Source organism: Cupressus sempervirens, chromosome 5, assembly GCF_028749045.1.
Source record: "Cupressus sempervirens isolate cs-2001-9-10 chromosome 5, ASM2874904v1, whole genome shotgun sequence".
Lineage (NCBI taxonomy): Eukaryota > Viridiplantae > Streptophyta > Pinopsida > Cupressales > Cupressaceae > Cupressus > Cupressus sempervirens.
In genome coordinates this window covers 1,048,975,020-1,049,047,108 of record NC_143122.1, presented here as the reverse complement: position 1 = coordinate 1,049,047,108, position 72,089 = coordinate 1,048,975,020, and the positions used below count along the sequence as shown (strand labels likewise).

Here is a 72,089-nt window from a genome sequence, read left to right as displayed (position 1 = left end):
TTTTGTTTGTATGTTAGGTTTAGTGTGGCCATGTGTGTTTCCCATGTTTTGATTTGAAGCATACTATAGACTGTATGTATGTTGTGTTTTTGTATAAATAAATATAATAAGATCATAACGGTAGTTAAATTTCTTCTAATTGCAACATTTTGTTGAGCGACTCTCTATTTTTTTTTCTCATTTATTACAAAGTTGGAGAGGCATTTCATCACTTAAATGAAGTCAATTATTATAAATTGACAAGAAAAAGAAAATAGTAGTAATAATCAATAGAGTTTTGAAATTTTGAAATAAAAAGATTTGTAAGATCAGAATTCTGCATGGAAGACATGGGAATGCATTTTCTTTGGTTTTTGAAAAGTAATATATGTAATGTTTTTACAAAGGTGTATAAGTATAAAGGAGGGGTTCATTTGACATCTTACCTGAAAAAAGAAATTTCTAAATGCTAAAGGCTCCACATCATTAAAAAAAAACAATTCTGGAATTGGAATGGGAACTCCATTATTCCAATGATTCAACTGCTCCATTTTGTTTGGTTTAAGTTCATAATTTTTTAATTGTAATTTATTTGTGCATAAAAGATATACTTTAATTTTATTTATCATTTGTATACAATATTTTAAATTTTCATTTTTTATTAAAATATATCATACCATATTAAAAATATATATTCATATTACAAAATCTTTTGAAGGAATTTTTTATAACAAGTTTAAATTAGTTTGGAATAGTATCTCTAATTTCTTTCTCTAAAATAAAATTAAAGCTTCTCATTTTTGTAGTATTGTGAGGGTGCTAGGGCATAAATGTGAACTTCTTTGTTCAAGGAAACCTTTAGTCATTTGTTTGTTTTAAAATTACTATACTCACATATACATTTGCTCAAGGTTGAGGCTTTTATGCTTGAATTTATAAGTGTTAATATGAACTATTTTCCTCCCCTCTTTTGCTACTTAGGGTTTGGAGGATGGACTCTGAAAATGAACAGTTCAAGAGTAAATTATATGTTATGCTCCACTTATAAAGCTTTTATTAAATAAGAAAGTTGAAGCTATGCATCACACAAAACTATATAATTTTTTTCATGCTTAGAATTACTTGCATGTAAATTACAAAGCTTTTACTAGTTAATAAAGTTGAAGTTATGTATCACACAAAACTATATAATCTTTTTTAAGGCTTAGAATTACTTTCAAGTAAATTTGAAATACATTAGACAAAGAAAATGTTAATTTCTACATTACAACCCATCTACATATTGAACCAAGCTTCTATTGAAATTACAAGTGGCAAGAGAGTAAATTTCTGGGGGGGGTGCGTGAATCAAAAGTTTAAATTTGGATCCATAAAACTTTTAACATTCATACATCACATGCATGAATTTACTAAACTAACAAGTAAAGCATATGCGTCAATCATGTAAACATGTAATCAAACACACACACATAACACCAGATATGATTACCCATAAACCCTCCAAGTGAGAAGGTAAAACTAGGGTGGGGATGACACCTACAAATCTTCATTGCTGCAGCAATAAAGTGTACCCAATTAAGGTTACAATGGTTTGACCATGAATCATGATTTGCCATGTTAAAGGCTTACAAAGACTGTTAAGTCCTACCTTGTTAGAGGATTTCAACACCCTATTAAAAGTGTGTCTGGTTACAGAACTTCAACTTACAATTAAGTAAGCACCCTATTAAAGGATTTCATACAACCTGTTAGAACTACTATGTTAAGAGATTTAACTAAAATCACCTATTAAAATGTCTCAACATAGATCCTACGATTAGCACTTGCTTGCCTGATAACAGATCACCTCTGCACAATCTCTAATTGATCCTTCACGATTTGATGTATTAATGATGTATCCTTCTCTATTCTCTATTCTTAACTTAACTAATTATGCAATTCACTCTTACTACTAAGTCACCTTGAATGCTCTGCAAACTATCTTGTTCACTAATTCAATCATTCACCCTTTGTACACTATTCTCATCATCATCCAAATTTTAGGGCTTTTTCCTCCTTAAGAAGACTCTGGTGGCTTAGGGTTAGGTATGAATCTATTGCTAAGATTCATCCATTTTTCCGCTTAAACCTTCTCATTTTCTAATTGGTTGCATGCAATTGCATAGGGAATCTACATATAGATTTTTCCTTATCTCTTAAAGATTGAAATCTATCCTTAAGTCAGCTTGCAAATAGTTTACATAGTTGTTTGTGCCATTACAAACAAATATGTCCAAAACATGTCACTCGGCATATGAAGTCTTTGATGCTTAGCATACATTGTATTTCTGCTTCTAACTCGACACTTGAATTGCTTGGCATCCATTGTTTACTTGGCACTTAAATTCAGTCGGCATGGTCTATCTACTCGGCACATGAGAGACTCATTGGAACTCAGCATGGTCTAGCATTTACATGTATTACTAGTTCGACATGAACTAAGTAAATGGCTTAAGTGTGTTGACACTCACTTGTCAAAACTAGTCTAAGATCAACAGCTTCATTATGCTAAGTTTCATTATACTGATGAATTCTTTATTTTTATAATTTTGATGTAACTTGTTTAAAATGAAGTTGATGATTTGTCCTCAAGCTATAGTTTTGTATGTTATAAATTATAATATTTGTATGTTTATATTCATAGTAATACACATTTCCTTATATTCTAAAATTGAGTCATTTGATGAGAAAATATTTCTTTGAGGCATGTTATTGTCCAGGATGCATGTTATAGATATTTATAACTATCATGAACATGGCATTAGTAGTCCTAACTTTGAGGGATAGTGTTTAATAATTATTTTATCTAGTTTCTACATGTAATAGGGACCTAATGGGTAATGAGAGGATGTTTCTTGAATGATTAAATTATATTGATTGGATCTCTACTAATAATGTTGTTCTTAACATTGTGAATATGAACTATAGTTTTCCTTGATTGTGTGATCATTATTCAAGGCCTTTTGAGCAATGTAAGGTAATGTTCAATGATGGACTAATGTAATGTAAAATGTGTTGATAATTTAATGTTTAAGTTTGATGAAGGCACGGTGGTATATTACCAAGGCCTATAGTGTTTTAGTATTGCTTAAGATTAAAAGGATGTTATAACTCTTGGAAGTATCATTGTTTTACAAAGACATGTAGAAATTAACATTTTTTGATTTAGCATTGGAAGGTGCCTTGATAAGAATGTTTGATGGACTTGGTGTTCACATTGGTAGTTGATCTGGATGAGAGTGATTATGTTATGTTGATGGTAAAAGTATATTCTTATCTATTCATGCCTCTAATCCCTCTAATACGTTGAAATTTTTTGAGTTGATGAACTAATCCTCATGATTGATTTAGGGATTGAATTTTTGTTGCATGGTCCACTGCATTGCTATAAAATAGTTAAAAGATATCTTTGATGAATTTGGGAGGCCTCCTCGTAGAATGAGAATAAATTACCTAGGTTGTAAAGTCAACCCTTTCTCTTTATCTTCTTCAATGAGCACAATTTTAGGTTTCTATATAGAGCCTAACAAATCCTCAAATTACATAACACATGACTAAAAATATTATGGTAAATGAGCATATTATAACTACTGTACCAAAAATTGTATATCTAATTCCACATAAATTATTTTTTCTCTTAAATTAATGAAAAGTTTAAGAAATTTCCTTTTGAAATATAACTTAACTTATTATAAAATAGGTTCATTGAAATATAGGAACTTGAGGAAGACCTAAAAGTATAGGATGTCAAATCCAAAATATTGGTCAAGTTTTTTTTTTATTTTTATCATAATAGGAGACACAAAAGATCAAAGATAACTATAACTTCAAAATAGGAATTTTGGCATAAGGTAATTCAAGATGTTGCAATTGAAGAGATCAAATCTAGTTCTCAATCTACATTAAAATTTGATAAACAAATATCGAAGTAGGGAATAACATTCCAACCATTACAATGACAATCATAACTTTGAATTTATAGTCCTCATTGTGTCTAACATAAGTAATGTAAGAGAATCCCTAGACAATGTGGTAATATTTAATTATTATGAAAAGTAGATATTTTTTAGTTTATTTCAAAATTTTATTTTTTAGTTGTGGTTATTAATCCATGACAAAACTTGAAATTGGTTTCTATTTTAGCATTGTATTAAAATTTGAGAAGAATTTAATGATAAAACTTGATGGTAAACTACTTTTAGAGCATTTATAGGTTGATAGTACTGTATACTTGGATTATTTCCATGTACATGGAAACTGATGTAGACCTTCTTGACCAAATAAATCAATAGTTTTAAGGATTTTTAAGCCCTTGACAATAAGTCTTGAGTACCACATGGAGTTTCTCCATTACATAGTCCTTTGAATTGGTAAGTATATTATTTTTGGTTAACAAAATATTACATTTGATATTGGAATGTATCCTATATTATGGAAAAGAAAAAATTAATTGAAAAGTGTATTGATACTGTACACAATATATTTTAGATTGAAAATGAGTGTAAACAAAGAAGTAAAGCAAGGACTAAATTGTTAGAATTCAAGACTTGTGTGAGACTATGTGGTTTATAATATAGATTGTGAGTATATAACAAGGAGCATTGAGCATGGATAATTTGGTGTCTATAGAAATAATAGAAAATTTTGGACTAAGTTAGATGAGGTAGCTATGCCCATATAAAATTAATTGTTTACAATAGTGAGATTAGATAGTATATAAAGAATAATATTTGGTGAGGTTGAACATAGGGCCATATTAAGATGAGACTATTTTTGACATTACACTAATGGATGTGTGGCATGCATCGTGTATGCATATGATTAGGGGGATAATACCTAAACTATATACAATATGCCTAGAAGATGAAATTTAATGCCAGATTTAAGGATAATGAATAATTCTAAAATAAAAATCATGATGAGAATAAATAAAAGGCACAAGTAAAAGACATGTCTTTAAGATTAATCCTTCATAGATCAAGTATGAAATATTAGAGAATTGGTCTTATAAAAATAGCAAGCACCAAGATTCGTGCTCCATAAAAAAATCATAGTTGTAAAACATCTAGAAAGATTATAATAATAATGCATTTTTTAAGAGCATTATGTTTAAAAGGAGAAGAATTAAATGGACTTCAACAATCTTAGTGGATTAATTCTAGTTATAAGAATGAATTAGGATAATTTCATAAGGGAAATACATGTTATATCAAAATGAAGAGATGTCCAAGAAAAGAAAATACGATTTTTCATAAAGGCAAAGAAATCTTGAGAAATTTAGCTATCCTAAGGTGAAAAGAATATAAAACATTTCGCAACTTAACTAAGGAAATGAACTAAAAAAGGTCACTTGTAGCAAATATAATAGAGGATAATCTCTCACTAAATGTAACTTGTCATTATTGAATAAATCCTAACTTATAGTGACTTACTTCAAAGTGAGGAGGATTCAAACATTTATGAGGAAATAGACTCCTCATTGTTATACCAATACCACAAGTGAAGTTTGTCAAATATTAATAGCACATTTCATTCATAAGATCAATTTGGATTCAAGTCTAAGGCCTGATTTATTTCCCTGTATATGATATTAATATTAAGTCTAAGGCCTAATTTATTTCATGTTTCCTTCTTCTAGAGATATTGCTATGCCTTTAAAAATAAGTTGTGGAAGCTTGTGGTGAAAAACAAAGAGATAAGATTTATAGAAATAACTCAATTATACTTTTATTACACAAATCCCCAAGAATATTTCCCTTATGTCTTTAGTATATTTTCCTGTCTAACCCTCTAGATACAATCCACTTGAAGTCAAAGTTGGCTTCTCTAATGATTGAGGAAATTGATCTTAGAGCTTGAAGGCCTTTTATATGACTTATTATTGTTTAAAGCATGCAAGAGTAGCACAATGATAATTAAGATTTGATGATGATAATTCTATGTATATATAAAAGATTATATCCTTTAATTAGAGAATAAACATCACTTTCACTAAAGTATATGTTATAGTTTAACATCTTAATATCCACATATTGCTATCAATGGTTGGCCTAGTCTTAGCAAGAAATGAGACTAATATTAAATTTAATCTTGATGTTTCTAGAATCATTCCACCTTCTCTAAGCATTCCTTAGCATAAAATACAAATCAATTTTTTATGTTGGAGTGATACCTCCTACACATTTGATTTAACTTGAGGGTGTTGGCTTCATTATTTTTTGTTAGATGGTTCTCATTCCTTAATAGTATGATAGTCGTTTATTTCAATATTTGTCCCTTTATAGACTCTTTATTGCACCTAAAATTGATAATGAGTTCCTAATCCACTTTGCTAATGAATTATGGTAGATGGATATCTTTTTAGAGATCAACAAAGGTAGATTGAGAAAAATAAATCTTCTCTCAAGGTAGAAATCTTGACTAGCATTTTCAAAGTATTTAATATGGATCCCATCAAAAGATTTATTTAATGTAATGTCAACATCTCTTTTGTAGTTATTTTTAATATCTATGGGAAAGGTAATAATACACTATTATATTTGAAATAGAGAACAAAGCATGAAAACAATCATGGACAACACTGCTCTTAATAGTAATATTCCGTTCAAAGAATTTGAATGTAATAAATTTGTTGTAATTTGTATTATTTTTAACACTTTTTAATGTAAATAATTATTATTTATACTTTACTTAAGTTTACGTATGATAAATGCATTATTTATTATTTATTAGGTTAGACACCTAGGAGTTTGCGTACTCATATGAGTTGTCTTGTTGACAACACATGAGTAAGCAACTCTATTTTAGCACATGGTGTCTACAACACTGGAGTTTGCATAATTAACTGAGTTGTCATGTAGACAACACAATTATTCGCACTTTTAATTAAGCACATGGTGTCTACAACATAATTTTAATTGACACACCTTTGTAGGCTTATCCTCTCATCATCGCACTAACTCTTGTGCTTAATGGAGGATAATCCACTCTTGGTGGACATGTGCTTAGTTGTGAGGCTCATCACATTGCTAACTCCTATTCACTCTAGAAGCATTCTAGAGGCCTTTATATATAGGCACTCCTAGTGTACTTGTACATCAATTGAATTTCATATTGTTATTTTGATCATACTCTATTGGTCTTTTTCTGCTAGTTGTTGGGCTTTTTGGTCTTGGGTGATTTTTCCCTAAGGAAAATTCTTACATAGTATCAGAGCCATAGGAGCATCATTTCATAGCCATTGGAGACCATTCTTGCTTCACCTCTCTAAGGACACCTCAATTCAGATCCGAAGTATCTGCAACTATTGGTAATGTCTAGAGCCAAAGTGGACCTCGCCATTGCATCCGAACCATCAATTCGATGAAATTTGACTATAAATTTGTCTACCCTAGGCCATAGTCAAAATTGAGGTAAAAAAATTTATAGTTCAGCACCCAAAGGCCTGATTTGCAAATTCGGTATGATCTATTAGATCTACACTTTTATTTTGTTTCAGATATGCATTTAATTTTCTTTACATTACTGCATTTTTTGAATTATATTTTCAAAAAAAATTAGGCCATCAGGCCTGTAGAGAATTTTTTTTTGCAAGAACCAGGTGGTAAAATCCCAACCCCCATAGGATATTTGGTAGAATATTCCTTATAATTTCCAATAAACATAGTCTGGCCACCGCAACTGAATGACTTCCAATTTTTGGTGGGCACATCACAAATTCTACATACAATTCCAACGTCAACCCAACGAGCAACTTCAAAACCAATGGCCATAACACGACTTACCTCTTGCAACATTTTGGTTTTAAACATTCCAAACATTTCTTGCACAAGGCATGTGGGATTAAAAATCCCAATGCTAACACAATTTTCCTGGCCACCATGAACAACTCCTATCGGTGACACCTTCATCCCTCCGACAATGCAATCTAGCATTGTTTTTCCCTATCTGGCCATTGTTGATAGATTATCGACATCCTCCATGTCTACACCAGTGACCAACGTGTAACAATCCACTAGCTCATGCAATCCCTACAACATTTTCTCCACGATGGCCAAGTCAGACACGCGGACAGACCAGTCAACAGTGCCAGCTCATCGCCAAGTCCACCTAGTCATGCAGTCAAAGGCCATGTGTACTGTCGACTTAGCTACCAGCTCATTGCCAAGTTGTACAGTCAACCATCACATTAGCCTCGGTCATACCTGATACATCAGTCACCTAGTCACCTATCTATACAATGACATCACCTACCACAACACCAGGGGACTTTTTTTGCTAATGTCAGCTGACCATGACATTAAATTTGATGGTCATTTGACCATTATTAGCAGGCTAGATTGCACTATCGTGATAGCCATTTGGACATCAAATTTAACACAATGTTTTCTTCTATAGACCCCTCTTCATATGTAGTTTTGATTTGACACTTTGACTTTGGGAGGCCATATCTCAGTCATCCAAACTCCAAATCAGGTGCGAGTTTTTTTTATTTTGGCTAGAATTTCCTAAAAATTTTAATGGTGCTATTTTTTTCTGGTTTTGGTGCATGAATTTGTCAAAAATTGTATTTTTTGGTGACTATACCTATCTAATCCTGCATTTTGCAACTTCAAACACTTCGTACGGGTTCATTTGGACATATTTTTAGTTCCATTTCTTTTGAATGTGCTTAATTTTTTGTCTACTTTCCAAATCTATAATCATATTATAGGCTTGTGTGGACAAAAATACCACTTTTAGAAATAGGTCCTTCTTTGCATTGTATTGCTTCAAAAATTTTGTATTTCTGAGTTACATTGTAAAGTTCTAGATTTGAACTCCAAGAGGAGGTTGTAAATAACAAAATCAAAAGCCCACTAATGCCAAAATTGGTAAGTGGCTATTGTAATCACACTAAGTATTAAGTGCCAAAATCTTTCATTTTGGGGGCGGCGGGGGGTGTTTCTTGATTGAATGAATAGGGAGGGTGTCTCTTGGTGTTGTGTTCCTCTTTTCCTTTTGTTATCTTTCATTTCTTGCATCATGGGAAATATTAAGATTCCAAAATTAACACCACATAACTATGCCACATGGCCTATTAAAAAATGGTGTAAATTGATGCATGATGAAGTTTCTCAATATGTAGATGGTTCCTTTCCTAAACCAATAGGTGATAAAGTATCTCAAAGTGATATCAAAGCTTGGGTAAAAGGTAGATAGGAAAGCCCTAAGTGATATTAGGTTAGGGGTTGAAGACAAGATCCTCTATCAGATCATGAAGTATGATACATCCAAGGAAACTTGGGATGCCCTAAAAAACCTATATGGTAAAGTGACTAAGGAGGATGTTTACAAAATTGAAGATGAGCTTGTCTCCCCAAATCCTAAGACCTTTGATTCAATATAGGATTTTATCATTAAGGTGAATGAATTAAGAACAAAACTTGATGATTGTGGTAGTCCTATTAAAGATGACAGGTTGATTTATCTCATTCATAATAAACTACCATCCAAGCACTCCACATTTGTCTCTTCTTTCAACACCACAAGGACTACCTTAGGAGCTTCCTATAAGAAAATCACTTTTGATGATTATGCTCATTTGTTAGAGGATGAACAAACTAAGTTGCAAACAATGGGGATTCTCAAGTCTTCAAAGTCTAAGGCATTGGTGGCTAATAATGAGGGTTCTCAAAATTCAGCTAGTCAAAGTTCAAACAAAGGAAAGGGCAAAAAGAAGAAGTGGAAGAATAACAAACAAGAGGATACAAAAAAGACAACACCAACATCAAATCAACAACAAGGCAAGTCTTCTCCTAATACAAACAAAAAGGGAGACACTAATCAAGAGAAGAAAAATTGTGCCTATTGTAAAAAGATGGATCATTGATTTAGTTGCCACACATCATATGGGTGTGTCAAAGAGAAATTTTTCTTCCATGACACATTCAGAGGTTCCACACATCTTTTTAGGAGATGATACTAAGGTGGAAGTTGAAAGGTAAAGGAGAAGTTGAGATGGACAATGGAGTGTTCAAGGATGTTCTAGATGTTCCTAATCTTACCTCCAACCTTCTTTTAGTCTACTAGATGACTCACTATGGAGATGGAAATAAGGTTGAATTTCTTCCAAATTCAGTGGTAGTGAAAAGCATCAAGGATGAATCTATGATTGCAATAGGTGAAGCCAATCATGATTCAAGGCTTTACACTTTGTCCTCCTTTGTACCAAAATCAAATGCACAAGCCTTGTTATTACATTAAAATGTAGAAAGCAAACTATGGCATGAGAGATTTGGACATCTCAACTACATATATCTTTAGTAGCTTAGTAGCAAGAAAATGGCTAATGGTCTACCTCAAGTCTAGTTTTTAGAAGTTGTTTGTTTAGGTTGCTCACTTGGAAAATATCCAGAAAAAATGTATGACAAGGGGAAGTCTTGGAGAGCACAAGATGTTCTTGAATTGGTTCATAGTGATGTGGCGGGGCCATTTCCAATGCCATCATTTGGAAAGTCTCATTATGCACTCACCTTCATAGATGACTACTCTCACTTTACTTGGGTTTTCTTCATGGCTCATAAGAGTGAAGTATTTGAAAAAATTCTCAGCTTCAAGGCTCAAGTAGAAAATCAGTCAGGAAAGGCCATCAAAGTTCTTTGAACAGATAATAGGGGGGAGTATGTGAACTCAAGACTAATAGACTTTTACACTCAAGAGGGCATTAACCTTCAGCATTCAGTGCCATATACACCACAACAGAATGGTGTTGTTGAAAGGAAGAATAGAACTCTCAAAGAGATGACCACTTGCATGCTACTAAACATGTCTCTTGATCAAATTTGTTGGGCTGAAGCAATGAATTGTGTTAACTATATTCAGAATAGGAGTCCTCACAAAGCTTTGGATGGTATAACTCCTTTCGAAGCATGGCCTAGCAGGAAACCTATGGTTAAACACTTCAAAGTCTTTGGTTGTCCATCATGGGCACAAATACCTCCACAGAAACTCAAGGCATTAGAAGCTCAAAGCAAACCTTGCATCTTTGTTGGATATGCAGACTCACATAAAGCCTACAAGTTAATGGATCAGAGACACATGGCATATTCTATGAGAGGAGTGTCCATTTTGAAGAAAGTTGTCCAAGATTTACTTCTACAACTCCTCCTTCTTCCTCCTTCATTGAAGAGAGTGATAGTAATCACAGTGATTTGGAAGATGTTTTTCCCCGACCCAAACAGAGGTATCAGCTAGTAGAGGTTGAGGATACTCCTACTACATCTTCTTTCAATATACCTAGATGGGCTAAGACTAGATTCACGATATTGAAAAAAAAAAAATTTAAAATTCTCAGAAACTATTTTGGAAATCCATGAATCTAAGAAAAATATATCCTCAACTTGCAATCGCAACATTCCATGCACACAAAAGCATTTTGTCAAACAAAATTTCTTTGAAGCATTTTTCAATTAGCTAAGGTTCCTTGCCTATGGTTCCATATTTTGTATATTTTGAAATCATGTTAGTCTATGGAAGAATTCATTGAGTCACATTGTTAAATAGTTCATGTGCTTGAAAGATTACACATCTTGCATAAATATTGACCACGATAGTTACAGCTTCAACATTAAAAAAAATTAAAAATCATTTTCAATAAGTTTCCCATGGAGGATGTTGCTATCCTATTCTAATGCTCCCATTTTAGTATGGCCTGGGATGATATGAGAAAATGTTGTGGAGATTGGGTCTATGATCACCCCAATCTGAATGCATTCTATTTATATCTTGCAATCCCAACATTCCATACAACCAAAATTATTTGAGGTATGTGCTGAAATATTTTGTATTCCCTGAAAATGCTTCCACATTTTTCTTACATGTCTACCAACATATTTCTAACTCTATGCTTTGAGGGATTTCTGTATGTTGTTCCAAAATACACAATTTATGTAGTAAATTGTTAGCATGCCCAGTCTTCTTCCCACTACAAAAATCAATAATGTAAAACACGAGAATCCCTCAAAATACCTCAGAGAAATCTTAGCAAGAACGAAAGTCTTTGCACCTGCCAAAAATCTTTCATGAAAGAAGCTAGATAAATGGAAGTGCCAATTTTATTTAATGTTATCAAACACATTTAAAATTCTAAGTGATAACTATTTTAATTCAAATGCTAACAGTGGTTGTTGCTTGGATCTTAAAATTCTAAGTGGGAACTATTCAAATTCAAGTGTTAATGGTGATTGTTACTTGGATCAAATGGATGGTGAGGAACAAATGTTAGGTGAAAGAAATGGGGAAACCAAAACTCTGAAAATAGAAATACTTGTTGCAAACGAGACATGTTAGGTCATAGAGTAAGAGTGGGCCTAACCACTAAAGCATCAACACTTCAAGTGTGCCTGTTAAGCCCGGCCCTTGTTTGGTTCATTAGATCAATGGAGTGATGTGTGTGTGCTTCTTTGGATCTAAGCTATTCGTATACATCTCTATAACATTTGGACTTTGGAATTAAAAGTGAACATCTCATGTGTTTGGCTTGAGTGTTTTACATGCTTTCATAATTCACATTTTGATTGGTGCTCTAAAATTAGACCTAGATTTTCTTTCTTGCATACATGTTTCACATAGTAATTAGGCCCTATGAACACTATTTGTGGTGATCTTGAGAGAGTGGGCTTCATTCTCTTACCTTACATGTGAAGCTCTTCTTGACGATAGATTCTCTTGTAAGTAGGGAAGGATTTGATATTATTTCATTGTTTTGCTTGGTTTGTCTTTGACATTTGTTGGTATTTTCTCTCTTGGGATTGGTGGTGATTGTTGTTGTCTTTCCAAACCTCAATGAAGTGATTTTAAATTAGCATGTCAATGAATCTATTTTCTATTTTTGGGTGAGGTGAAGAGGCTAGAGGAGTATGCTTTGTTCCCTTTTGGGCACATCAAAAACTTGGAACCCTTGAATCCGAACTAAGTCCCCATGTGGTCCAATTTTGTGAGTCATCCTTGATTAGAGAGGGTTTACCATAGTGTACACTCCCTTTATTGGGTAAACCACATAGACGGAACCTCAAGCAGTAATATTCATTTTCGCCCTGGTAGAAACACCTACTATATAAATTTCCTTATGGAAGAAATATCCACAAGTGTAGTCTTTTGTTGGGATATTAAATCTCCTCAACATCTCTGATTGATTAAATTCTCCAAATGTGTCAAAACCCTAGTGCACCAAGATTGGATTTCACCCACTTGAGATTGCAAGAGTTGTAGAGTTGACCATTACTAAGAACCATAGTATAGCCCAATTTTTCTTTTTTAGGACTATGTGTGTGACTGGAAAACATTTTGAGAATATACATAGTAGTGGTTCTATGGATTAGATTCATACTATGACACTATTCTTGTTTATGCACAAGGTTGCTTTGTCCCTTGCCCATTGATTGTATATGTTTGCTTGAACTCCCTGAGTGTTGTCTTATGTTCTTGATTTATGATAAAACTCTATTGATGCATCTAGTTGGTCAATTAAAATGAATAAGAAAATGGAGTTCATGAGTTGAAAACTTTCTTGATTTGTTATCTTGTCATTTCCAATCCTCCTTGGTTGATATGGGTTAGATTAGGTCACTTACCCTGCTGTTGGAAGCTTGTTTGTATGTTGGATTGTTGTGTTTTGACCTCTTGAATTAGTAATCTTTGATTTTATGAGTGACCTTTCTTGGAGTCAGTGAGTTAGAAACCATCCTTGTTGAGAAGATAAACCTTTGGATTCTTTGATAACATGCTTGGAGAGTCTTAGTAATCTCTTGTCCATTCACTTCAATTCAAATTTAGTTTCAATTAACTATGATTTGGGTAAATCATCCTTCTGATCCATATGTGTTAGGGTATTCACCCAAAGTAGTGGGCACCTCTGTGGTAGTGTTGGTTTATGTCTAGTGCAAAAATTCTATCTTATCATATCTCTTTTGGACAAGTGAGTACTTTTACTATCCCATTTTGGTACTAACATTTCTTAGGGTTGTCCTATCAATTAGAACCTTTTTTTTCATGTCGATTATAAAAATATATCAAGTAGATCAAGGAAAGCGACCTCATATAGTCTTTAACCAACTATCCTTAGTTCAAACTTGAAGAACTTGTATTTGATCAATCACCTAGGAATACCCTAGAAGTTTGGTTTGATACTAATAGCAACCTTAGTGAGTTGAGTACACCCTTAGCACCTTATCGTTCAGATATGGATATTATTTATATGACAACTTGATGAGAGAGGAAAGAAATGGATGAACACCTTGATGACATATTTGAAAAACATCGAGATACCATTTTGTTTGGCAGTTCCTCTCATGAAAATTGACCAGTCTCACCCCTTATCTGAACTAGATATCTGGATGCACACCAAAGGGATGAAAGAGATATGAGACAATCTTATAGAGAAAACCAATCACAATATGAAGAACAAGATGATGAGCCTCTTAGTGCTTGCATGAATGCAACATATACACAACTTGTTTAGATAGTCAAAACCAAGTTCACTACTCAAATCATTTCAAATGTACACAAGTGACAGACTCAAGACACTTGAGCATGAAAAGAAAGCCTTCCTGGAGGAAAAAACAATGAAGGAAAAGAAATTTAAACATATGGAAGAAGAAAGACAAGTTTTTTTAGAAATAGAAAGGAAATTTTTTCAAGAGGATCAAGATAGACTCTTGGCTCAACAACTTAATGACCAATTTAACAACATGTGTGTTGGTGGTGGAAACAACTCTCCTCCATCCAATCCTCCTAAGACTCCATGAAGTGGAAGACATTCAAGAACACCTTCACGGTCTTCTAGCCCTAGAGGAAGAGGGGCTTCAAGAGATGATCATTATAGGAGACCAACACCTCTTAGGATTTCAAGACAACCTTTGCAATGTGCTCACCATGGTTCACAATATGGAAGAGTTAGTTTGAATTTTGATCATGACTCTCTAGATTTCATGAGAATGCAACAAGATCCTTATTTCCAAGAGTGTGTGAAGAAGTTTATATATCAAAACAAAGATGCATTCCTAAAGAATTTAGTTGACAAGGGCACTGTAGTTCCCTATAACTATGATGTAGACAAAATACTTAGGAGGCAAGATCAGTCTTTGGAAGAAGGGTTTAATCAAATGAAGAGTATGGTAAACAAGTTCATGGCACCTAAGAGTTCCTTCTCACTTTATTTTATTTGTCCTAACCCTTTTGATAAGAGTGTTGATATGAAAGACTTTCCTATAAAATTTGAGATCCCCCAATATAACAAGTATGATGGGAATGGGGATCCAAGTGATCATGTGTGTCAATTTTATATCATGAGCTTTGAATTTCATCACGAAGACTCATACCTTATGAGATTGTTTCCAAGGAGTTTTAAGGGTCAAGAAATGGAATGGTTCACCAACATAACTCTTCATGTTAAGACTTTCAAAGAGCTTGTTCATATATTTGTTCAACACTTTGCATACAACCTTTCAAAATTTGTCACCTTGTTGGACTTGTGTAACACAAACCAAAATCAAGGAGAATTCTTTGCCACTTTCTTACAAAGATGAAGATGACAATGCTCTCGCTACTCTAGGACTATCCCTGAAAAAGAAGATTAAAATCATTATTAGCAACATGATTCCTAAAATGTGGTATGAAGTTAAGAAGATGGTTTTTGATTCTTTTGACATAATGGTTGAAACCACATTTAGAATTGAGGATGTTTTGAAAGAACAAGGAATTTTGGCCAAACATGGAAACAATAACAACAATGGCCAAAGTAACAACAATAAAGATAAAGGAAAGAAATCATAGTGGAATAGAAATAAACAAGTGGTCAATGATGGAGTTGTGGACTCCTCCAAATATAATGATCAAGGTGTCTGTTATTTGGATAGTGCTAATCAACAAGGAAACAAGCCAAGATACCAAGCTAAGCCCAAGGGAGAAATGCGAGATTTTGCAACATTTGGTGAATCATATGATGAGATATTGACAAAGCTTATTTCTTGCAACTTGGTGTGTCCTTTTGATCTTGCAAAGTTCCATATATCTGAGGTTAAGCCATGGTGGTGGGATGAGAAATCATATTGCAAGTTTCATAATGGCATTAGACATAATGTTGAAAACTGTGGGAAACTCAAGCATATCATTTAGGATCTTATTGAGAATGGTAAGCTTTAAGTGGATGGATTGAACACTAATGTTGATCACACGACCTTCAAAAAACCTTTTCCCAAGTATGATAAGGGGGAAACCTCTAAACCTAAGAATGGGAAAGCTGAGATCAATTATACCTACGCAATTGCAGAGAACATCGTCAACATGCTTGAAGTAGTAGAAGAGAATGTCAACATGATGAGAAATAAAGATCATTATGGTTATAATCTAGACATGGACTCTCCTCCTATATTTGATGAAAAACTTGTCTTGGTGCTAAGGGGTCCTCACTCTAGAGTGTCATCTCAAAGTCTCAATGTTGTCACATGAAGTCAAGGTCCCCTTGTCATTAGAGGTCCCAATTCAAGTCAACCAAGTAAGCCAAAGAAAGTGACATCTAAGAATGTTACCTCAAAACTAGTAGTCAATCCTAAGTCAAACTATAGTCTTGTTGATTAGTTGCAAAGAACCCCAGCTCAAATTTCAATCTTTGAGCTCTTAGAGTTGTCTCTGAGACATAAGCAAGTCCTTGAAGATGCTTCGCGCACATCAAATGTTCCCAAAAATTTGGATGTTGATCAATTACAGAACATGGTTAATCATATTGCTAGCCCTCATTACCTCACCTTTTCAGAAGAAGATGATAAATATTTGAGCCACCCACAAAATCTTGCTCTCCATTTTGAAGTAATGATTTATAAAACCCATGTTAGGCATGTGTTGATAGATGGGGGTGTTGGGCTTAATATTTGTTCTTTGAGTTAGTCTGAACAAGTCATAGATACCAGAAGAAAGATCATTATCAAAGCCTATGATGAGGCAGAAAGAAGTTCAAAGGGGTTGGTTGTTATACCTATTAGGATTGACCTTGTTAAGAAAGATATTTTATTTCAAATAGTTGACAATGGTCCCCTTGTGTACAATATATTACTCAGTAGACCGTGGATTCATGATATGCAAGTAGTGTCATCTACCTATCATTAGTTTTTAAAGTTCCCTTACAATGGAACAAATATTTGTATACCTAGGGATAATACTTTATCTATTAATTCAATTTCAATGAGTACTCATGTTCCCCTCAATAGAGAAGCAGATGATTTTGATGCAACTTTAGCTGAATGTAGAGATAAGTTCAAATCAATAGACCTTAGCATGGGAGGGTATCAACTCAACTTCCTCACAACATTACCAATTTTGACTAGGTCTTATGGAAAACCTTCACAAGAAATGAGACCTTCCTCTTCAACTATGACATTATTTGACACATTTGTATAGTCATCAATGCCTATTCAAGATGAGAAAGAGGACGTAGCTATTAGAGACTAGATTTATAGGGAAGAGAAATATATGTGCAATGAGAACTTCTCTCCCTCTCCTAAGGCCTATGGAAGAGGGTATACTCTTGTCAAATAGATGGGCTATCCTAGACATGGCCCTCTTAGTAACAGATTGGATGCTAGAGCTAAACCTCTTGATCATGGTCTTTTTGGGTGTAAGTGTAAGGAGATGGTTGGCCTAGGATTTGCAAATCATGATAAGAACACCACTCCTATTCTTGAGAAGTCAGATAGTGAAGATGAACCAGAATATGTACCTAATTTGGAAAATCAACAAGATATGTGTGAACATTGGGTTCCTTCCACCTATCTCCTTTGGGAAAATTCAGATAGTGCAGTCACTCATTAGACAGTTGCAATTATGGAACAAAATAAATCAAGTTCAAATAGTTTAATGGAAAGAGAAGGTGTTACCCTTGATGATATTCAAGCTTCCACATCAAGGCCTCTAAAGCCTTCATAGTGTAAGCACCCTAGTAGAAGTTCAGAAATGAGTTCACATGAGTATGAATGGGATTCCTTTTTAGAGCCTTCCATAGTTGACATGGATGTTGATGTCATCTACTCTTATAGTTATCAACCTGAGGTAGCTGACAAGTCACATTTAGGATTAGAGGATTTGAACTCACATATTGCCTTGGCGGACAATTCTTTGCTTGTTAGGACGAACCTTGATTTGGGTAGCTTAGGAAGTTACTTGACCAACTTCGACTTTTCAGTCACCAGAGATGAAACCATTCACATTCACAACCTTGAACCAGTCATTGAATTACCCCTTGTCCATCCCAACCTTATTGATTGGTCCCAATGCTATCAAGAACCTGAGCTCTTAACATTTCAAAATGACTATGAGATATCATGTTACTTGAATGCTAGTGAACTCGTAGTCTCTTCCACTAGTGAACTGGCTACCAACATGATAGAGCCAAACATCAAGTACCTTAGTCACAAAATAAAAAGAAAAGAAAAGAAAAACAATAAGAGTTCTGACGGTGAAAACCACTGTGTGGTGGTGTCAGAACCAAAAAAAAGTAAAAAGAAAGGATGTATCCAAGGGTGAAAACCTCTCTGAGGTGCCTAAGCATGAGGTTCTTGATCATCTCCTAGATGAGCACCTCATGTATATGACTAAAAGAATGTGGAAGATGTTCTTTGATGGATCCTTTATGCAACATGGTTTGGGAACTAGTGTGTTGTTTGTTTCTCCTCATGGGTACCCAATTCCTAAGTCTTACAAGTTATTGTTCCCATGTACAAACAACATTGTTGAGTATGAAGCTTTAACAAATGGACTTAAGATGGCCATAGAATGAAGAATCACAAATTTACTCATCTGGGGATTTATAGTCGATAATCAACCAAGTCAATTATAAATATTTAACATAAAATGATAAACTAGTACCTTACAAGAAAATGGTTGATTCTTTAAGATGATATTTGATATTTGTTACATTTCAGCAAATCCCTAGAGAAAAAAGCAAAGTAGTTGATACTATGGCTATACTTGCTTCACTTATTTAGTTAGAGCAACATGAATCCATGTTTTTGAGTTCCTAGTGGAAGAGCTACATCATGCTATCTATGATTCCCAAGAAAGTCGTGTTATTTGCACCCTTTTTGGTCATGAGTCATCATGTTATGGTACCATTTATTCATACCTTCATGATGGTATTACACCCAAAAACCTTTGATCGATATGAACACATAAACCTTTATCCGAAATGCCTCTTGCTATTCCCTTATCTCTAGTGATTTGTATAAGAGGGGTCTAGATGGAACGCTTCTTAGATGCTTAGAAAAGGAAGAATTTGATCAAGTGTTAGTTGACATCCATGAGGGCATCTGTGGGGGACATTCCAATGGCCTTTCCATGGCCTGAAGGTTGCTTAGGGCAGGATACTATTGGCCCATGATGCAAATTGATGCAGTAGCTTTTGTAAAGTCATGTGAAAAGTGTCAAAAACATGGTAATCTAATACATGCTCTGGGTAGGGAGCTCATTCCTTCTATTTCTCATTGGTAGTTTCAATGTTGGGCATTTGATCTTGTTGGGCAGATTCATCCCAACTCATCAAGTGGACACAAGTTTATTATCACTGCTACTAATTACTTTATTAAATGGGTAGAAGTTGTCCCAATTTTTGTTGCCTCAAGCAAGACACTCTCTCTATTCATTCTGAACCATATCATTTTTTGATATGAAGTGCCTTCCAAAATTATCACTAACAATGGAGGCCAATTAAAAAATAAGGACCTTAAACAACTCTACAAGAGATTCAAGATTAAAAAACACTGGTCCTCCATTTACTTTCTGCAAAGAAGTGGTCAAGCAAAAGCATCAAATAAGGCCATTGTAAAAATCATACATAGAAAAATTTATAAGAGTGACAGAGATTGGAATTTATAGATAAATCCAGCTTTGTGGGCCTGTAGAATGAGTATTTGTACTCCTACTAGGGCTACTCCTTTTTCCCTCACATATGGCGCTGAAGTAGTGTTACCTTTAGAGGTTGAGATTCCTTCACTTAGAGTTTCCCTCAAAGGTTTAGTTATAGATGAAGACTACCATGCCATGAGACTTCAAGAGTTAGAACTTCTAGATGAGAAACATAAAGCATCATTTGACCATGTGGGAGTTTATTAAAAACACATATCCAAAGCCTTCAACAAAAAGGTTCACCCTAGAGAATTCCAAGTGGGAGATCTTGTCCTACATGAAAATCCTAAGAATCAACAATAGAGAGATCAAAAGGAAAAATTTGTACCTAATTGGCTTGGACCTTACATCATTACAATAACTTTTAGGTCCGGTGCTTATTTACCATCTACAGAAGAGGGAGAGCAGCTCCTTGATCCTATCAATGTCTTGCACTTGAAGAAGTTCTATCCATGATGCCCAGGGGCATCCTTTGTATATATATATATATTAATCTTGAAAAAATAAAAAAAAATGATATATTTCAAAAATACAAAACAAATTATATATTTCAAAAAATCTGAAAAAAGTCTCGAAAAATGATCATCTTAGTGAAAACCTAGCAATAGGCACTTTGATGTATCTCCAAAAAAAATCATATATTCCAAAAATTCAAAAAATAAAAAATAAAATAAAAATAAAAAATGAAAAAATTACAATAAAATCCAAGTGGTGCAAACTTGGAAACAGATGCTACTTGAGGCCTTTACACCCTTATTTCTTAGTGCGTGTCCTTGACACTTAACCTTTCTCCATCATGCCTTGTCCTTTTTGCCTTGGTTTAGAATTGATCTTTGTCTTTGTCTAAGGGGCATAACTATGTTTTCTTTAGTCTCTTGGATGTGTTAGTCTTTAGGACACCTCACAAATGGTGTTTTTCAACACCACTCCAACTGTATTTTTCACTAAAACCTCTAACATCGAGTGTTTTTTTAACACTTATTGGTTTGGCCTTACCTATTTTTGTCATGTGATCTTACCTACTTGCAAGAATTAGATCCTTATCCTCGGAACTCAATATTAGTTAACACACTTATATTTTTAAACACAAACACTTAATGCTTGAGCTATGTCAAGATCTTTTCTTTGTGTGCTGACTATTATTGATTTTTGTCAGTGTTCTTGTCTAATAAGTTTCTTTGGTATGCATAGCTAGAGGACTTGGGACATGGGGCATATTTTAATTTTTTTTTTTTTTGCTTGTGGGTGTGGTCTTGAAACTCTAGAGTGTCTCTTATTGTCCCCTTGAAACACTTAGGAGATTTGAAGCATCATCCTTGACTATTTTTGCACGACCACTCCTATGGTCATCCCAACATCTATGCCTTGATGCGAGCATGGTTTTGCTACATTAAATTGGGTAAGCTAACATCAAAGTCATCTTGAACTTTATGTCTTTGATGCTTATGTTAGAATCTTTCCACATTCCAATCCGGTATAAATTACATTCATATCTTCATAGTTGCACTTGTGACTAGTGATGATTGGATGATTTTTCGATGTCTATTAATAATGGCACAATGATGAAAATAAGTTCTTTAACATTCTCTAATGAATGATGAACACAAAATCCTATGTTACAGTTTCTCTATTACAAGTATAGCTTTGCATTTTCATGTAGCTTGCATTATTAGACTTCATGTTAATTTGCATTTTTAGGTTGCATTATGAGTTTGAGAGGGTGTTCCTTCATCTTTCTTGTGGATTTTTAATCAACTGTGGTCATGTCTTGATCTTCATTTTCTTATCTTCTTTCGTGATCTCAATCAAAATTTTCTATCTTAAACAGTTGATTGATTTTGAGGCATTCTCTTTCTTGAGGCAAATTCTTTTTCTTCTTTCCATTTCTTTCCACATCTTCCAAACTTCTATCTTCCATTCTCTTTCACCCCACTTCTTTTCTTCTAATTTAACTTTGGGGTATAATCTTTTATGCTTGATGATCTACCTTGGTTTTGTGATCCTTATATCTTTCATCTTACATCAAGAACCTTATCTTTAGTTTGATTTGATCAAAACTATCAATTTGATGTTTCTCCTCTATTTCATTTCAATTTCAATCATGAGGGGGAAGTACCTATCAAAATTCAATCCTTGATTCGGCTTTATCAATCTTTCTTCCACCTCGGACAGCCTTGTCTTTATCAAGACAAAATTGTTATAAATTTTTTTATTCTTTGTCCTGATGTGTTCCTAAGTTGACAACACGTCTATCTTGTTTTGTGATCCCAAATTGACCTCACACTTCAACTGCATTCTTTGACTACATGTGTTCCCAAAATGATCATACATTAGTCAAAGAGGGGCAAATGTACGCACCCTAAAATGGTCGCCTAGAGTATGGGCCCCCATTCTTCAATTTATCAATTTTCTGAATCAATGCATTGTAATATTTTCTTAAATCAATTCAAATCATTTTCCTTGACCAAATTGTAATTAATTCAATTATTTTAATATTTCCTAAGGTTTGATCATCTTATTCTAAATCTTATTTAATTAAAAGAAAACTTCTCTTTTAATTAAATAAAATAGCTTCTATTTAATTACAAGAAAATATTCTCTTTTAATTAAATAAAATAATCTCCTTTTAATTAAAAGAACTTGCTCCCTTATAATTAAATAAATAAAATCTCCACTTAAATCTCTCCTTATGATGAAAAAAAGGAAATAAATTAAATAAAAATTATTTTTCTCTACACTTAAATGCACATATTTCTAAGTTGGATTCCTTAATTTCCTCTTTCCACTTTCTTGTCAAACACTCCTCTTTTCGCATTGGTGGAATTTTGTCTCACATAGATCAAGCCATATTATCCCATATTGGTTGTGAGAAGCCTCCCACCTCCACAATTGACTATATAAGCATCCCTCTCCTTCTCATTTCATAAGAATAATATATATTAGTTGCTATAGAGGAAGATTTTATTGTTATGCTATAGGTTTGGAGAGCAATTTTGGAGAAGGAGTTTGAGCATTAGGGATTAAGCCTTAGGGTTTGGATATTGGAGCTTCATTACAACTTCTCTCTTCTCGTCTTCTTCTCTCATGCATCCATGACTTCCATCATCATGCTTCATCCTTGAATTTTCATATTAGCTTAGAGTCATATTTGTTTCATAGATTAATATTGCATTGTTGTTTCCTTTCATAGATTAGATTTCCTTTCTTGCATTGTTTTGTATTGCTATCATTTAGATTAGCTTGCATCTTCATTTGCATGCATATTTGAAGATCACGGAGACTAGCACTCTTTCTTTTCCTCTTGAATCTCTCATTTTATGGTGTACTTGCATGGGCACAAACTAGGTCAAATTGAGGGCCTCGATTACAAACCCTTGCATTGCATGAATAGGGAGCTATGAGTTGTCATTTGAGATCTCATTCTTGAGCAATCTTGGATATAATGACTCATATAAGTGTGCCAACATTTTAGCATGCACCCATAGGTTTTTCTTCAACCTTAGGTCTACTTGGTGAACCCTTAATATCTCCTTGAATCACAATATTTATGTTACCATTTTCATACTCACTAGAGTATCTACACTCAAAGGATCTATGCCCTACATCTTCACATCTGAAATAATTACCACGAAAACCTCCTCTAGATTAAGAATTACCTCTTCCTCGGTAAGAACTAGTACCTCCTCGGTAAGAATTACCACCTTTCCACTCGGTCTTGCCTTTATCCTCACTCTTCCATTTAGATTTTCCTTTATCTTGCATAGGACTGTTAGAGCTGCCACTTTCTCCACAAGATCTACCTATGCCTCCTTGGAATCTACCACCTCTACCTCTTTGCCTTTGTTCATGCTTCTATGTTAAGATCTCCTCAGCTTTCAAGGCATATTGATATGTTTCTTCCACACTATCTAATTCCACAAAAAAAAACATTTTATCTTCAATCTCAAATCTCAATCCATTTAGGTACCTTGCAACTTTCTCAACCTCATCGTCCACATGTCTAGATTTGATAACCAATCTATAGAATTCCTCTGTGTACTCCTTCATAGTCATGTCCCTTTCTCTCAAATTTTGCATTTTTCTCAACAAGCTAACTTGGTAATTATTAGCAAGGAACTTTTTCTTCATCTTGTTTACCATTTTCAACTAGGTTTTGATCTTTTCTTTTCCTCTTCTCTGTCTGTTAGTTTGCAAATGCTCCCACCATAGTGATGCATGGCCTTTCAACCTAGTGACTACAATCTTCACTTTCCTAGTATCATTAGTTCTTTTAAACTCAATGAACTTCTCCATATCTGAGATTCAATCCAATAAAACTTGGGTATCCAACTTTCCATCATAAGGAACAACTTCCACAACATGCTTTGAATGTGCCCTAAACAACACTCTCAACATTCTTTCCTCATCTTGATCTTTCTCAAGTTCAAGATTAGGGTATGGTGTCATTGCTTCATCATCACTCACATCATCAAGATGTGCTCCTCTTCTTTGGTCAGTCTCCACAACATCTATTTTATAAAAGCTTGTATTTAATTGAAAAAAAATTCTTTCAGTTCTAAAATATTTTCATAATCTTCTATTTTATAAATTATATAATTTTTTTTCTGTATTTAAAATTATTTTCCAACCCTAAAAATTTAGAGAAATACTAATTAGAAACATCTTAATAATATATACTTACATTTGAATCTATTGCATTTACTCTATTAAAGTTGCCCCATATATTTTTAGGTATTTATCTAGCAATTTGTACTAATTAGATTGGTCATGTAATAAATTCAATTGACTAAGGAGAAATTATGAAAGAATGTATACAATAAAGTAAGGAAGATACAATCACTTAGGCATTAAGACTTAATAAAATATACAACTTATTAGATATCACATTTGACATCAATATGCATACATCCCTAAAACATACAACTTATTGGATGCCAAAGATGTAACGAGGACCCCACTTTAAATTTCTAGTAGCATTTGGAGCCTAAAAGACAGACATTGTATATTTCACCAATAGCTACGTATAATATCTGAAATAGTGACCCTTCAAATCTTTATTATATTGTGATAAGAAAACACAAAATATTCAAATTTTATAAATTTGACAATGAAATATCAATCCTATAAAAATGCACAAAATTTAACATTACAAAAAAAATATTCAAAGATTCCATAAACAAACTCACAAAAAATCATAACAAGAGACCTAGCTCAAGTTTTTGCATGAATTGTCTTCTATTGTCAACAATGTTGTTCAAGGAAATGGATAGAGAAACCCTACCCATTGCAACAACAATTTTAAATAAACATGAAGAAATATATCTACACAAACAATTTTAAATTAATATGAAGAAAATATATTGGACAAACCCTTCCTGCAACAAACTCTACCATTCCATCTTGAATAAAAGAGTTTGATTTTAGACACAAATATTAAACAAAATCCTTTAAATGAGGAGTAGAAAATAGAACTTAGAGATTGAATTAAAAATAATATTTAGAAAAAAAATAAATTATAAATAAAGGTTAAACAAACTCTTTTAATTGAGTAGAAAATAGAAATTGACAAAAAGAAAAATTCGTTATTGGAAAATATAAAAACCAACAAGAGTTGACAATTTCTTGACCAAAAAATGCAAAAATCAGACATATAAGCCTATTGACTTAATTAAAATTTTCTAAAAATAAATTTTAATTATTATTATATTAAATAATACTATTGCAATCACTTCTACATTAGTAGTGATTAATTTTTTAATTTCAACCAATTAGATCTATGTATTTTTATTTTGAATTTCCATATTTGATTTTTATAATGTATAAATGTGAATTTTTTAATTTCTAAAATTAATTTATTGGGCCCTATATTTGGAGTCTTATAAGGGTGAATTTTCAGTAATCACAATGTAGGTGATATTTTAGTGCATCCGTAAATAAATCAAATTTAATCTAATGATCTTAATCAAATTTATATACTAATTTACTTTTTACTTTTTAAGAAGGCTAATCACACCTAATACTAATAATTAATAAATATAATAGATAAAACACATTGAATAGTTATTTAATTTAAATAAAATACTAATACAATAAGATACATTACATTTATATCATAAATTTTTAATTATAAATATTTTTATATAAAAAAACTATTATTTATTTTACAAAATGCTAATTAAAAATATTAAATATTAATCAAATATAAAAATATTAATTAATTATACTAGATATTTTTATTCTATTTACTATTCTATTTAATTAAACTATTGTAACTATAAATACAAGTCATATGTGACACTTGTTATTAGTACTTGCCGACTCACAATTAATTGATTTTAACTTTTGTTATAAAACTAATATGTTAAATAACATAGATGCATGATTTTTAACTTTACAATTTCGACTCACAATTAATTGATTTTAACTTTTGTTATAAAACTAATATGTTAAATAACATAGATGCATGATTTTTAACTTTACAATTTTTAGAAAATATTTTGCTAAGATTTGATTGGGTGAATTCATTTAGCTCTTATATTAGCTCGATTCGATACATTGTATAATTGATTTTTATTAAAGTGAATGTGATTCATTTTATATATATATATATATATATATATATATATATATATATGTAAATGGGTTGGTTTATATTTTTTATATTTTAATATTACTTTTTTATAATATATTTTTTTGTCATTCAATTAAAAATACTAAAACAAATATTTCTTATATTATATAATCATTTAAGAAATATTATAATTATAAAGATATTATAATTTATTTATAATATATATCAATAATTATATTAATAAATAAAATCTAAATTTAAATTTAAAATTAATATCATTATAAAAAAAATATAAAATATTTTTATTAATTTATTTTATAAACTATAATGAATTTATAGAATTAAAATTATATTTATATTAAAACTAAAGGGAAGTGCTAAGTATGTGACACTTGATAAGTAGACCATATTCACATCACTATGTGACACTTGTTAATATAAATAGACCGTAGATGTACTTTTCAATTTCCTTCCACTTAACAAAATTGGTATTTTTCAGTTTAGCAAGACATTGACAACCTCCTTACTTCGGGTGAAAATTTCCGTTTCTTTACGATACTGTAAAGATCAATGTCAATAGGGTGCAACTACGCAAAATCGAAATTGGGACACACTTTTTTCTGTATAAAGTGGACCGATTTGGGTCTAAGCCAGACCATCTCAAACGTTGTGAAATCGAACCTGCTTGAAAAAAAATTGAACACATCAGAATCAGACGCATGCAAAGTGAAATCAATGTATTTACCCATCCATCCAGTTCTGGTGAAACGAGGTCTTTGATAAGCAGACTTGAAAATGGCGGAGGGTGATGTGGCAGATAAAGTGTTTCAGTTCCTGAAGTCCCGAGGATGGTGCCTGAAAGATTTGAGTGTTGTAGAACAAGTGTTGCAGGAGATGGACCAACATCCACAGGCAATGGAGAAATTCGTTGAGGGCAAACTCCTGGACATGGATTTGAAAGCAATTGGTGGTAAGTGCTTGCCGGATGCGTCTGCTATGCAACGCTTATCGCATCTTCAAGGTCCAAAGGTTTTGCAGGCACGTATATTTTTATTATCAGTTCAAATAGCCGTTTCCTGCAAATTCATCTCGTCTGTTAAGCTAATTTAACCATTTCTATTTATTGTTGATTTTAAATTTAAAAGAAATGCAAAAATAAAAATTAAAACAACATTCACACTAGAAAACTGAGACCAAAGACAACAAATTTTATAGTGGTTCACATGTAAACAGGCTACATCCACTCTCGACCTGGGATTCTCTTTATTCAGATAATAATCTGATTCTTACAATACGCACAACAGCTCTTTATCTTTCATATTTTAATACATGAATCTCATAATACCATATATTCCAATGCAACTTATTTTGGGAAATGAAACGGTAGAATCTGACAAGAAGTCTGTAAAAGAAATAATGTATGATTGGGCTTTCAGAACCTTTACAATCTCCCAGTTGAAGTCCAATCATCTTACGAGATGGGCTACACAGAGATATCCCAGGGTCAGATTCTTCAATTACAGAAAACAAGTAGCTTTTGAAAAGATCTCAACAGTACCAAGCGTTGTTCCAGCTCCAAGTCACATCAGAATTATAAATATCTTCTCCTCTAATTCTTCCCATGTCCTCAAATGACATATCGAATTTTATCTGATCCCACTGGTATTGACACCTCCAAATATATGGAAGATAGAGCTCCTCCAATTTACCTAGGTCATTTATCTTCTCCTGCTCACTCTCCACCATGCTGGGAGACTGCTCCAAAATCACCCTGACGCCACTTTTAAAATTGGAATGCGACCATACTGCCTGCTGCCATAAATTTATTAGCAAATGAAACAAAATTACAAATTTTCCCTTATACTGCTTCACCGTACAAATATGACACCCATATTTTAGGGCAAACTGGTAGCTTTACCGCAGCATGTCAAAATGCTTTTCAAAAAAATGGCTTCATACTTGGAATTTCCAATCAAACCATGTTTTACGGCAGACATGTCAGCCTTATAAAATTGTCTCGCAATGGTTTGGACACCCAACGATGCCATTGCTTACATCAATATTCTCAATTCGATGTCTATCAAATTAGGAAAGAACTGCCCCAATAGCCAATTGATACTATATACAAAATTGGTGGAAGTAATGACCACCTGATTCTTTGCATTTATCTCCTGCACTAGATCAATGTAATTGAAATTTACCTTGTTTGTGGCATCGGGAGGAAGATTGACAAAGCCTTCCTGTGCAGGTACCAAATTGTGGTATACGATATCCCCAACCATAACATCATGTAGTGATAACCCATAGTTAATCTCTGTTTCGGTTGCATATCAACCTGGCAGAGCTGTGACAGACCCATTATTAGGTGTTGTTTTGTATTCATAGCACAGACTGTGGCATCAAAACTGCCACCGAAACTACCATTCAGAGCCTGTATGTGCTTGGCTCTATGTGGAATTGAGAGATCTCTGTAGGATTTGAGAGTTCCTCTATTTCCGCATGGTAACAATCTGCGTTTGAGAAATCAGATAAAAAACCCAAATTACAGTTTGAGTCTGTCAGGAATTGCATTGGTGTCTGCTAGATGATCTTAGCATATTGCCTAGGTATGCAGTCTCCTAACACAGTTCATTGCATGCATATGGTGTCTTGACCATTCATTTGTATGCCACAACATTTCCTTTGTGCAAGATGTGAAACATCCCCTACGCTGTGACCAGAAAGATTTGAGGTCAGCAAACCATCTTGTGCGGAAGAGAGATGCCAAACAGAGCCATCATTAGGGAGACAAAACACAGGGGATCTTCTCCAAGGCATCATACTTTGCCTTAAGCACCTCGAGAAAAAATAGAACACAGGGAAGTCGGGCTTGCAGTTGTTTTTCACACTTCCCAACAATAACTCCTTCCATGTCCACCACTTCACATTTATATTCTCCATTTCTTTCTATTTTTCTGTCAATCTTATTGTTTTTTGTATCTGAAAGCAAATCCAACATCTCAATTACCAATTTCTTGTGAGATCCCACACTTCGTACTCTTTGACCTCTTTCATCTTCAAAAGATGAAATCAACTGACTATGTGCCTCCTCATCTGCAGAGTGAAGAACAACTTTGGCCTCTTGACCTTCTTCTTGGTTGATATCTGTGTCTTTTTTCTCAACTGCGTCTTTAATCATGCCCGACACATTTAATGTCCCATCATTGGTTATTCCTTCATCTTCTTTCACAGCAGACTTCACATTTATATTCTCCATTTCTTTCTATTTTTCTGTCAATCTTATTGTCTTTCGTATCTGAAATCAGATCGAACATCTCACTTACCAATTTCTCATGAGATCCCACACTTCGTACTCTTTGACCTCTTTCATCTTCAAACGATGAAATCAACTGACTATGTGCTTCCTCATCTGCAGAATGAAGAACAACTTTGGCCTCTTGACCTTCTTCTTGGTTGATATCTAGGTCTTTTTTCTCAACTGTGTCTTTTGTCATGCCAGACATGCTTAATGTCACTTCATTGGTTATTCCTTCATCTTCTTTCACAGCAGACTTTTCATCTGGCCTTTCATCTTTTTCTATTAAGAACTTCACATTCTTTGCAAAGTACTCTAATTGTAGCATCCTATGAACTCTGGACTCAAAATTATTTGGGTCATTGAGGGTGGAACCAGAAATAAGAGAAGCCATTTGACAATATGCCAGCACAAGGCATTTTTACAGACTCACCAGTCTTGTCTACTCTTGTTCTCTTCCGCAATTCTTCCATTACTACCTTCTTATGTGCACCAGTGCCCTCAAGGATTGTGTTAAGCTCAGATTTAGGATGAAAAACTAATGAACATATAGAAGACAACAATTAAAGAAGACAAAACACAAAACACAATATTTATAGTGGCTCAGTAAATTTGCCTATGTACACTATTAAGGCAGGGAAAACTCTTGTCAATGTTTAAGCAATACAATTATCCATGGCATGTACACAGCCTGTTACATCCCCTATTTTGCTCTATTTTAAAATATTCTATATAGCTGTTGAGACTTCATGCAAACATGAATTGATTGGTGAAAATTGGCTATTCGTTATGGTTTCATTTGAAATTGAAGTATTGGTTATTCGTTATGATTTCATTGGAATAAGGAATACTGCTTAATCGTTATGATGTCATATGAATTGGAAATGGTTAGTTGACATGGGCATTTGAATTTGTTAAACTGACTTGGGAAATATGTTATTACCATGGTCATTTCCTTTGCAAGAACGCGATGAAGAAGGGGGGGTGGGGGGCATTGCTAGAGAGGGAATTGGGTATGGGGCACCGCTTGCCATTGAGTTAACAGGTATGAGTCCTAAACCACCATGGCCAATGGAAAATGGATTAGGTAAGCAAGGGTATACCAAGTGATCATCATGAGCTAACCAGGTCAACATATTTAATAAGAGAATAAAAGTATTCACTTGAGCTTGAATGATCTAAGAACAATTGTAATTTATAAAACTTAGGCCCTGTTTGGTTATAGGAATTGGGCGAGAATAGGAAAATCTAAATATCCGCATTCGCCAATTTGTCGTTTTTTGCAAAATACAAAATTGGAATTAGCATTCGCCTATCCTAGTTTGACCCCAAAATGAGCATAGCGGAATTCCTAAAAAAAGTTGGAATAATAATAGCTTATTCTTATTCCAGTTTTTAATAAACCCAGTTTGATGGGTTGTTGGGTTTGTCACTTTTCCATTTGATTGTATTTTGCCACTCAAATGTATTTTTAGACTATTTTCTTCGTTCATCATAAGATATAAACTAGGTCAAAATTATTTAACGTTTAATATGTGTTTTTTTAAATGACAAAAAAGACTAATATTAGATTTGATATCTTTTCTAAACTTTCATAAAACTATCTTTACAAATAAATCTTGTATTTAGTCTTATGTTTTAAAATTATGTTGAAAGATCATTTAAATATCATATTAATGATCTCGACTTATTTGTATTTTTTATTTTCTTTAATATATTTAAAAATTAAATGATTTTAGTTTTGATCTTATACTTATTAAAATAATTTGATTTAATTTAGAATTAAACTTATAATATACAATATAATATGCCCTTTGAATTTTGATGAATTTCAAAGGTTGTGGTATATTCACTTATAAAGTCAATTTAAAAAATAAAATAAAGGCTAATTAAAATAATTTGACTTCTTAAAAAAAAAAAACAAACCAATTTTTATACATAAAACATCTTGTTTATTTTAAATACTACCAAACTAAAAATAATAATTTAGTTATTAAAATTTTAAAACAAAACTTATTCCAATTCCTATTTCAATTGTTGCAACCAAACATAGAATATGCATATTTCGACTCCTCTTCCAAGTCAACCAAATAGGTCCAAATGATATTCCAGAACTTATTTTAAGAATGCACGAATTCCAGAAGAGAGCTTATTCTAGCATAGATGAATGCGGCATTCAGCAATTCTTGCAGCCAAACGGGCCCTTAGCGAGTATAATTATTATTATTATTTCCCTCCTATGTCAATGTATTATTATTATTTCCATATGGCAATATTTTAATACTATTAATTGATGTCATTAGCCCTCTATATTTTCAACGGCCATATTTATCTATATTCTTTCATCGAGCCATTATATTTCTAGTGGCCTAGTTGTTATTGTTGAATCAGCCATATGTCTTTTTGGCCTTTTAATGGCTCTTGAACGTAACTCATGATGTTGCCACCTTTCCTTATGTTGCTCGTAACTGAGCATGCTCTTGAAACAAGAAAACAATCTCCTTATATGCGGCTGCATTCATACTAGCGATTACTTTCCATATCAGTGATTACATTTGCATTTGCTGTTTGCAATTTCATTTGCCATCTGCAAATTTCATTCATAGTGTCGTGCTCCCTATTTGTGATAGCATTCCATATTACATTTGTCCTCTTCTGCGATTTGTACATATAGTGCCATAATTCATACTTGAGATTGCATTCCATATTACATTTGTCCTCTTCTTCAATTGCACCTATAGTGCCATGGGTTCGTATCTATGATTGCATACATAACAACCTTTGTTCCTCAACTGCAATTTATTTATGCCAACGATTGCTAGAACCTACAAGCAAGGAGCCATACCAGACATTCCAGTTTTCACTAGCACTTGAGGGTGATAATACCTCGACCAGGTCGTGCATTCTTTCTACATTTCTTTTTTCATTTTTGTTATATTATAAGGCTTTGAAATTCTTGTTTGGAAATCTGGAAGAAAACATTGATAATATACATAGAGCCAGACAAACTAGCTCCGAATTGATTGTCTTGTTTACATAAGTCTATTTGTATAAAGCACGCATAAGGGTCCGAATTATTTGTTGCATACTGTTATGATTATTCTTTTCAGAACTTAAATTTGATTTGGAAGGATCTCCATTTCTGTGCAATACTTATATAGGGGCATCTTCCATATGCCTCTGAGATAAGAGAAGGCACACTCAAAGAGATAGGGGAAGTGTTGTGAAATATCATGAATCTTTTATATAAATGTTTGTCATAAGCCTAGGCTGGGAAGAAAGTATTTGACTGTGATAAATAGAGATTGTTCAAGGATATAGATAGCCACACTAAGATTCATTGAGGATGACTAGCAAGGTCGAGATGAAGAGTGTGGGCTGATATCAAATAATTAGTGGGTTATACCTGCAAGATGAGAAGAAATTAGAAATGAAATAAATAGTTGGACTTAAACAAATAAATATAGACTGAATCAGCTCATGGTGATCAAATGGTACTATTCTTGTTGTCAAGTTGAGTGGTATGTTTAGTGGCATGCTTGCTGCTGTGATGACTAGAGGTCATGGTTGCTAGTAGTTGGATAGATGGGCTGATGGGAAGGACTCCATAGCCTACTTGGCTGCCTAGCTGACACCCTAACACTAGTATACTCAGTGGCAGGACAAGGGTGTCCCATGCCTAATTCCGGGTAGAGAGGGCCTTTCTCAGTTAAGATTGTGTGGGGATATTTAAGGGTCCGCGGTTGAGAGGTTAAGCCTTTAACTATGCTTCTCCTCTCCACCAGACGCCAACACTTGTACAAGATAGAGATATGATCTGCATTCAAGTTATCTTCTTTTAATAGGTATTTTACCTTTATGTTCTTTCAAGTTCAGTTGAAGTCTGAAGATATGTTTAGTTGGTTAATATGGTTAAAGTAGTTACTCTCTTTTCAACTGACTAGGATTCAGTTAATCTATTATAACCTTTGATCCCTTTCATTTGAATATGTGAAGGAGTTGTTATAACCGTCTTTCATATGATTATGAAAAGTAATGTATCTTTTATTTGTATTTATATTGTTATGGAAAAATAGCTTGTTATAGTAATAGTTAGTTATGATGGCAGTTATATATATTGCATTTGTTGATTGAGTGCTTCTTCAATCTGCTATAGCCATTAAACTCTTTCATATGAACATCTAAATAGTTGTTATAACTGCCTTCTCATACTCATGAATATGAAAAAGAAACTATGTTCAATGATATGATAGTCATTATTTAAGACTGGGAAAAACAGGATGTTACACAGCCATTTAGAGAAGCATATACAACTAAGAAATGAAGAGGTGGGAGTAGGTGAAAGGTTTTGACCATTGGGTTTAAAGTACCCAACAATCTCCCATTTGAAGTCCAACTGGTACAGCCATGAACAGTAGCATCCCTGCTTTTCTGCCTTTAATGTTATATTACAACCAGAACCTGAGAAGACTTTAACATCACCAAGCTCTGTTCATGGACAGTGCGAGTTAATCTTCTCCAATTTTTGTCTGACTGAAAACAATCTAACACAAGCATATCTTCCATTAAAATGTTTACAGGTGCAAACTCACCCATAAATCCACGATCAGTTACTCCAGTTTCTGCAGATTCAGCGTAAACTCCTTCATCTACAAAGGAACTCTTAAGCACATACACAAAAGATCACCTACTTGTGTGCTTCCCTTTCTTACAAGACTGAACAGAGCATCTACTATCTGTTCATTTTCCTTTGTTAAAATCTCTTTCCTCATTTGAAAATTCGTCATATCACCTCCAGGTGAAAGTTCCATTATTAAATATGGATGCTCAACATCTCGGAAAGAACAATAAAATCTTATGATTCAGTGACTGTCAACTTCTGCAAGTTTCTTTCTGCTCTGACATTTTGAACCTCAGCCCGCTCCCCTCCCCACCCCACTAAACATTCCTAACTGCTTCAACATCGCATATATTTGTACTGTTGATTTTCTAGAACATAACTTAACCTCCCTAAAAGCTGTCCTCCAGTATTCTTCAGTTCAGCTGTCTGGTATATTTCAAAACATCTTGATTACGATCCTGCTATTGCATCACCATCTAAATGCTTCATGAAAACACCATTTTTCCCATTCATATTTGCATAGGTAAACATCAGAAAATTCCAATTATGCCATTCTATACAGCAATCATTGACACAATTTTTGTCCTGGTTTCACAAAGTCTGAGTCAACAATATGAATGAATGCAGCAACAATGTGGTGAATAATGGCTTTGACTGACATGGTATTGCGAAACAAAAAAGGCCCCATCAAAAACCTCAAGAGGTCTGGTCCTGCAATTAAAGTCATTTCTGAACCACATGTGATTATGTTAAAACCGCAAGAATTCCCTCAAAAGTTTTCCCAATTTGTTTTTAAAATTGGGTTTTGATATTTCAATTTCATTGTCACCTGTACTAAATATTTCTTTAAGCCTTTTAAGAAAAATCCAATTCAACAATGCTGGCTGCTCTTCAAGTTTCATTAGAGAGTCTGCAAAATCACTCTCCCCAAGGGGTTTTTTGTGGATCAATGTATTTCATTCATCGCCAGCATCCCCATTGTCGTTGCCTTCTTTCCCTATGCATGAAGGTTTTCTATAATTAGAGGGCGATGGTTCTTTAGAATCCCTCCCAAAGGAGTTTGAACTGCCCATTTGCTGCTCCGCATTACAGACCACAGCACTATTGGGACTCTAGTAGCAGCCTGGGTCATCCTTTTTCAGTTCAGCTCTGTAAAAGCATTTTCCTTCAAGATCCCTGCCATCATCAATACCCTTTTCAGAATCAAGACTGAAGTGCCAATCCCGTTGGCACACATTATTGATGCATAGCTTTCCAAACAGTTCAAATTCAGATTGGTCAAATGTCTAAGTTTGGGCAGCAGTTCTTCACTGTCTGCACGATGTTTATGATCAATAGCAGCTTCACCACCTATATGGCCAGATAATGACATATAACCATTTCCTCTGTGATTATGCTTATCACTAGAAGTCTAGAACCATTCTTCTTAGAAGAGGACAAACAGCCATCCTTATTGTTATTGCCCTTCAAGTAGCCATGGAAAAATCTGCAGTTACCTCCATATTTGCAGTAACCTCGAGCAAAGTATCGACAGGGCTTTCTCATGGGTGTTATATTTACAGAGGAAGCCACGGATTTTAGCTGATATATTCCCTGTTTATGACCATTATTTACATAGCCAGGGAACAGAAACTTAGAGGGAACTGGTTGCTGTCTGTTGTCCATTGTTGTCTCTCCATGGTTAGGACTCAATAGAATCGGAGGTATTCCAGTGGTGCCACACTCCCCATTGGCTCCTCCTGCGATATTTGCTTGAGAAATAGCAGTCCTTCCACTAGAAATTGACAGCATGCCATGCTGCAGGCATGAGACTCTATCTCAGTCTTTGTGTCTGTCGCCTTTCACTCTCTTAGGAACATCACTTCTGTACACTTCATGTTTCTCCTTCACAGCTCGTTTTGACTCTTCACATTCTAGAGATTCTTTGGTGGAAATTGCTCTATATTCTCCCTTATCCAAACCATCCGGTTCATCTATTTCCATTTCATCTATTTCAGTGATGAAGTATTCATTGAGAGTTTCCTCTATTTCCATGGGATAAATTTCATTTTCAGCAGCAGTAACAACTCTTTCTTTAGCATATAATACTTCTTTAAATTTCTCATATGTAAAAAAATTCAATTGCAACTTTCAGAATTAGTGCTATTTCCCAATTTCTGACCTCTCTTTCAAGAGCTCCATTTTACTTCTTGGTGAGGTGAATTCTTAGAGATTTTATGCTAAAGCTTTGCACCACTGTTACAAATACTCATTGCAGCTTGCACTTCATTGTGACTCTCTACCAGATATAAAATACCTGATTTGTTTCCTTTTGCAATAATTAGAGACCCTTTTGTTACCTTCCATTTGCTAGATTCCAACCTGACACTAAAACCTTGAGAGAATAACTGCCCAACTGAAATTTAATTATTTTTGAGGGACATACTTAACACCCTGTAGCAACCAACTATTTTATTGGCTAGTTTTAATAAAACATCTCCTTTACCAACAATATTAAGAAATTTATCATCTGCAAGAAATACCTTACCAAAATTGTCACTTTGAAAGGTTTTGAAAAACTCCCTATGCGGGGTAGTATGAATTGATGCTCTTGTGTTGAGCACCCAAACATTAGCTGCAACTTTTGTTATAATCAAAATAAGAGCATTGCAGTATGCAATATTTGCTCCTTGGTTTCAACCAAGCTATGATAACAATTGTAAGTTATAAACAAGCAGATGAAAAACTAATGAACATATTGAAGGTAACCATAAAAGAAGACAAAACACTATAATTATAGTGGTTCAGCAAATTTGCCTACATCCACTCTCAAGACAGAGAAAACTCTTATTAATATTTAACCAATAGAATTATCTAGGGCATGTACACAGTCATTTATAGAAGCATTTACAACTAACAAATGAAAAGATGGGAGAAGGTGAAAGGTTGTGACTGTTGGGCTTCACATACCCAACAACTTTTTACAGATCAATTGTAATACTAATTTCTTCATTTATCTACAATCAATATTTTTCTGCCTCAATGAATTGGTTCTGTCCTTCTACATAGTTTTATCATTGTGTATTTGTGTGGCTAGCACACCATAGCGGGTATTATTATAAACTGAAATGAATGAATTTATAACCTTAGGAAATAGAGTTCTGTAGGAGATCCATTGTCTTTACATCTTCTGACATTCACAAAATGCTTTCAATTCCTTGACATCATGAGAGATATATCAAAATGCTTATTAAATAAAAGTGCAAATATTTTGTTCAGGCATAGTAGTGAATGATTTGATTAATCCTTAAGGGCTCAAAATGTTTAAGAAATCACCTCAGTTCTCAGTAAAAGTTTAATTATCACCCACACATTCACTCCTTGTTGACAAAGATTTCTGGGACAATATGCTGATTAGATGGGTGTATAATACACATTATCGAAGTTAGACTTCTTTTCTATACTTTATTGATTCTTTTGCATTACTTTTACAGATTGTTTCGCTGAGGAATATACTTGAAAGCAGTAGTAGGGCAGTAGTTACCAATCAACAACAGCATGGTCGTCTCTTACGAATTTGCCTCACTGATGGACACTCGAATGTTACTGCAATAGAGTATCGTCCCTTTGCTTCCATTCCAACAGAGTTGGCACCTGGGACTAAGGTAGTTCATCTTGAATTGTTTCACAAAACAGTTTAATTAATTATTGTAAAGAAATGCACACAACCTGTAGATATCTTATAATCTCATTCTAAAAGAAATGAAAATGGAGTGATATACTCATTGTCCAGCAATAATTAATGAATTATTGATATGATAACAATAATGTTACAAAGATTAACAAAAATGGAGTGTGTCTTGCAACTACATTGGTAAACTCAGTAGCTAAAAGAGAGTAAGTTCAAAATGTTCCTGTAGAGCATTTAATGTTATGCTAATTTACCAAGGTTCGCCTGTGGACCCCCCGGACTGGCCCAAGTTTGAAGTGGTCCGTGCTTCGGGGCCGGTTCGTTGGGTGGTTTGGGCAGGGTTCATTTTTTGCTCTATTGTCGAGTCAACTAATGCTACCAGAGAAGAAGAAGATGAAGATTGAAGAACTTAGAATATTAATATTGTTTTATTCCAGTAGTTGAACAATGAACGCGAAACAATGATACTTGAACTTGATGCCATGATTTATTTTTAATGTTTTGAATCTTTGATGTTGAACTTGTTACTTGAACTATATGATGGTATTGTCACTATGATTACAAGTTTGTGGTGTTTTTGTTGTTTAAATGTGTCTATGCTACTATGCTACATTCTAATTTTAACTCATGCTTCATATATATATATATATAATACTTACATGTTTTTGTACTAACGAATCCAAACGAACCCAAACCCCTTTCCAAAATTTTGATGAACTTGTGAATCGGTTCTCAGACTTCGGACTTGGAACCAAACTCAAACGGACAACTTAGAAGTTATGTCATTTAGACACAAATAAAAAGAATGAAAACTTTGAAGAAGAATGGGGATAGAATCTTCAAGGCATCACTACCCATTTCTAACGTAAAGGTTGAAAAATAAATGAGTAACAGGTTAAGTGATTCCTAGTGTTTTTGTGCACTTAGCTGTTGAATTGATCTACTAAGCCAAGACTGTTCTTGAGACTTGGCTGTTTTGATTTGTTATATTAAGTAGGCTGGTCATCAGGAGTCTTATGGTGTGATCTACAATGGGGAGAAATTTTCGGAAAGAGAATTCCCAAATGAGATCATAAACATTATGTTCTATGAAAGATGTTACCCTTGTTCCAGATATGTGAGAGCCAAATTGTCAATATGTGAAACTTTTTTCTTCTTGGAAATAGCAAACATGCCCGTTATGACACTTATACGTACATCTTGACATGACATAGGAGTTACTTCTCTAAAATATCAATATAGAATTCACCTATTCGTGGACAATGGATGAATAATAACAGCCTAAGAAAATCAACAAGGTAGGATTGTTCATTTTAGTAAAACCTAATGGATCCTTCATGATCAGTACCATCTATGTCCATCATTGTCATTGTGTATCACACATGCTACTACATGGCACTGGCCATCTCTATATACCATTCCAGCCTTGATCTTAATTATTCAAGACAAAGATTTGATAAATGCGTATCATATAATGAAGCCTCTGAAGTTTCACAGTTCCTATCACTGTGATATCCATTGATCTATACTTGATATTGTTCTGTTTTATAATAATAATCCAGAAGCATGAAATGAGCTAAACAAATGCAGTACTGCTGCAACAAGTTGATAATTTATCCTTCAGTCTAATTTCTGGAATGGGATAGCTCTTTACGACCATAAAACATGGACAAATAATATGCCCGACCTTTATTATAGCTTATGCAGGCAATTTTTATAGGAAGAAATATTCAGCAGACAATCATGGGAAATGGATGTGGAGAATATCCAAAAGGGTCTTCAAGATTCAAATTTTTCTATATACATAAGCTGCTTCCCTACAAAGCATCTGAAACGCTGAGAAACTGTCATTATAATAATTTATATGCTAGTAAATGTGCCTTATTTCTTGTGCATCCTCATTTGAAGTCTTAATTTTAATCAGCCATAGGAACATTACACTTTATATTAGGAAACAAGATTAAAAATTATTTTTTAGAGTTCATTTTGTTTAAAATACTTTTGGTCTGGTGTTATGAACCAGTAAGATCACAGATGAGGGACCTCATTGCCAAAATAATCAATAAACCATAACACCTCAGTGGGGCTTGAACCATGATGACAAGAACACCCCTACAACTTAGCCATTGCCCTATACCAACATTGATAGTCCAAAATATTATTTAACCAATAATACATTTTTTGGGAATGTAAACTAACTCTCAATATATTTTTTTCAAATTATCTTGTTTTTGTATATTCCATTTTTTTTCTAATAATATAATGTCTTTCAAGATAAAACAATTTGCTTTTTGATGAATAGTCCCTTTTTCTATTAATTAAAATATTAAAGTTACATATTCACAGACAAAGGGCCGGGGATACAATATTGAATATTCATTTGTTGCTATGCAAAATTATATTAAAAAATAAGCTGTTTAAAATATCTTATTGGGGACAGTTTTCTTTATTTGCAATAAATGGTTATCTGCTTCATAGGATGACATTGTTATGAGTCATAGTTCATGACCTTCACATCACTCAACATCATTGTTGAGGTATCACTATGTTTTAGAAAGTTGTTATAGAAGATGATTTTTGGATTAAGAGAAATGACTACAAATGAGAGCATAAAAATAATAGTATTTTATTTTGATATGAATATATGTTGTGAAAATAAATGGTCGTGTATGTATGTATGTATAACAGTACATCTATATTTAGAAAAATTTGTGCAAAAGATTTAGGTATTTTTTTCGAGGCATCTATATTTTTTTGATGGGTAAGAGGCCGTAGTCAGTAATTAATTTTTATAAATAAAATTTAAAATATATACCTACATTCAGTGTGGGCACCAATAGGAAAGAATGGAGTAAGAAAACCTCCAGTCTTGCCCGAGACTTATACAGTCTTGTACATCAATAGTTTACATATCTTGCTTTAGTCACGTGGGTCAGTGACATGAGGACAAGTTCTCGTATATGATATTGAAATTTAACATATGTAGTCCTTGCTCCTATTATAAGCCATTGTAAGAATTTGGTATAGCTCTGATACCATGTAAGAATTTGCCTAAAACAATAATTCAACACCAAGATCAAGAATCTCAATAGATAGCACAAGAGAGACTAATGACGATCAAATGAGAATCTCAATAATGATCAAAATAATAATGGATATGGGATAATTGGATATCTGATGAATACATACTAGAAGTGCCTTGGATATAAAGGCAACTAGAATGACTAGGAGTTAGCAAAGAGATAAACATCACAACTAAGCACATGTCCACCAAGAGTGGATTATCCTCCATTAAGCACAGGAGTTTGTGCGATGATGAGAGGATAAGTTTACATAGGTGTATCTCATAAAGAGATGTTGTAGACACCATGTGCTCTAATACGATGCTAACTCCTGTGTTGTCAACAAGACAACTCATATGTCTATGCATATTCCTAAGTGTCTACATGACAACTAATATGCTAAAACATTTACGTTAAGTAGACTTAAGTAAAGTGTAATAATAATTAATTATTTACGCTAACACCCCCCCTTAAGTGCAACTTAGGGGAATGCACTTAAGCTCATGAAGCTAAATGCAAGATGCAATGTTGGTCCCGACTACTAGGCCATGTTAGGTACCCATGTACAAATGCAATGCTCTACATACAATGTGATGCAATGCAATCTCTTTGAAAACAGAGAAAGAGGGAAAATCTCATGGGAAAAACCTCCTCCAAAAAGAGAGATGAAGTAGTACAATATGCATGCAAGGATGGAGTAATCAAGACCCCCCATACATCATGCATGTACAAGCATATATCCCCCATAAGAAAAAATACATGATGGTATCCCCCCATATTGAATAATCTCGTACAAGGATGTCGTGAAAACAAAAAAGTATCCAATGCCTACAAATGACATTTCTCCCTTTAGGAAAAAGATAAACCAAGTATAGGTGCAAGTATACTTCCCATTGTGGATAGGAAGATGGATGAGGAATCCATATGTAGTATGCTATGGATGCTACCTTTGAAGTCTATTCATATGTTGACAAGTCCTTGATGAATGTAGATGCCACAAACCAATCTGGTGGATGTCCAAAAGAAGGTGGCAAACAAGGTAAGATGTCCATGTATAAAAGTGAATCAAACTCCAAAGACAAGGAATCATCCTTATAGGAAGATATGGGAAGAGAAGCAATGTAGCCTCCCCTCAATGGTGAATGCACACCCATGAAAGAAGCTCCTTGATGATTGAAGAAGCTGCACCATGAAAACTGAATGATGTTCCTCCTTGTAGGAAGAAGTGGTGCCATAGGTGTAGTAGGGAATGCTCCCCAACTGGTAGGAAGAATCCTCAAAATATATGATGTCTGAGGAAATTGGAATACAATCTCCAAAGACTGATATGTTTCCTTTGAAGTAGAAGAGCCCTCCAATTGTTGAAAAGAAGTGTCCACAATCATGTCAGTCTCAAAAGAAAGATCAAGTGGTTGAGGATGTCATCAGTAGAAACTGTAGCCAACAGGGTATTGTTGTTGGTAAAGATTTTGTAGCCGACGGACCAACGGGTTCATGTCATCAGTAAAGATTTTGTAACCGACGGGTAGATTAGGATTATATGTAGCCGACGGACCCCTTCAGGAAGGTTCGGCGAAGGTTCAGTGGGTAGTATTTATACCTTGTCTGGGATCATTGTAAATCATCTGATCTTATCATCAGTTATGTAATCTCTTGGCATATGCGAATAAAGGAGTATTGCTGTTGCTATTCTTGTTCATTGTCTGTGTGCATTAATCGATTAACCTATGTGGTAAACAGAGGGTCAGAGTGTTCCCTCACAAAAAGTGAAGAAAAATTCTCGTCAGCAAAGAGAAGATGGATGTCGTCAATAATGTCTCCCACATCTTCAATGCAAGACTCCACAAACAACACTGCAATGTCTAGAAGGAAGTCATACATGAAGCTGAAATAGGAAGATATGGTGTTTCTTGCTGCACTGAATCAGGAGCATCTGTGGCTGGAACTGGATCAGTAAAAGCAACAGGAGCATCAGGAGGTATGATCTCAACTGGAGTGAATGGAGGTAGAAAGTCCTCTAGTAATGGAGGGACTCGTGGATCTCCATATGCTTCCCAAAGACACATCCAAACGTCATGAGGACTACTTGCCTTACTAAGAGGAGCAAAAGATTCCTTGCTCATACTGTTACACATAAAGCGAAGAAGAAGAGAAAGATGTCCCCAATTAGTATTAGGTGGAAATATCTTCAAATATAGATAAAGAAACACTTCCTTATGTTCTCTTAGATGATCAATCATGAAAGCACTCCATTTCTGATAGTTCCATTTTGTCAATTTGAATCTTAAACCAAAGTGACACTTTTGACATGACTCCATGAGATGAAATAATGCATGCACCCCCAAAATGCAAAAAAAAAACAAAAACAAAAACAAGAAAACCCCCCCTTAATGCATGATTTGGCACTTTATATTGAATGCGATTACAATGGCCGCTTGCCAATTTAGGGTGTAAGTGGACTTCTGATTTTGATGGTTACAACAACAAATATGAAGCTATATCGGACTCAACAAGATAAGACACAAGAACTCTCAAGGATCTAATTAATTACAAGTGCCAATAGGCCAAAATGTGACCAAAATTTGAAAATACTATGTCTACTCAAAATTACTCCAAATTGATACTAGATCTGGAAAGTAGACAAAAAATTATGCCCTCTCAAAAAAAAATAGCACCTGAATATGTGTCTAGATGAGCTCGAACTAAGCCTCTGAAGTTGTGAAAATCAGGATTTGCGATTTGCAGAAAAATTCAGGAACAAAGATCTCAAACATCCTGCAACAATGTGTAGATCATGCAATTCTACCCCAAAACAAAAAAAATTACTCGAAAAAGGGAGTCCATGTGAGGGAGATATCACTGTTTGAAAATGACCTTTGTAATTAATTTTCCTGAATCGCCGCCGTTGCACCTGCAAAAATCAAATGACTAGATTTCACATCATATGTCCGATTTTGATGAAACAAAAGAGAATTTGGGGGTTTTTTGACCTTTGGAATGTGATACCAATATCTGATTTGCACCAACAAGCTCCAAACTTGACCTGCAAAAAAAAACTCTCAAATGGCTATGTAATGAAGCTCCTGTGGTTCTGATACAATGTAAGAATTTGCCTAAGACAATAATTCAACACCAAGATCAAGAAGCTCAATAGATAGCACAAGAGAGACTAATGATGATCAAATGAGAATCTCAATAATTATCAAAATGATAATGGATATAAAGGCAACTAGAATGACTAGGAGTTAGCAAAGAGATAAACATCACAACTAAGCACATGTCCACCAAGAGTGGATTATCCTCTATTGAGCACAAGAGTTTGTGCGATGGTGAGAGGATAAGTTTACATAGGTGTATCTCATAAAGAGATGTTGTAGACACCATGTGCTCTAATAAGTTGCTAACTCCTGTGTTGTCAACAAGACAATTCCTATGTCTGTGCATATTCCTAAGTGTCTACATGACAACTAATATACTAAAGCATTAACCTAAGTAAACTTAAGTAAAGTGTAATAATAATTAATTATTTACACTAATAGCCATTCCTTTATTTTAAAATTTATGGCTTTATGTTATAGTATTTCGATTTTGTCACATGGATCACCTCCGAAGTTTATATTTACAATTTACAACTTTATTATTACAGTATGTTACACCATCCCCCATTATAGATGTTGGGGAAATTATACATTATTGAACTTTACATTAATTCATAATATAACACCAAGGGGAAAACATGCCGGTTCTTCCTCTCATTTGATTTCTTTAACTCGATCAACTGTTTATGGAATTTTGTTCCTTCTTACTTTTTTCATTGATCCTGCAAAAACCTGAAACACACATCGATACTTTTCCCAGATTTCCTTTGTTGTTAGCCACAAAAACAGTATATATAAAATGTTTATTGCTCTGCAACAATCTTTTAGACTTCTATGTATAAGCAAATTATTAAATACAACCTTCTTGGATCACACATTTGGGAGTTAAAATCCAAATTGAGAGTCATTGCAATTCATCGTATCATCTCACTAGGGAATGGAAGGACCATGCATTAATACAAGGCCCAGTTTGAATAGGCCAGAGAAGACAGACATCCCAATCACCCAAAGATAAAATCAAAGCCGACAATTATCAGCATTATGCCTCTCTGTGAATGAGCATCTACAAATTTAGAGATATATGTGTGTATGATTGTATGAGGGAGAACTCGGCTAGATTGCCTAGACATAATGATTCAAAAACACATCTAGAGATAGACAATCACGACACAACATTGGACACTGAGAATAAATCTAATAATTTCTAGTAGAACAGATTGGAAAGAAGTCATCTCTGACCAGGTCTAACAAGTGCCTCAAATCCCTAGTTGTAGACCTATCAATTTCCGATAATTCATCTTCACTCAAACCCCTTTCTTCAACAACAGTCACCACCTTCCCGACAGAATAGGGTGTATAAGCTAAAGCCCTTTCCCAACATAAAGCCCAAGATTAAGCACAACATAAAAAGTCAAAATTTTGTTGGACATTAGTTGTTGCATGTCCTTATTCTCACTTGTTGAATCTATGATAACTGATCTATCATAACCCTGTCAACAACGAAAAAAAGTGCTTAACAACATTGGCTTTAGGTTGAGACCCTTCCTTTTTCTGATGTTCAAAAGCCAACTGATTGCAACAATCTTTGAGTAAATGGCCATATTTGTAACAATAATTACACCGCATCTTATTCTTTTTTGAAGCATCTTGTGACTACTTGGGGCCCTTCGACTAATATGGCCGAGAGTGTTGAGATTTACCTTTACCCTTGTGAAAGTATTTGGCTGAAAAGGCATGCTCTGAGGAGGACAAGGTGGCACTGCTACCAAACTTTTGTTTCCAATGATCTTGTTATAGAAGTTTGGTGCATAACTTTGGAAATTTCAAATCAACATTAGTGGAAGTAATATTGAGTCTCTATAAAGTGCTCATAAGATTTTGGTAGACTCTTCAAGGTGATGACTACCATATCTTCTTCCTCCATTTCCTGACCAATAGCTTCGAGCTAATCTCGAATGTCCTTAATCTTTGTGAGATGCTTTGTAAGGACATACATTCTTCCATCATGATTGAGAATAATTGGTTCTTTAGAAAGAACACTTGGTTTTTGTTGGATGTCTCATGCAACTCCTTCAAATGCTTCTAAATGTTTGTTGTAGACTTGCCAGGAGGAATTCTGAGGCAATTGATTATCTGTGACAGAGAGTTTGAGAAGCATGACAACTTCTTGATTTTGGTCGTCAAACTTGTCTTGGTCTGCTTGGACTGTGGTAGGGCTGGTTTCTGTGCCCAAAATAATTGTATCAAGATGGCGATATTTGAAGATTGTTAGCATTTGCTCCTTCTAGATGTTATAATTTTTGTCGTTGAATTGCTGATTGCCTTCCAACATTAAGTTGATCAATGACACCATCTTGCACGTTTCCCAATGGACATAAAACAAGAAAAAGAGAAGAGTCGATTGCAAAAAACATAGGCACATGTAGGTACAAACTAAAAAAAATCATGCACTACGACTATCATGGATTACAAGAAAATTTTCCTGTTGACTCAAAAAAATTTGACAAAGACCCATAAGAGATCTCAACAAACCTAGAAAGAATCTAAAATCAGAATAAAATTCTAATTGTTATAGAATTTGAGGCACATAAATCGAGGTATCCAGAAAAATTTGACTACAAGCCAATTGAGATCTTGAATAATCTATCAAGAATCTTCATTTAGTTTTCCAAGGCAAAAAAGGATCCAAGTGTGTTGAAAGAAGCCCTAGATGTTTGGAAAAACCCAAAGAAAAATTATTGAGAGCTGAAAGAAATGGGGGAAGGTCTGACTACAGAAGAGATATAGAGGGTTTGTAGAACCCCGCATGGCTTGAGAGAAAAATAAGGCAATTGAAAAAATGGTCAAAATCCGTCAAAAATGTCTGTTGCAGCAGGAAAGAGCTATTTTTAATGTAATAACCCCAACTGGTTATAACTTCATCAAACACCAAATTCATTTATAATTCAGTTGTTTGACATTTTGTTAAACACTTTGCAAGCATGCTTTGATACCACTATAATGAAAACCCCGCTAGCTCTCAAACAATAGGTAAGACATGCCTTGACACCCTTTGAAATGAAGTCTAGCAGCAGCAAAAGAATTTTCCAACAAACAAATGCAACTGTAGATATGTAAAACGCTGCTCCCAAAGTGCAGATAGAAAATAACGCCTAGTAGCAAATATTAAAGGGTGCTCAACCAACTCCAAATTAACCAGCACCCAACCGCTTCTCAACAACAGTAATAATAGTATAAGAAGATGCCAAATTCCAAATTCCCAACACCATGGTATCTCCCAACCACAGTGTATACAACAATGGAGATAAAGACCAATTCTCAGAAAACTAATTCCCAATACCTCAGCTGTGAATTACAATGAACTTCTCAAGAACAAACCCTTATACCTCAGCAAGGGCATAGAAAAATCAGACTTCAGAAACGTCACAAAGACGACAAAGCAAAATAAGATAATCAAATGATCAGATGCTTTACTCATCAAATGGGCTCATATTTATAATCTCCAAATGGCACAAAGTTTCCCGAATGAACTTCACTTAAGAAGCTTCCCATAGACAACATTAAAATATAATAAAAGTGTCATTAATATAATTTATTAACTGCTTTTGGCTTTAAAAATGACCTTTTCCACCATAAATTAATATTGTGACATGCAAGGCCACTGTTTCTTGTTCCCACTATTTAAAACTTTTCGTCCTAGTTCCAATGAGCTATGATACTGAGGTGACCAACCAACAACACCAACAAAAATAGGAACTTCAACTTATTTAGATGAATAATAATAATAATAACTCACCCGTCTTGCAAAAATAACTGAAGAAGCATTAGAATCGAAATTTAACAACACCAAAATGATCCTGATGATGAAAGACGATGAATGAACTTGACGGGATGACTTACTATAAATATATACTCCCTCCAAGATTCTTGGAGCCCAAACTGGGATCCTAAAATAAAAACTGAGAGCATCACACAACTCCTCTAACTCAACTGAGCTCATCATAACCAACAGTTTGACTTACTATAAATAGTAAGTCCCTCAAATGGAGCCAAAACACACAATAAGCTTCTGAAAAGCCTATAACGTCACAACTGAGACCCTCAAATCTCACTATCAGCTCATGAGGGTTGTGATGGTGAACTGACCAAGCTAACTTCAGGAACCTACTAAAAATGGGGACATTCCATTTTAATAAAAAATGACCTAAGCAAAAACAACATTGGTAGCAGAGGTTGGTCATGGATTTGCAGAAGACATGTCACAAACACTAGCTGCTTAGGTCGTGTGAGGAGGATTGTGCAAAAAATGTGACAATAAATACCACTATGGAAAGCGAAAAATTGGAGAGAGAGGCCACACGTTTGGGGGAAAACAGGCCCAAAAAAATCTTTGGAAAATAAGCAGAAACCCTAGTCGGGTTTGAGAAAAGATTCACAACCTTGTAAAAGGAAAAAAGGACCTGGAAACTCTAAATAAAATAATTTTTCAGAAGTCTTAAAAAATATTCCAAAAATCAATTTTTTTAGAAAAACATGTTTTTTTTAGCTCTTCTTGCTTTGACACCATATTATGCAAAGTAATTGGTAAAAGAAATGATGATGTATTAACAAATAATCACGACAATCATTATAAAGAATTTACAAATGCACAAAATAGATAGTTTGTAATAAGAAACTTAAGAAGATCGAGCAATCGATTTTATTTAACTAAATTACATTATATACAAAAGATGACCATTAAAGTAATAAAATAATAATATTCTAATATATACAACTCTATTAATAAAATTATTAAAGGAATATATATGCGTTGATTGCACCAACCAAAAATATTACTAAAACATTGCATCAACCAGCATAAAAAAATGCCATAACATGCCAATAGATTTTGGAACAGACTACGACTCTGATTTCTACTTTGTGTAAAATAATTTTTCTTTAGACTAATCTTAATGTCCCTTGTTCTTGTGGAAAAATAAGTTGTAACCACTTATATTTGAAGCTTGTTGGTGAATGTTTTATTACTCTGCTTTCAAATACACATATGACTTCATAGACCCAAGGAAATGTAACAAAACACTCACAACAGCACCTACAATCATTATTCAAAGATAACATAACGCACAACTTTGAACATTATCTGAAAGTAATTCATAGAAAACATTGATACAAAGGTCCAAAGAATGGCATGTTAAAAATAAGAACCAGAAATATCAGAAAATAAACTCAGAGCAAAGAAATACCTTGGGAAAAACCCTCTTCATAGAGGGAAACAACCCAGCCCACAAAACTTGCAAAGTTTACTATCAAATAAACATTATAGAGCTCCAATATCAGAGTTTTCCAAAATCCAGAGAGGATTGGCAGAGACTAATACAATATTATCGATTGAACACTAATGCAATTAATATGTACACGATTATCCATTGAACACTAACGCATCAATAGGAAATCCTCAGGAAATAACCTGACAGACGATGATCAAAATCTACTACAGATAGTAATCAAAACGCGACACTACTGATGACTGAAACTCAGGTCGTAAATTCTGAACAAGAACATTACGGGTACCATCGAGATAAGCCAATACATGCCTTGCCAACAGAATGATATACAATAGAGTGGAATCTCGAAACTTTCTTCAACCACACAATACACATGAAAGAGTAATTGACGTCAATGTCATTTCTTTTCTCGAAGAATCCAAGATACAAACTATGACAACGTTCTTTGATTACCGTCGACCTGTTTCCAAGCACGTCTCTAACCTGGCAGTGACAAGTCCATTGTGCAACAGTTACACAACAGTGATCACGCTAGTGCTCACACCCGGGAGAACACATTATAAGGCATGCTAGCATAGCAGTGCTGGAGATTATTTATTTTAATCAAACCATGCTTACACCTATTAGATGAGATTGAACTGAAGCTGTTAAAAAAATACAAAGTTCTAAACCAAGAAAAAAATGTTAAAGTCTTCATTCAAATATTCAGAAATAATAATTTCACGAATAGAGATAGCAGCAGTCTCATTTGAGTTAAACCAGTAAAGCTTAGCTTTTCATATGAAGCTATTAAATTTAACATGGCAGCACAAAGTTTCACTATGTAAATTCATATGAAAAGTAGAAAAAAGCAGTCTTTTACATAACAAATTAAAGCCCAAAATTTTACATTTACAATTTTTTTCCTTATATAACACTAAGCAACATTTACAAAAGAAACAGTTAGGCTTCCATTATCAAGAAACGTAATGACTAGATTCCTTTTGGGTCCATTTCCACATCTTTTTCATTTCCTACCTCGTCACCTTCTTCCACGTTCACATGAAGCAAATTGAAGAGGTCTATCATGAGGTTTTGAGCTCTATCCTCTTCTACGTCAACCAAGATGAAGCCAAATTATGCATGCTGCCTTTCTCACTCCAGCTCGTAAATGTCACTTTCATAACGGGCATGGCTAGTCCTCAAGTCCCAGGCAGCAGTGAACATGCTGGAGAGAATGTCAAATTGCTTCTCCATTTCTGTCTTTGTAAGATTTGGCTGAAGTATAGGTTTAGGTTCTTCATTATTATATCCTTCTGGAAGAGGGATTCCCATTTTGGCACAAGAGAAGTTGCAATTGGCATAGCTTTCAAGGTGGTGGTCAGAGAACAAGGTGGCCAAGAAATGAATACGTACCTTATAATAGCTTTGATTAGCACATTAATAAGTGTGGCACATGAAATGTTGTACTTCGCCACCTCATGAAAAGACACGGAGTTCCAGAAAAAGTGTCCCATTTAAGAGATTATGCCAAGATTGCTTCATTTAGTGCAAAAGTAACATAATGATGACCATGCCTTGAGAAACTCGTCATTAGACAAGCGCTCACTTTCCGAAGCCTTGAAGCTTGGTTGGAAGTTATCAACTTGTAAGAGCGGGTGAATGGTTACGGGTACTTTGAGGTATGAAAGCATAGTCGTGACTTGCAAGATTTATGGATCTTGCGATGAGGCAACATTAGGGTTATGATTATGGAGGGGGAACCGACCAAGCAACTAAGAAATTTGCAAAGCGGGAAGTTTGGAAATGAAGGGGGGTAGAAACCACAACTAAGAAAGCTAAGACCTAAAACAATCTTTCACATTTTATGAGAATTGATATGTCTCTCTATTGTATTTTACAGTGTATACTGTATGTGAAAATTTGAAAACTATTAGTAGGAACTTTCTCATTATCACACTACGAAGTATGTATTGTGCTAAGTAATGTAATCAGTGATATCATCAATGAAAAAAATATTCCACAATTCAATGGCTGAACTCTCATTTTTATTTGTCATCTATATCTTTATGCTTTAAAAGCGCCTTTTAATCTTAAAATAGTTAATTTTATTGATTCTTTACAATTGTTTTTGGAAAATCTTATTTATTCCTATTATAATTCAGATTAAAAAATTTGCACTTTTTGGCTTATTGTTTTTGTAAATGATTTCTTGATACTAGGTCCAAGGTTTCCATGGGGGTAATTGTAGATGTTCTAGTACTTCAACCTTTTCCCAAAATCCTATTGCCAACCCTGTTTTGGTCATATAGATGAGTCAATACAATTCCAAAATAGAGATTATAATAGATACACGTATAACTATTTTATTATTACGAAGTAATTGGTAAATATTTGCTTGATATTAACAATGATCAAGAGATCAATATATACGAAAGAATGGACAATTTTTCCTTGGGAAACAATCTTATATAATAGAAACATTCTATTCTAGACACAGGAAACTAAATATTGGAAACATTCTAATATTTACAAGAGATTAACCATTAAATAATAAATAATATTGTAATACCCTACCTTAATGGTTAATCTATCCGCAACACCAAGCTGTCCTCTGAACTGGACAAACTTATCTGGACCAAGAGGCTTGGTGAGAGTGTATGTAGTTTGATCCGTTGTAGGAATCCATTTCAAGTCAATTGTCTTGTCTTCAACCAGCTGCCGTATGTAGTGACAGTGAATATCCACATGCTTGGTTCATTCATCGAAGACTGGATTTTGAGCTAACTTGATAACACCTTGATTATAAACAAACAAAGTTGTTGGACCTGCTTGTGACATCTGCATATCCCCAAGCATGCGACAAAGCCAAACAACTTCACATCCTGCCTTGGCTGTCCCTCTGTATTCAGCCTTTGTAGAGGAGATAAAATTTGCCTGTTGCTTCTTATTGGTCCATGTGATGACACCAAAACCTAAATTGAACACATATCTAGAAGTTGAACTTTTATCATCAACAAAACTTGCCTAGTCTGAATCTATGAACTTACTGAGTTTAGGATGAGAACTTCGAGAGTAAAGAAGTCTATAATCAGTAGTACCCTTCACATAACATAGCACACACTTTGCTGCCATCTGATGATCAGTCGTAGGAGCTGTCATAAACTGTGAAGATGTAGCTGACTGCAAAGTTGATATCAAGTCTAGTAGTAAAGACGTAGATGGGGTTGCCTACTAGTTGCCTGTATGTAGTATCATCAACTAGAGGAGAATCAAACTTGGCTGATAACTTCAGACCTTTCTCCATGGGTGTAGATGCAAGCTTGCAATCCTGCATATGAAACTTGTCTAACAGAGCCTTGGCATATTTGGACTGAGAAATGAATATAGCAGTAGATTGCTGCCAAACCTCAACTCCTAGGCAATAATGCATGAGCCCAAGGTCAATCATATCAAAAGACTGGCATAAACTCTGTTTGATTCCCTAAATCAAAGATTTTGAACTTCTAGTGATGATCAAATCATCCACATAAATAAACAGGAGGATGATGTCATTTTCAGTAGTCTTGATGTACAAATTTGAGTCTAAAGAACTCTTGAAGCCTTGATCACCGAGGTACTTATCAATTTTCACGTACCATGCCCTAGGGGCTTGCTTCAAACCATAGAGAGCTTTCACCAGTCTAAGAACCTGGTCTTCTTTTTTAGCAACCTTAAAACCAAGAGGCTGCATCATGTAGACCTCTTCTTATAAGTCCATCCATTTAGGAAAGCACTCTTGATGTCCATCTGATGGACCTTCCAGCCAAACTGTGTTGCTATGGCTAGGACTAATCTAATTGTGCTCATTTTCGTAGTAGGAGCAAAGGTCCCCTCATAATCAATGCCTTGACACTGAGAAAAGCCCTTTGCAACTAAACGAGTTTTTGTACTTATCCAAAGTACCATCCGACTTATATTTGATTTTGTAAACCCATTTGCAACCAATGGGTTTCTTCCTTGGTGGAAGATCAAAAAGGATCCAAGTGTTATTCTTCAACAGGCTTTGGTGTTCAGATGTCATGGTCTGTTGAATATGTTTGAGGTTTAAACACATTGTGAATGTTGGCCATGAGAGAAAAGTTAACGGACTTTGTAGGTTTGCTCTTTTTTCGAGTAGTTCTCCCTTCAATGAGCTCATCATCTCGAAGATCAGCAAGTGTCTTAGCCCACCACTTAGGCTAGAGAGGAGAATGACCAACATTAGTATCAAGAGATGCTCTATGATTAGGTTCCTCATCAAAAGAATCGAGATCAAACTCAGGTGAAACATCTACATATCTGGGTGATCCTACAAAAGAAGCCGGATGTGTTCATACATGAATCACTGGTATAACTTGGAGGTGTAGGAGCTACTAGAGGCCTGCCATCACGTGGACCTAATGAAAGTCGAACGCCCAAATCACGAGCCTTCATAGGCTAGTCTGCTGGATGAGGAACAAGAGAAATAGGCATGAATGGTCCTCACTACTCATCAAAGACTACATCACAACTATACAAGAGATGAGATGTCTTAGTGCCGATCAAGCAGTAGGCTTTGTGAAGACTACTATATCCAACAAGCATGAGTTTTTGACTCTTGGCATCCAACTTGGTGCGTGACACATCAGGGATCTACACAAAAGCAAGAAAGCCAAAAACCCTCAGGTGATTGATTTTGGGCTTGTGACCTGATCAGGTTTTTCTAGAGTCTTACATAGTATACATCGAGGAAAATGAGAATCCTCCCAGAAGATTGAATCGAAATGTTGCCTTTGCCAACTACAGTGTACTCTTCCCCTCTACTAAAAATAACATAATTTGAATAAGGCTGGTAGTCAGTGAACTGGTCCTTGCGATGGGTGTAATGATGAGAGGCACTTGAATCAGTATGCTAGGAAGATGACTTCACATGATGTGCATGTTTTTTAGCTATGAAGGCGTAAAAGGAAGATTTTGTCTGCTCAATGTGCTATGCACTGTTCTCTTTGGGTTGCGAACCAAATTGCATAGATTAGGCCGCTAAGCGTTTCCGAGATTCAACCTTCATGTGACCAAACTTGTGGCAATAGTTGCATTGAATGTTTTTCCTTGGAGCCTTCTGAAGTTGGATCAGAGGACTTCTGTTGAGAAGATTGTTGTGAATAAGACTTGCCTTTATCCTTCTGAAAGGATTTAGCAGCAAAGGCTTGGTCTGTGGAGGTGGAGCCAGAACTGCTACTAAACTATTGTTTCCATCAATCTTGTTGAAGTAGAAGCTTTTAGAGATTTGTGAACTTATGATCAACACCTGTAGAAGTGATGCCGAGAGTCTCGATAAAATGCTCATAGGACTTGCGTAAACTCCCCAGAGTTATGACTACAATGTCCTCTTCCTCTATCTTGCATTCAATGGCAAGCAACTGATCACGGATTTCCTGAATCCTATTTAAGTGTTCCTGTAGTGATTTCCGCTCATCCATGATAATAGAAAACAAAGTGTCCTTGAGAAAGAATGCTCTGCTTTTGTTTGAAGCCTCATGAAGTTTCTTGAGATGCTCTCGTATCTCGGTAGCTGTTTTGCCGAATGGAATTTGAGGGAGTTGATCATTAGCTACAGATAATTTGAGAAGCATCACTGCCTCTCGATTATTTTAATCCCATGCAATCTGATTAGGACCAGCTTGAGTAGGTCGAGTTGTAGTACCCAGAACCACTTGATTGTTCTTGTGATATTTGAAGATGGTTAGCATCCGCTATTTCCACGTGCCATAATTGCAACCGTTGAACTTCTAATTTCCCTTGAGCAAAAATTAGTCAGAGATGCCATAGCATGTTTTTGAAAGAAAAAGCATGAAAATATGTGAAGGCACATACTTCGAGGCAAATAAGTAGAAGAACCCCAAAAATGAAGAGGTAACTAGAAGAGAGCTCGAAAAATCTACAAAGAATATGCTATCATATTCTGTATCTGTTCGCGAAAATCGAGGCACCCATAAAAAACAAACAACCCAGTTGAGATCTCAAAAAGCCCAAAACCTATTTGTTAAAAACAATTTTGATCCGGTATAGAAAATTAAGGTTTCAACCAAAAACGGCCCTAGCTACAAAAAACCCCCCAAAAATGGCGGAAATGTGCAGAAAAAACACAGTTTCTGGTCGTGGATCTGAGATACAGGGTTTGGAAAACCCTAGATGTCACTAAATAGAGAAAAAACAACCATAAAATAGGCAAAAATGACTGCTGTTTTTGCAGGAGAAAATGACCATGAACAGGCTGCAAAAAATGCATGAAAACTAGGTGCGATTTTACCAGAAAATTACAGAGGCAATTGCAGGAAAATAGCCATAAGTTGTAGACAAAAAAATGCCTTACATGAAGCAAATATCACATAAAATAATTTCGAAAGATATTGCTTTAATAATTTTGAACAAGGAACTATAATATTTTTTGAAAAAATTCAAAGAATTTCCTTTGATACCATATTACGAAGTAATTGGCAAATATTTGCTTGATATTAACAATGATCAAGAAATCAATATATAGAAAAGAATGGATGATGTTTTCTTAGGAAACAATCGTAAACATTAGAAACATTGTATTCTAGACACAGGAAACTAAATATTAGAATATTTACAAGAGATTACAATAGATTATTATTAAATAATAAATAATAATAATAGAAACTATGTATTATCATAATATTTATCTGATAATAACAATAATTAATACCAATATATTACTTGGGTATTTTGTACTACTAAATGTTTTACCTATCTATGTTTATGCACATATCTATTAGTAGCTGAATCTTCAAACCTAAATTTTCAGAAGACTTTTGCACCCATATCTGGTTATTATTTTTTGTAACTTTGGAACCACCTTATCAACTTAGATGGCCCTTTGAGATTCTTATAAAGTGGATTGCATATAATATTCCAATGGTGGTTGTTTCATCTCATATATAGAACTTTGGGGACATCTCCCTCCCTCCTGCCCTATTGAATTCCCACGTTGCCTGGATGTGGGGCTTGGAGAATTGTTCCCCAATTGCACTGCCACCTTTGTTGAAATGTTGCCAAGAAACAGGGGTAATTGCAAACATGAGGACATCCCCAAAATGTTCCAGGGATGCTTAGGTGTCTATCATAGTCCAGACTTAGAAATTCTAAATTCTAAAAAGGTGATTAAATTTTGAAGATGACATTTGTAATGAAGGTTTGTGAGTTTTTGGAGGCCTTATTTGTGCTTGTTGTTGGATGCTCTGCCTTTCACCCCTAACCTGTATTGCGAGAGGGAGTGTACAAGGGATGCTATCCTTGGACCCCACTGTGGGCGCTTTCCCTCGACCCCACTGTGGGCTCTGGCCCTAGATCCCCACAAGAGGCAGTGCCTCTCGACTCTGCTGGGAGTTTTGCCTCCATAACCCCCCTGCAATTCTATGTTGGGGGCTCTGCCGCCAGCCCCTGCAAGGTGCATTAGCCCTTGACCAACCTCAATCCACCACTGTTATTGATTAATGCAATCATTGCCATGTTTGTAATGTTTTTTAGTTTAAACTTCACTTAGTATGCCAAAGTTTCATTTCCAATTCTTATACTTGTTCTTAGTTTGCTTCCATAGTTCCATAAGTCTGCCCACCATAGTTAATGTTCAAATTTCAGTGCAATCTCAGTGCAATCATTGTCATACTTTTAATGTTTATTAGTTTTAACTTTACATATTATGCCAAAGTTTCATTTGCAACTCAATTTTCAAGGACTATATTTGTGCCATCCCCCGTCTCCCCCTGCCACCATGCCCCCACCACTTACAAATTTATGTCTTTAATTCCCCATCTCCAGCTCATCCCCTTGTCCCAGTGTCAAGAAACTCAGTGTAACTATGGTACTAATACTCAATATTTTTGGCATCATATATATATATATATATAGATATTCATCTTTTTATAACTAATTTTCAAGGACTGTATATTTGTACCCTCCCTTGTCTCCCCCTGCCACCATGCCCCCACCACTTACAAACTTAGGTCTTTAATTCCCCGTCTCCAGCCCATCCCCTTGTCCCAGTGTCAAGAAACTCAGTATAACTATGGTACTAATACTCAATATTTTTGGCATCATGGACATTAAAAAAGCTTCTAATTTTATTCTTGACTTCAGTTTTCCTGTCAACATGATAAACCAGGGACACAGAGTTATATGCATTCTCGCTATTGGTCTCGTGGATATCATATAGATTCAGGTTAACAGTTGGCTAACAACTCATCTAACGATCAATTATTGGTTAAGAGCTGAAAATGTTGAATATTTGTATGCATTTAAACTTCCCATGAATTTGGAAAACATTTAGTTGATGATGACTTATATTTGTTAGTGGTGATTAGTATATATTCTTTTCTTCTAGATTCGTTTGGAGACAACTGTCCCTGTTCAAAGTGGGATATTATTGCTGGAAACTCATTCATTATGCATATTGGGAGGTCGTGTTCAATCTCTTTATGAAGAATGGGAGATGGATTGCAAATATTCGGGACTCTTTCGCTCTACCCTGAATTCGCCTCAGAATCAAGGTTCATCTGGTCCACCACCATTTGAAAGGATTGAAATATCCACAATTCAAACTCTTAAGAAGTCACGTAAGTTCAATTTCTTTCATGATTTCACTCAAGACAAATATTTAATTTCTTTTTGGTTTTAATTGAAAGCATATATTAAATTTGTCATTTAATTCCTCTGTTTTTAATCTAGCAAGTTAAGCTTCAAACTCGCGCTTGAAGTTAAATCTGAAGTAGTGACATTTTTTGGTAGAAAGAAGACATCCATTTCTTAGTTTGGCATAAAGCTTGTGTTGCCAGTATATATCGTAATTTAGAAGAATCTTTTTTGAAATATTGTCTGAAGAATGACTTCTGTGTTACGCAGAACCATCTACAAGCATGAACAAACAAATGGCTAAGCAAATGACATCATTTTTAAGGACTCAGAATACTGCCACTGAGGTTTTGATGCATGACACAGGTGTTGCACAGAGTGGCAGAAATTCACTTGGTACAAGAACAGGTCAAATGAAAGATTATGTTGGTTCTTCAAAAAATGGAAGAGTAACTTCTGAAAGAGTACGAGGTGGATATGAACTTTACAAGCCAAAGGCATCTGAGCATAGGCCAGTGGTAAACTCAAAACTGTCTTCTGAAGCAGTGGACAATTCTTCTCAGTTTTCAAATTTAGAAATGGATGTACTATCAGGGAAGCAAGAACAGGCAGGATCTGTAGAGAATCTGATTTCTTCTGAGCTAACTAACAACTCGAGACAAAGTGCGATACATTTTGTCTTCATATTTGAAATTTAATATTCATTTGCTCTTGTTTTTAAGTTTTTTGATTTACTGATTTTCTGTTTAGTCTCAAAGGTTTGCATATCTTTGTCAGATGAGATTCTTGATGGACAAGTTGATGTGGTAAACAAAAAGACACTATTAGTCACAGAAGCAGTTCCAGTTCAAAATCAGGCTGCAGCACAAAAGCTTCTAAACAAAATGACTGGTATAGGTAGAGGAGGTGGAGAGAACAGACATGATAGGTTTGGAAGGTCAAGAGGAAGGCACAATGGCAAAGGCAGACGAGAAGAGGCTGCACTATTAACCCTAGATGAATGGGAGATGCAGAATGGCAAAACAAATGCAATCTCCTGCAGAAATGATGATGTCTCTCAAGATGCAGAACTAGCAAGACAGCTCCAAACCCAGTTAGATCTAGATCTAGAACCCGCAAATGTTAGTATACATTGTCTGACTACAATATACTTTTTTTGTTATAAAATGTGCATTCTGAGCTTCCTAGCTTAATTAATTTAGCACTGCATCGCATGATTAGTTCCTTTGTAATGTTTACTTACTGTTTCACAGGTAAGGATTGCTCATGAAGATGAAGCAGAAAAAATTCGTATGAGTATGTTCAACTTCAGGAATACAAGTGACAGCAGTCAAAGTGGTTTAAGGAAACCAAGAGGACGTGGAAGGGGTAAAAGGAGATTTAATTGACCATGTACAAGAGTCTTTTCTTGCTACAGCACAAATGGACATTGTACAAGTTGGGTGCATTTGCTGGTTTCAGTGGATCTCTTCTTTTTGTGTGCTATACACTTCAGAGTCAATGCTTTTTTTAACAGTTGTGCTGTTTTCAGTTTAAACCTGTTATATGTACATTTTGTGACAAGTCTTAATTTTTAATGTTTATGTTATTCTTTATAACCCAATTACATTGCCAATATGGTGATTTGATAACTCATTGAGCCATCGCAATTTTATCTTGTTACCTTTTGCTCATGATCTTGGATCTTCCTTCATAACATTGTCGTTGGCCTTGGTGATCATAATCTTGACATGCTTACCTGGGAAGGAAAGCTATGGACTCAGAACACTGGGTGCAAATGCATCAGAAATATGCTGAGCAACAAATTTCATGCCATTTTTTTTCTACTTGACGTTCTCTGGTACCTCTAATCTTGACATGCTTACCTGGGAAGGAAAGCTCTGGGCAGCAGAATTACTGTGGGTGCAAATGCATGAGAAATAAGCTGAGCAACAAACTTTGTACCAAAGTTTTTTCTCTACTTGATGTTCTCTGTTACCTCGTCCAGTAAGAGTTTGGCTGACTAACGCCAGATGATTCAAATCCCATTCAAGGGTTCCTAGAATTTGAGACCCCGTCATGGTCAAGGACACAGTGAGACTCATTCAGGGGACTGAAGCTTTTCCATTTTCTGAGCCAATTTTCTTTCACCCTCTTATACCCTATCTTTGCAACTATGGATAACACAATGTTGCTCCATTTCAAGCCAACCAGAGGTCTTTTACAAATTTGGGGTCTATTTTTCAACATGTGAGGATTCTTGGGTAAATGTCTTCACCGTGTACAAATGTCTTAGACAGAATTGGCTTTCATTCGTTTTCAAGGTCAAAGTTGTTCCCCATAGGATCCTATTCTAAGAGAAGACATTATGCATATGACAGCAGCTGTGGTTTGTAGATTCAATCTACAGTGAGATTTCATAGCATACAATCTTTATGAACTCTATTTCCCAATGGATATGTATTGACTTGGCATTCTACTCCACTGGTTGATTTTAGTGCATCATCAAGTGATCTGGTAGACTTAGCATTATATTACAGTGGGCAATTATGTCTATGGAAGTCGTGTTATGTACTTGAAGACATTAACAGGCCCTATTCCAAGTTTCATTCATCAAGGACATGCAACATGTGTCTAAGGTTGTGATTGTTGCAGCATATGAAAGTTGTCATGCAAACAATTTTACCATGCTATGTAATAAAGAAGAAGAAATAGGCTAGGTTTTTAGATAAGAAAAACCAGATTTTTAAAAGTTGGTGGCTTGCTGGGAGTAGAATTTTTTCGGAATTTTTTTGAAAACCTAGCTTGACTCTGTTAGTCATAGAATATGTAACTGTTTTTGTAATATTCTTATGAGTGTTAGTGGATTGCAATTTTAAATGTGATGGAATCCAGCGATGCTACTAAGTGGATATTGTGATTTTAACTCCTTACAAAATCTGATTTTGAATTTTAAGCTTATCCAATGAGATTTAATCACATCCTATATATATTTCTCAACTGCATGCTATGCTTCTCTTTCATACTTTATGATGCCAGGGTTTGAATAGGGTAACTCTCTGTTACCTGCATGTTGCTTGATTTATGAAAAGTTTGTTTCTATGAAGTGCTTTTTTGCCCCACTTTGCAAATCGTACACCTGTTTACATTACCTCTAGGGAGGATAGATTTGTAGCATTTTATTTTTCCTTGATTTATCTAGGCTTTCCTCTACACATACAGTTGGTACACAGCTTTTCTATTCCTCATTTATGCCATTCTCTTCCTTTTATTTTCGTATTCCTTTCCAGCTTTTTCATATTCCTATTTCTCGTGGTGGGCTTGCTATTTATTTTTTGGGGGGATCTACGCCTCATTCTAAGGTTGCTTCTTTGTTGGGCCTAGTCTCCTTTGATGTTACCTTTCTCGTTGTTCAAGGTTTTGAGGTTCTTTTAAATTCATTTTCTGTTATAGCTTTCATCAAAAGCATTTATGTAATAAAGAACATTAATAGCAATCATGTTTATTCATGTGTTAGCTTATTTTTACCATGTAGAATGATGCTAATGTATTTATGGGGAGATAAATTAAAGTGTGGCTAGAATGAATATCATCATGAGATAGCATATAGGGTTTAGTTCTATGTTACCATGTTCCTTGGGTTCAAATCCTCATACTCGCTTTAGGAGGGAAGTATGAGGGCACCTTGGTGATTAGGGTCCAATTTGAGAGTTTGCATCATCAAGTAAAAGCTCACTTATGTGTACAAAGTGGGAACGAGATAATCATAATGTAAAGGATGGAATAAGAAGGGTTGCCGATAGAAACACAATATGACATTCATTAGAGAAAAATAAGTTGATGTTGCAAGTGGAAGAGCAAAATTAAGACCTCATCCTTTAGCAATGTGAACATAATGAGTTTACCCATAGATTCAATAATGACCTCCCAACATTATTTTTTTGGAGATACCCTTAAGGAGAAGATTCCATTGCTTCTCGTAAAAGAGGCCCATTGGATATAACATTTCAAAAAATGAAATGAGACATTGCAGAGGAATTTTTTTACGTTGCATTTATGTTAATGGTCTTCCTTTCAACTTAGTGAGATAACTATATTGGTAGGAAATGGTGGTCGTAAAAAGATGTGTGACCCTTTTTTGACTTAATATTTTATACATTACTTAATTAGGGATTCTTGCATTGAGACATGCTTGTATAGTATTTGATGAATGAAAAGATTGAAAAAGCTAACCTTTAATAAATGTTATTATAGTGTTCGTCAAAGGTACATTAGTTTTCAAGGCAATAGATTGTGAGGGGCAAATCAAAGATGCATTGTTTATTTGTAAAAGCGTCATTAAGACCATAATGATCTTGGATTTTGAAAATGTAATCCAAATCATTATGGACAATGCAAAAATTTGTAGGGCTGCAAGTGCTTTGATTAAGCAAATATATGAATATATGTTTTGAACACCATGTACCATACATCCTTTAACTTGGTGATGCAATCCAGTGGTTTTGAAATAGAATGGATGGAAACTATATACCAAGAGGGTTAGGAGATTGAAATGTTTATGACAAACCACCATATGTTGCAAGATGTTTTCAACATTTTCTTAAATTTGAAAGTCTTAAAATTTAATTATTTTATTTAATTTACAACATGTGTACTTATATAATATGTTTTCATGTGTCATTCTTTTCACAATTCTAGTTTGTTGAGAATTGATTCACATTGTACACGATTGTTTTGTGACTACTCATGAAGGTGCAAAAGACATTGGGTGCCATTGTTATTAGCAACCAAGGAAGTATTTGGAAGCAATCAAATTTAGAGTGGGCATAAAAGATTGGGTTATTGATTGTAGATGATGATTGGTGGGCTCTTGTAAACTTTGTATTGAGTTTTATTGAGCTTGTCTCAATTACAATCAAGTTTTTGGATACAAATTGATCATGTTTGGAGAAACTTTGGTCTAGTATTGTTGGTAAACATATTTGTCAATGTGGTTATTTCACTTAAATTGACCTTGTTTTCCCTAAGAGTAGTGACTCAATCTTCCCCTGCCTTTAAGAGGGGCAACTTCCTCGCATGATAGAGGAATTTGACATTTTTGTGAACTTTTCACCCGAAAGTACAAAAAGAAAAAAGAAAAGAAAGAAAATAAATACAAATAAAATCAGAGATTCCCAAACAATTACAAATAACAATGAGTTTTAGCACAAAATAAGTTTGAAATGCAATAATGAAATAAAGATAACAAATCTCAACACACAAGGAGACAAGGCATTGTTAAGGTTTAGGCAGATATGGCCAATAAACAATATTAAGATAATGTAGAAAAATAAATGATACAGATTTAATGTGGTTCATCCTATTTCAGCTACATCCATCAAAGAAACAACTGTCCACTTATTTTATTATCCAATGAAGAGAGAATTATAGTCAGACCAATTTTTCATTGCAACACCCCTTATTTATAGTCGGGTTGATTTGCCAATGTCGGTTAACAAGTTAACCCTAAAAATACTTGACGAGTTAACCTAGGGAAATGTATGACGAGTCAAACCAAAAACACTTCACGAGTTAACCCTAATTTTTCTAGGTGATGCCCTAAACTCCATGATACATGTCAAGTCTACATTACTTGCTTGCTTAGTCACCACAAACCAACAATTATCTTATCAAATTCAAACCAAGGTATAAAGGCATGATTACGCTTCATTGATTACATATGCCCTTTGAATAAAAAAAAATGGATTCCACAAATACACAAACACATTACCAACTTAGCATGTGATAAATTAGTACTGATAATTAAAAAACACATCCATACATATGACTAAATGCAGTTTCTAATATCTCTTTGAAAATATACAAGTTCAAAGACTCCTGTATACAACATGTCAAACCAAAAAATCTCTCTATAGTTTCCCATTTGCAATGAGTCCCTCTTCTACATTACAAGTTGCCTTGTATTTATGAATCATGGAATAATTCTTGTAACTAACTTGACATTTTTGGGTTAGGGACTGCCTCACTTTTGCATTAAGAAAGTGAAGTTAGAAACTAATTGACAAAAAACGCATTTTTATATTTAGTTACAAGGAGTAATGAATATAACACTTGGTCAGATTAATTTTTAGGCTTCCTGATGCCTCCCACTATCATTTCTCCCACTCTCACTTCTGCCTCTGACGATAATGTCCTTTCTGGGTTTGAACCCATGTCTTCTCCTGCCCATTCTCTGGTAGGCTATGGCATAGTGTTTCGTCCTTTGGCCATGGTGGTGGGCAACCCCTTTGCAGTGTTTCGGGGTGGGGCTTCTACTCCTGTAGCTCCTATTGGGGTGGCTTCCCCTGATGCTCTACCTCATGGTGTTGTGGGAAGATCAACTATCTCTTATGTTGATGTGGCTGCCTATGAGGCATGTATTGGAGGTCAAGCTGTGTGTTTGGGGCTTCTTGCTACTGTGCCAGTTGCTATAAGTAACCTGATTAAGATTGATCTAGAGTCTAATATAATTGATGAGATTTCCACATATGTGGCAGACTTCTCTTATACAACTACTATCTTTCATTGTAGGAGATTTTGGCCCTCTCTATCAGATCTACATGCTTGGATATCCAAATATTGGGAACCTATCATTTTGGATTTCGTTCAGATTTACCTTGTGGCAAGGGGTTTTTTAATTGTGAAATTTGCTACTACTGAAGATAGAAATGCCATCCTACACCGTGGTTTCTCTTGGGAGGAGAGATTCCCCCCAATGCCTAAACCTTGGTATAAGGATTTTGATCCATCGATTGAATCCTTCAATAGGATTCTTGTATGGGTTAGGTTGTCGAATCTTCCCCTTCACTTATGGCTGGATTCTATCCTAGAGGTTGTGGGGGAGGCCCTCAGGGACTTCTTGCTAGTTGATTCCACGTCTTCCAATGTGTTTTGAATGATGTATGCTCTTGTGGTGATTGACATCTTCAAGGGGCTCCCTGAAATGATAAAGTTGGCCTCTCCTAACAGTTCTTGGATTTAGCTTCTTGCTTATGAGGGTATTCCTTTTAGATGTTAGAAATGTCATAAGACTGACCACCTCACTGCACGATGCTCCTTTGAAAAGGTTAGATCGAAGGAGTCACCTTCTTGGTGGAAGGGGGTTTCAGATGATCATTACATGATTTAGAAAGTATCATCTAATGGGGATGGGTTGGTTGGCTTCTCTCAAGATTCTGTTGCTATCTTTGATGGTTCAAATGATGCCTCTATGGCAATGACCAATACAGTTGTCCCTCCTTTGGATGTTATAACTGCTGATCCGATTGTTTCCCCTCTTGTGGCTCTATCTTAGGACAATGCTACTATCCCTTCTACTATTGTGGTCCCATCATTGTGTGGTGGTGATGTTTCTTGTCCTGCTGCGAGGGTGTTGGAGGTTGGTTGCGGTGTTGCTGACCTTGCATGGAAAAAGGTTGGTGGGAAGGTGGAGGATGGATGGACAACAATAAAAGGAAAAAAGGTCAAGCCATCCAATTCATCTTTTGATATGTCTTTAGATTCTCAAAAGACAGGATGGAAATGTAAACCTTGAGGCTTGGTTTTCTCTATTTTTTGCTCACCTATTTTTTTGAGGCTGTCCCTTTTTGTTTGGTTCTCTTGGCCTTTTTGGCCTATTTTTCTTTGTAGTTTGACATGGTTCAGGACTAATTTTCTATTTCTTTTGTAACCATGGGGTTTCAGGCACCTGTTCAAAAACTGTTTTGGTGATAGAAGTGTACTGTGTTATCTATGAGGCCACCCTGGTCACCTTGTTTTGGTTGGCAACTTGTTTCAACCTTGGGCTGTTGTATTTTTTGTTTGGACTTCATTGAAAATATTTAGATTTGTAAAGGGTTTTAGGCACCCTTCAAAACCTATTTTCCTTAATCAAAAACTTTAGTTACAAGGAGTGACATAAGTCACCTTTACTAAATATAATTAGAAAATGTTATAACATCAATGAAGATCCAAATCCTTAGTTTTTTGGGTTGTACACCATGTTCTCTCTTGAACCACGTATTACATGTGCATCAATGACTCAATCTTTAAGGAATTAAATTCCAACTACATTTACTAGAGATCTCATGAACCATTGACAATATTAGAAAGTGAGAGTTTGTGAGTTTGTTGTTCTTGTTCAGATCCATTGTTCTATCTCTCACAATCATGGTACTTTTAATCATAAATTAGTGGCCACATAACTTTGTGATTCCTAGATGGGTGCAACTCTTTGTAGGCTATAACTGTAAACATATTTTTTTGCCATACAACAATTATCCATCATACGATAATCTATTGCTTAAACTTGCATTTAACATGAAGTATAATGGGCCTCATTGCATCATTTTCTATTAACTAATGCCCAATGGTCTCAAGCCCAACAAGTTTGCATGAGTTACTAAGACAATATTCTACATTGACAATGATTGATTGCAAGATATTTTATTTTATAGAACTACATTTCAATGTGCCACATATAGTGTTGACAAAGGTAAAGAGGTACATCTAGCAATTCATGTCATGACATCATATATCTTGTCATATGTAGGATAACATGACTTTAGGGAGATAACATTTGATAATATGGAGGAAACACAATCAGGATTGTGAATTGGAGTTGACCATATAGGCCCACCCATAGTAATTTGTTCTACCACAATCATTGCACCAAGTATTGCAAGCTATTATTCTTGTTCCTAGTTCGAGCTAGAAGTTGCAAGTTGAAGGAATCACATCCAACACTCTGAAATACATACCAAAATTTTACAAGGGTATTTTTCATTGCATTTACAGAACTCAATACAAACAAGAAGAATTATCAAAATTGATCTTATGGAAATACTCTACATGAGCAAGATATGAACCGTATTTAGAATATAAAACTTCCACATTTATGCCTATTGTTTAACATATTGTCTTTTTGATAATATTGACTCAAATCCTTGCTAAAAGTCTATCTATCAATGGACAATTGAACAAACTACAATACCACGATGTAGTTGGTTCTTTGAATTTTATAGGTACAACTCCTTGTGGAAAATTTTCAATGAATTGCTTTTTGGTACACTTGCATATATAAGAAAGAGGGGAGGGGTATTGGCACAGGAGTGCGTAAGGACTAATGAGAACCTATTGGTCATATGGGCGATCCAAGAAGACATGGAGATAAATGAGGCCTATAAGGTCATTTAATGTTGCAATGAGGCCATTAGAGGCATTTATTTCTAGTTTGAAGTCATAAAGAGTCATTGACAATCAATATTGTTCATAGTACTATGTAAGGCAAACTACACCTAATAAGACTAGGTAATGGGATAAGGGTGGTTACAAGTTGGTTTTCATTTTTCAAGGATGGTATTGGCTCTAAATATGTTGTCATGGTTGAAAGTGGGTAGAAGTGTGGATGCATGTAATGGAGTATTAATAAAATTCAAAGTTGGAGTTTTTTGCACTTTTCCATGTTTTGCCATAACTTAAAATTCTGATTGCAAACATTTTTTTGCATCTTTTTCTTACTATAAAGTCTTGAAACCCTCATCTAGGGTAACCCAAGAGGGAAAGGATGTAGTTTTTTGTAGGTTTGCATGGATATGATCCCCATGATGAATAGGATGATGTGGAAGAGGATGTACTACAATCTCAAGTAGTCTCATAAGTTTTTGTATGGAATTTTATGTGTGTTGGGTCAATAAAATATGTACATGGAAGACCCTCTCATTGAGCATTCCTAGAATTACTAGTATGAAGACAATTATGGTTGGGGGATCAAATGGGCTCCAAAGACCATAATATTTTTGTGTTAAGATTAGCTACAGACATAAATATCCATTACATGCAAATATAACCAATATCATAAAATAATAAATCACACAGAAGAGAACACAAGACACCAAGATTTAACGTGGTTCATCCAATCCATGGGCTACATCTACCAAGCAATGAGTCCAAGATTATTACTATCTAGTGATTACAACTTGATTACAATCTGTAATCCCTTACAACTCATTCCTGCCACAAGAAGAAATTTGTAGGATTTGAGAAAATATGCAAATCAAATACACGAAGCCCAAGAATACTTGCATGTAGAAAACCTTTCACGGAGAAGAAAAAGACAAGAAGAGGCAAGGGTTTGATCTAAAAACACGCAAATTGTATATTCATATGAAGAAGAGATAATAATTACAAAGAGACCAATCCTTATAAAAGGAGATCAAAACTGGAAAAGGGTAACCTAAAGGTGAAAGCTATTTAATAATTACAAAATAATTATTAAATAGAGAAAGCTAAAACATGCATAAAGAAAAATCTTAAGAAGGGAGAAAGGGTACTTAAGATGAGCAACAATGTAGTTACAAATAATGCAGAAAGAGCAAGGAAACTACAATGCAATGCTGAAAGCAATCTTGGGTCTTGGCAACAAGGCCTAATGAGGTACCCAATCACAAAAAAATCTTTGTGAAACAGAGAAGTAGAGAAAACCTAGTGAGGAAAACTCTACTCCAAAAGGAGATAGCTAAAAACCTAGTGAAGGACTATAGAAGCCTCCAACTAGAGGAATGTTCTAGAAAATAGGAACAAAGAGTGTGATCATGAAGAAAACCATTGAAGCATGAAGAAGCCACAAACATTTTCATAAGGAAACTGTTGATATGAAGAACCTCCTCTGAAATAGAATTTGAATAGCTAGAGAAGACTGTAATTTGCATTGAATTAGGAGGCAAACAACTAAACTAAAAAAAAACAGATGGCATAAAACACCAAAGCCTGAAGAGTTGATCAATTGAACCAAGGAAGGCTGCAACCAAAGTAAAAACAAAAAGAAGAGTGTCTATATGGTAGATGATCCATCTCACCAAAATGCATAGGTATCCAGCCACTACAATTGCCTAGTACATATATCAAATACTGAATACATAGCTCACTCCAACGAACCAAGGAAGCATTAGAAACAACAAAGGAACCCCCCCTTAATGCAGACAAGGGTGAGCTGATAGGAAATTGAGAAAGTGGGCCAAAAATCTTTTGCAAAATAGAAAGAACCAAGAACATCAAGAGTGAGGAATAGGTACAGACACCTATAAAGGCATGTGTCATTGACACATCACAGGGCTAATGGTGTGAAAGGGACACTCATGTGATAAGGAAGAGGGTACTAAAAGGAAAACAACTATCCCCACATGGCACTTTATAATATAGTGCGAGTAAAATAAATCACAATGATGAAAAAGATCTTGAAAAGCAAGGAGTAACACTTTATCTTAGTGCATTTGCATTAAAAATGCTTACAAATGATATCAACAATGATCAGAAAGGGCAAAGAGCTAATACAACAAAAAGTACAACCCAAAAGAAGAGATCCCATGCCATGAAAACAACCTTGGACCTGAAACATCCAAGATATCCACCAAAGAGAAAAAAAGAAAAAAATGATAGAAAGAGCATGGAGTAGAATCTGGAAGAAATTACAATTTTTTTGAAAAGTAGACAGAACCAGCCTTCCAAAAATATAGCATTTTCAAAACATGGAGATGAGAAGCTCAAGATATGCCCTCCGGAGTGAAAACTAAACATCTGGCTTTGACTCCCAAAATAGACAACCAAACTGCATGAAAACTAAAACAAACCTACACCAATGTCTTTGTCTCAGAACCAGCTTTTCGACATATTGTTTGGATTGAAAAAATACATTCGTATGCTCAAGTTATGGAGAAAAAACCAATAGGGCCCCTGGAAATGCAAAAAAAATAATTTGTTAAATAAAAAAATTTAAAAAATCAATCAAAAGACCCTACACTGCTAGCAAAGTAGTGACTGGGTGGAGGGATGGGCAGTGGGCTATTGCGAGAGGTCGATGGGCAGAGCCACGATGGCATCACAAGTGGAGCTGCTGGTGGAGCCGTTGCAGGCCGCTATAGAGTGGTAACCACCAGTGGTGACTATAGTGACACAATTAGTAGGTTAAATCCAAAAATCATTTTTTTTTGTGATTTAAAAAAAAAAATTCCACCTCAGAGTGCATGTAGAGGCCATATGGCCTTGTTGGGCAAATTTTTTTTGCCTCTTGGATCAATTTTGTCCAAACAGACAAACTTTATATGAAAATGAGGGTTTTGATGCCTTCTAAATCCATTTGTGAAGTCTATTTAGCCTCAGTCTGCTCTAAAAAGTAGTGGCCCCACTATTTTTTAATGAAATACTAAAAAAACTCCAGATCTAATCTGTCAAACCCTTGTTCTTTCTTTTTCTCCAAACATTGAATAAGCTACAATAGATCTGGCTTTGACAGGATTTGAGCAAATATGCAAATCAAATCCATGAAGCCCAAGAATACCTGCATGTAGAAAACCTATCACAGAGAAGAAAAAGACAAGAAGAGGGAAGGGTTTGATCTGAAAACATGCAAATTGTAGATTAGATGAAGAAGAGATAATAATTACGAAGAGATCAATCCTTATAAAAGGAGATCAAAACTCGAAAAGGGTAACCTAATGAGTTACAAAGGGTAACCTATAGGTGAAAGCTATTTAATAATTACAAAATAATTATTAAATAAAGAAAGCTAAAAAATACATAAAGAAAAATCTTAAGAAGGGAGAAAAGTTAATTTAATAAATGAAATGAAACTATCCTTTTTCTCTAACAAAATTATTGCATCACACCTAATGAAATCCCTAACCCTAATCCATTTTATACAAGTATTTTTGCTGCTTTAGGGTTAAAATTAGTTACAACATGTTGGCCCAAAAATACCGATAAAATATCCCCCAAAAAAAACCTTGCTTGGGGCCCAGCTTGGCCCCAAACTCTGCCAAGGAATTATGGAGTATGTACAATACTTCTCTCACTAGTCACCACAAACTAATATTTTGGATATTGTAGGCGTTTAAGTTACCTAAAACTTTCATTATTACCAGTAAAATTAGTTTTGACATTTAGAGGGTCAACCAAAGGTATTTCTTGAAATTGTTCCAGGAAAGTTGAAATTAGGACCATTGTCAAAGTTTTGATTGTGTAGTATTTTGAAGGGGTTGAAGTGTTTTTTTATGTTTAGAATGACATGGAGTTTTTAATGGAGTCAATTTTAATGTATTTAAGTATTTGGAGTCTTGAGAAGGTTTAGTATACCTTACGTAATGGAAAGATGCCGATGAATGGAAAACACCATATTGGCAAATTTGGGATGGGAAGTGCCTGAGGCTATTTTTGGGTTTGTGTGTATAAATCATAAACTGAACATAAATAGATAATGTATTCTTTTCCACAACTATGAAAATGAAACATAATTATAGTTTCCATTAATATTGTTATACATATACTCTCAAAACCTTGAAAATGTACATACAAAACATCATAAAAGAATCACCAATCTGCCAAATAACATGAATATGAAAATAACCATAAATTTTTAACGCATAATTTAATGCCCATGATTAATTGAATTTCATTTATCAAAGATCCATACATTCAACAATAAATCAAATTTCTAACTATGAAGAACAATTACAATATGACCTTTGAGACTCACTTAGTTGCCACAATGGGGGGAAGATAAAATCATTTTTTTTAATCCTTTGCATAAACTTTGGAGGGATATAAATAGTCTTTTTTTCTACCTAGGTAGTTACTTATACAATTATTGAAAATGTTCATAAAGCATAATAATTTAAAATAATTACAACTAAAAGAAAATAAATGAAAAAGAAAAGGGGAATCTCCATAGAGCATTATGTGGCCCTTCCTAAACCCCTTTGCTAACATGTTTTGTCTTTTTCTGATTGTCTTTGTACTTTTGGAGGGTAGTAACAACACATTCCATTTTCTCTTTACTAGGCTAACTGATGTTTTTAGTTCTACCAATCCAATACATACTATTCTCTTTCATTTACATTTCCTTATCATTGAAGGT

The 72,089-nt window shown here is 34.7% G+C and overlaps 1 protein-coding gene across 1 annotated transcript; it reads left to right on the top strand.

The window, feature by feature from the left end:
• Nucleotides 1-26,989: 26,989 nt before the first annotated feature.
• Nucleotides 26,990-59,786, top strand: LOC149559540 (tudor domain protein (DUF1767)). Its single transcript, XM_089833431.1, has 6 exons — nt 26,990-27,559; nt 37,911-38,081; nt 57,936-58,167; nt 58,454-58,846; nt 58,961-59,304; nt 59,437-59,786. Exons 1-6 carry the CDS (start codon nt 27,317-27,319, stop codon nt 59,569-59,571), a joined length of 1,518 nt encoding a protein of 505 aa, XP_089689557.1. The 5' UTR covers nt 26,990-27,316; the 3' UTR covers nt 59,572-59,786.
• Nucleotides 59,787-72,089: the final 12,303 nt, after the last annotated feature.

What these genes read in the sequence shown, in the direction of transcription:
- LOC149559540 (XM_089833431.1), top strand. Translation starts at nt 27,317, where the DNA reads ATGGCGGAGGGTGATGTGGCAGATAAAGTGTTTCAGTTCCTGAAGTCC. An exon ending in AGTTGGCACCTGGGACTAAG is followed by an intron (nt 38,082 to 57,935) that starts GTAGTTCATCTT and finishes CTTTTCTTCTAG; the next exon opens with ATTCGTTTGGAGACAACTGT. An exon ending in AACTAACAACTCGAGACAAA is followed by an intron (nt 58,847 to 58,960) that starts GTGCGATACATT and finishes TATCTTTGTCAG; the next exon opens with ATGAGATTCTTGATGGACAA.